This window comes from Manacus vitellinus, unplaced genomic scaffold (genome assembly GCF_001715985.3).
Source record: "Manacus vitellinus isolate BGI_N305 unplaced genomic scaffold, ASM171598v3 scaffold_0_pilon, whole genome shotgun sequence".
NCBI classification, from domain to species: domain Eukaryota; kingdom Metazoa; phylum Chordata; class Aves; order Passeriformes; family Pipridae; genus Manacus; species Manacus vitellinus.
The window spans coordinates 59436339-59508427 of NW_021938789.1; positions in this window are offsets into that span (position 1 = coordinate 59436339).

Genomic DNA, 72089 nt, shown 5'->3' on the forward strand with positions numbered 1-72089 from the left:
AAGAAAAGACAACAAACATTTTGGAAGCTCTTGCCTTTTTGATCCTTGCAGCATACCTGTTAAAAGCAATTATTAATTATTTAGACATTGGGTCTTCTCACTCTGCTGAAGACTACCTGACATCTACAGAATTTTTCCATCCTTTAATTTCATATCTTTGTTCTGAGTGATAATAGCTTGGAAAAAAAATTCATTATCTCTTTCTTGGTTTATAGGTAATTTCTTTTATGTGGCCTTTGTGTGGTCTTCATTCCCTCTTAATGATTTAAGTACAATGCTATCCATCTCATTGCAAACACAGAAAATAAAGAAAAAATCCCACACTGCGTAAATTAAACAGGAGAATAGGGGAATTCTGAGGAAACAGAGGCCAGTCCCTGAAGTTTCCTCTCCATCTTTATAAAAACAGTATTAGTTTGAAACCTACTTCATAAGTGCCAAAGAAATATCAATGACGATAGACGTGTCCAAGGCCAGGCTGGATGGGGCTCTGAGAAACCTGCTCTAGTGAAAGGTGTCTCTGCCCAGGAGGCTTGGGGGGAACAAGATGATCTTTAAGGTCCCTTCCAATCCAAACCATTCTATGATTCTATGATATCTATCTATCTATCTATGTATTAATTTTATCCAAGTCCTTTTTTGCTTTTGAGTATTTATGGGTGTCCTAGTTAGAACAGCTGGGCCGAGTTCATCACTGGATGGGTGTAACCCAAAACTGTGTATTCTATAACCTTCCATGCCATTTCCCAGAAACTGTTGTCAATAGACTATTCGCACCCTCTGCCCAGAGCAGCCTGACTCCTCAGGCTACAAACTAGGTGCTAAGAGGCCTGCGAGATAGAAGGGTGTTTTTGTCCTCACGCCCATTGAGGAACCCCCCCACCCTGAGGGAGGTACAGAGCATTCCTGCCTGAACTGGAGGATATATAATCTTGGAGTCTTGGGACTTTTTTAACCACTTGTGGGATCCAGAGGAAGACTGCAGCTCATCGCTCTCAACCAGACTGCAACCACCACTCTCGACTGGACTGCAACCACCACTCTTGACCAGACTGCAACAACACTCTCACCAACAGGTTTTTCCCTTCTCCCTTTACTTTGGACTCAGGGGGCCAAAGAACACCACTCTGTTCATGTCCCAGGGTGCTGGGTTATACATTTGGGTTTTGTGGATTAAAACCAATTGTTTGTCTGTATAATCGTACTTATTGTATTATTTTATTAAATTGTTATTCTGATTTATAATCTCTCTTTTGGGTTGAGTTCATTTTCCCCTACTGGTTTACCTTTAAACCAGCACAATGTGGCATTTTTACTTGTTCTCCATACAGTTCCTCTGATTTCATATACAGTGGCCTATTCCCTGTTTCTTCAATATACAGCGTGAGCCTGATAACAGATGATTGATGCTCAGATTTTCTTCTTAGAGTGGGTTCAGCATTGAGCAATGTAATACATATTCCTGTAATATTACAGCTGTATATACTGTATTGCACTCAGTACCCACAATTCTCAAGGAGCAGGGCAAGCCTATTTAAAAAAATCTTGATATTTAAATTTACACATAATCCTACAGTGATCTCTAGAAACTGTCAAACAATAATTGCTTTATATAGCTGAATACAATTATGCATCATTTTTGCCATAACCTACAGAATAAACTCAATTGTACATAAATGTAAACCAAAATAACCTGTTAAAATTATAAACAATATTAAATGTTTTCAAGCCATTCTTATGTATAATCCATATGAGCTCTCGGTATTCTCCTCATACTCAAGTAGAACCAGAAAAGCCTCAACAGACATTTCCCAGAAATATCTAAATTTACCTTTTATTGGGATTGATTATGGCTTATGTACAGAAATTCATACACAGCACTGTAGGGAGGGGGGTTGAAGCACATGTGTACACACATCATACATCTATACATATTCAATCTGTGCCATATACACATGCACCTACAAACCCAGCCTCTGTGTGCAGGGTTCAGCACAGTTGTTATCCTAAGCGACCTCAGGGTGGCTTTCCAATCTCTGGAATTTAAATGCCTCGCTCTGTGGAGACTCAGAACAAGATGAGAACTCTAACTGAAGATTAAAGTGGAGCACAAGCCTTGCACACAGAAACATCACTTATTCATGAGCACTTACATATGTGATGCTGGAAGTCGGCAGAGCAAGTACATTTTACCACAGCAGCCCTAAATAAGTAGAGCTTCATTTCTCTTATTTCGTAAGGGTCAGACACCGAATCCCACTTTTTAAAGATGTGATTTGCATATAGTCTAATTGCCCTCTTTAAGTAGCAAAGCCTTTTTTCATGATAATGTTGCCCGTTTAAACAGACTGTTTTTTCAATGTGGAGGCAGGGTTTTACACAAAGAGCAGTCACTGGCTATTATTTAACACAAGAGCATATTAAGGGAAAAGGAACAGGAAATAGAACGTAAAGTTTCCACTTGGAGGTGCAGCAAAGCTGACAGTCTAGTACAAAAGACTAATCAGTACATAAGAGATTCAAGGTTGCCAGCAATTAAATCTAGCGGCAAACTGAGTACATTAAGGGGTCTCGGTCAAATCCTAAGAGTCCTACAAAAATTTAACTTAATCTTTGTCTTCCACTGAGAGCTTGTCAGGGTCTAGACCATCCTCCTATAGGGAGAGTATAAAATCCCCTTGCACTATTTTCTATAACTTATGAAGCATATGTTAGACATCTATGAAAAAAAAAAAGAGAAAAAAAAAAAGAAAAAACCCACTCAGGGCATTTTGTTTCTTCATGGCAGGAGCATGTATTCTTCTTGTCACCCCATGTCTTTCAGCTGGTTTAGCTCCCCCTTTTATTCGTCATTCTCTCAGGTAACTTGGCAATTTCAGCACGTCAAACATCACTTGAATTTTGTCACGCTAGCACATTTGCAGCTATGTTCCTGCCACTTTTGAATTCTAGCTTTCAATCAGAAACACTTATGATTACTTCCCAGCAGCATAATTTTACAGGCTCAATAAAAAGCCTAATTCTACACCAAACTGATAATACACTGCGTTTCTCAGAGAATTATCATTTTCACCTGGCTTCAGCAGAAAATGTAGAGACTCCAATGTCTTGTGTTCAAGAGGATTACCTTATGAAAGCAAATTAATTCAAGTGATGGCTCACAATATTTCAGTTTTAACTTGTGAATAGAATTTGAGCAGCTCCCTCAGCCCCTTTCCTTTAGTACACTGAAATCAGAAGAGCTACAGAGACCCTTTTACTGGCCACAGGACAGCTAGAAGTGATTGCTGACCTTTATCATAGAATCATAAAATGGTTTGGGTTGGAAAGGACCTTAAAGATCAACTATCTCCAACCCTCCACCCTGCTATGGGCAGGGACACCCTTTCACTAGACCAGGTTGCTCAAAGCCCCATCCAAACTGGCCTTGAACACTGTCAGGTATGGGATATTCTTTAGCTTAATATGTTATAAAAATGTGTCCATCTCAATGTCTTTGGCTCAAAAGAATACAAAAATGTCTTCATCTTTAAAACTATGTGATCATCTGACAATGAAAGAGAGGAAAGCAACAATCTCCAATGTAACCAGACACATTGTTTCCCATTTGTTGCTCTTTTCCCTGCCAGTTCTCCAAATCCATCACTGGCTTCTTTCCTCAGAGGCTGGCTGTGGGGCTGTCTGCTCAGGAGTATTTATGGCCATCAAACACTGCTACTTGAATCATTTCACTTTCCTCTACCAGAACTTCACCCCTTGCTCGTCAAAACCCAAAGAGACCTTTAACACAACACAAATTATCTGGAAATGGGGAGGCACATTTGTCAAAGTTTGGTGGATTTAGGGAATCTACCAATGAGTACAAAAAAGCAGCAAACTGTTCTGTTATTGCACTTATATGTTAAATGTGCTTGTTTGGCTGGAGGTGTTTTTGTTGATTTTTTTGGTATTCTGGGGTTTTTCTTTTCATTAAATACCTTTCTGGATATGAAGAAGATGTGTTTTCTCCTATTGTCTTTCTGCATAAAGTGTCAAGTGACTGTAAATTTTGGTGTAGCTGTGCTGTTACAAGCAGTGAGAGAACATCTGAGACTGCCTTTTTTACTAGACCTGAGATCCTTGATTTATTAAATCTTACCTTCTAGACCCTTTCTTTTAGCCATTTCTTTGTCTTCAGCTCTTCTGTAGGCTCTGTTCAGTTATTTTGTGTTGTTCCAGTTCTCCAAAGGGGACCACAGTAAAATCACAGTCTGGAAGGATACATTTTTCAGTGGGAACTGAAAATTAAATAATCAACTTTCATTAGCATTGCTTACTGATAGTTTTCTCAAATACTGGACCAATATTTTCTTTCACTTTCTTCTAATAACAATATATGATGCTCGCTGTTAGTCCTGGTATCTTTTGGGAACTGGAATTCTTGTATGCCTTTGTTTTTCTTATTTAAACTGACACTGCAAATTTTATATTTTCTCTGTGTCCATTCACATAAATGTAAACTAAAAACTGAAATGCATTTATTTTTATATATATATTCTATATTTTCCAGATCTGCAGTTATCTGCAGAACTGTGGATGAAGCAATTTATCAAGTAAGCATACAGAGAAAAATCTAAGAGGAATACTTGATATATATAAAAAAATAAAAATCAGTTTGTTCTTTCTTGCTCTTGCTCTGAGTGCAAAATGGAATACACATTAATGTGTTAAAATCTAATTTATTTTCTTTTTAAATTATAATCAGGTTCCGGGGTTAGTTTTTCCTAGTATATATTTGAAATAGAAAATAATTCACAGCTCCAATTTCACTTTATCTGGTTATATTGATAGTGGAGAGATGGGGCTGCTGAAGCATTACAAAGTCATTTCATGTTATTTTGCTGAGGTTATTGTTGTTTTATTATTAAATGATTTCTTCTTCTAGGTTTTCTTAAACATGATGATTCATATCCTTAATACATTAAAAGATAGCTTTATAGAAATATCTGACCAGAGCCATAAGGCTGAATTATGTGCAAATAGATGAAGACACAGCTTAAGTACATAGAAGAGATTTAATCCACAGCATAACAAAAATTAGAAACAAATAGTCATAGGGACATTAGAGATCTCAGGTCTTATTCTCCTAAGCTATAGTTATATTAGATCAAACTAAAATTGCAAAATAATAGTAATAAAAAAAAAAACCTTGCTATACTTAGATAGAAACAGCAATATTTTAGAAATATTTAAACCTACTGTCTTTCAGTTCCAACCCATCCCTCCTTGTCCCATCACTACATAGGGTCCTCCGTTCTCACCTTTTTAAAGATGGGTGCAATGTTTCCCCTTTTCCAGTCACCTGGGCCATCACCTGAGAGCCATGACTTTTCCATTATCATGGGGAGTGGCTTGGCAACCACATTTGCCAATTCCCTCAGGACTCTGGGATGCGTCTCATCAGGTCCCATAGATTTATGTTCTTCTTCCCTTTCAAAGTATTGAACACACAAATCAAGAGTGTGGAAGAAAAAACTGATGAACACCAGTGTTCTGTGCAAAGATTTTTTTAAAGTTTATGTGGATATCCTGGGTTCTTTACCAAAATATTCCAATACTAAGTAGGAAATTATTTATTTGAGGGTAAATCATTATTGTCTTAACAGAATTATTTTTAAGTTAATATTTTTCAGCATTTATGCATGCAAGTTTGTATATAGCAAGTTTTAAACTGCATAGTGGTTGGTAAGACAAGAGATATTTCAGTTCCTTTAAGACAATTCTGTTTCTTAAGGGCCCTCTCGCTGTATGTAAGTTTGTGCAATTGCAACAAAAAGGATCTACAAAATATAAAGAGCTAGCATTTTATGTTGAACTGGTATTTCAGCAGAGGACTTGTGCTTCATTGTTTCTGAAAACCTGGAGTTGATAATAAGCCAATTTTGTGTCTGAAATGAAAAGGGTAAATAAATGATGTGCACAGGAAACCATGTGAACAAATCTGATACTGCAAATGTCTAATCACATGGTTTCAGCAGGAGGTTAGGAATGTAAATAGAAGTTAAGAACCCCTGCTGAACCTGGAGCACAGTTAACTTTATATACTTGAGTAATATTTAAATCTATGGGAATTCGATATAACATTAAGGAATCTCATGTTTAAAGGAATAAAGCTGAGATTATTCTTCTCGATTATGTGCAGTTACTTACATATAATTTGAGGTCCTTTTATTTTCATATCACTTAAATTCACAGTTCAGTTTCCCTTCTGGTTTGCTGAACTGCATAAATGCTTGGTTTATTGATATTTTGTGAATAATGAGGTCCACTAGTACATTCTCATAACTCATAAAATAGCAGCAAAGCTCCACATTTATCCAGCACATCTTTTTAATTGAGTTGCTAAATCAAAGAAATTTTATCTTCCTGATATTTGTAAACAATGAGATCACACAGTAGTGTCACTCAATTGTAATAAGTATTTCATTCGACACATCACACTATTATTTTTATAGTAGTATAAATACATCTTTGTCAATTCACTTAAAATGGTATATTCACAATATATATAAATAATTCCTATATCAAAATATATATTTTGATTAAAATATTTTATCACATTTTTTTACTAAATAGAAAATTATTAATGTGTTTGAGAATTTTATAAGTATTGTCACACATACTAACTACAGTCATATATAAACAGATACAGATACACTCCATCCTGTCATAAGAAGGGAGAAAAAGCCTCACTCTGTTTCATCCTAGTCAGACTTAATAAAGATGTTCAGGGTTCTGGATCTTGAATAGAAAATCAAGGCTTCAGGTAAATTCAGGTTTCAAAACCTGAAGTCATCTACCTCTAAACCGGTATAATCTCTGGGTGATATTTTTGGTAAGTAATCTCTGGTAACTAAGAAGTATCCCAAGTATGTTATGTATATAAAAAGCAAAAACATCATCACAGCTACTTTAATTTGGATAGAAATAAACTTCTCCCAGCTTTAAGGCTGATGCAGACATCTAGTTTGAAAAGTCCTACAGACAGAATCACTGATATCAAGAAAAAGCCTCTTCAAATCATCATTGAAATTAAAAAAAAAACAAACTGATTTGTTTGTCATTAGTAAGTGATTTTTTTTGTGTGTGTATGTATATGTGTTTACCCCCAATTTTGCTTTCTTATTTTCTGTACAAAACTTTGATACAAGACAAGCCAGGCTGTTTCACAAACACTGCATCTGTGGACAAATGAAACAATAAAGATAATTAGATGGCAGAGTTGTAGCATGACATATTAAATTCTCTTTTCACTTACAGCTTTCAATTTTACACTTGAAAAAAAATGCAAATGTATATTCTCATATCGAAAGATGCAATGGGTAGGCTGATTATGACTACCAATTATATTTCAGATGTGAGGTTTCTTGCAGCAGCAAATGTTTAATAGTCTATAAAACTTTTACAAGATTTAGTTTGGGCAAACTTACAGTTGTCTAAAGTTATCCTTTTCTTTGCCAAAATCATCCTTTTTAGGCAGACAAAATAACAGTCATTTTGGAACGTTCAAAATTTTACACTGAAATTTGTGGTACAGAAGCCTATCAGGGAATAATACTGAAGGCAACACACTGTTTTTTTTCTTCCAGGGAAGAAAATACACATTTATAATTGAAGGTTTAGGCTACATTTACCTTTATAATGTCATCGATAAATGAGAAATGACATTTTAGTCTATTCCAAAGCATTCATGGTTTAACGCACCAGAAGGCTACTACTGATGTTTGAGGTTGTCAAACCTACAGATCGTTTGAGTGGACAATCTATAACAGTTATGGCATTGTAATAGTAAATACATCTGCATTTGCACTTAAACCTAAAGCACGGAATAACTTCTCTAACAGTTAATTAAGATGGTATCATCATGACCTACTAATCTTTCCTGTATCTAACAGTGTAAAGTTAGAAGAATGTTATCAAGTCTCAAATTATCAAGGCTGCATCAGAAACTTCTTTTTATATTCTTTAGGTAGAAAACAATAGTTTCATATGTTTTCATTATTAATTTTAAACCCTGCATTGAATCAGTCAAGGAGATGCTACTCATAGGAGATCTGCAGTGTCAGAATGGTTGAAGCAATGATCTGGTTTTTGTTTAGTGCAATAGTAGTGATTCTTTATGTCTTAAGCTGTGTCACCAGTCACAGAACATCTTTACTTCTAATCTGACAGTTTTAGTCTTTCACCCAAAAAGTTCAGAAAAGTGCTAGAAACCTCTGTACTTATATCTGATATCAGCATTGCATCATCTATGTGTGACTTCAGATGTCATGACCATCTTAAGGGTCAAAAAGATATTGTCATACACATTGATTTTATTTTGATCTCTTGAAAGCAATTTGGGGCAGACTAAGGAAAAAAAGCTATTTATTCTTATCCACAAGTATTCTCAGGTATTAACAAAACTACCTAACTGTATTAAGGAGGCTTGAATATATTAAAAAAGTTGTTAGCCATAGAACTAAATAAGTAATTGATGGGAAAGGACTGATTTAACAGAAGTCAGCCCAGAAGCCCATCACAAATTCCTGACTTCAAAGTTGTCTGTAGACATTAAACCCAGCAAATGCCACTGTACAAACAGTAACAGAGAAGGTAAGCAAGAAGAATATCAAAAGTCACATAATAGGAATATTTTTTCAAAACTGTTTGCTAGTTTAGTTTTCAATATTACCACTTTCAATAGTAAGTCATAAAATCAAATGCAGTGAAAAGCATATATGACAGAAAAATTATTATCATGTCAGACCAATCTAATACACTGACTTAATTATCCAATAAAATAACAAACTACAAATAACATTTCTCAAAATCATTGAATTTCATAACTTTGAGTCAGATTACCAGAGTGCTGTTTTTCACCTGATCTCATTTTTCTCTTAGAATTATTGTTAATCTTGGAGAGGTGGTTTTTTCATTTTTTGGTTCAGGATATTGTATTTTTGAAGCAAGGAAGAGTTACATGATATGGAATCTTGCCAGCTTCCGATTAACAATAAAAATGTTAAGAGTATTGGACTGTAATATAATGATAAGATTAAACTGTGAAACAGGTTTGATTTTAAAAGACCTGATGTGAAAAAAAAGTAATCCTCATATAAAATGTTATATATTATGGCTGAGGAGAAATAATAAACCAACTTATGCATATACTAAAAGTTAAAATATTCAATTATATTTTAGAAGTCATTCTTATCAGTGAAACACAGTTGTACTACCAAAATAAAAGTTGCATAATTGGAAATAAGAAAGTTTTAGCTGTGTCCTTCAACTTTTTCCAAGGTGCCTGTTGATTTTTTTCTAGAAGAACACTTATTATCTCATTTCACGGGGAGGAAAAAGAAAACAACTTCCACTTCATGCAATATTTTCCTCCTAACTGAGCTACACCATTCCTCTAAACTTCTCTGGGCAGATCATATTTTAGGATAAGTATTCAAACTAGTAAGCCATGGACCTACATGAATATTTGCCTATTCATTTTGCATATGGAAAAAATGCAACACACAGCTTTTCTATATGCATGTTCATACACCACTTTTTGGCTTGGTTAGTCAGCCCATTTTGAGGATTTATGCTTTTGGTAAAAAGTGCTTCCAGGTATCATGGTTGGTTTATTCAGGCTTTTATAGAGACATTGCTACCTCCTAATTCAGTTTCCAATACAAACACAACATATTAGCTTCTGCAGAATGATCAAATACAGTGGTTGTTTGAATTAGATAAAATCAAAACATTAAATTTGCTGAACGTCACAAATATTTGACTGACAATTCGTTTGCTCATCTCTGATTCAGAAGAGGTTTTGTAAAACCCTTCTCAAATCTAGAACAAACTCTAGGACTTAATCCCACTAATCCTCCAAAGCTGAAAAATGAAAAAAAAAAAAATCAAATTAGTTTTGCATCATGTCCTGTTGGTCATGCAGGTCAGCAGATTCAGGTTGCAGAAAACAAAGTGGTAGGTTAACAGGTCAAGCTGAAAGCTAAAATGCATTTTTTGGGGTCCCAGGATACAACCAGGTAATTCTTCTTCAAGGAATTTAAAACAGCCAAGGATCCCTGAGGCTCAGACTCACTGGTGAGTGCATTGATAATCCCCATGCTGACACCCCCCTCCCTCATGTGGCTCTTTGTTTGCCTGGTATCGTATTAACAAATCTTTCCCATCAGTACTTTTTAATTCTGTTACATTAAGAATGTCTCCTAGTTTTCTTCTCATGACAGAAGTTCTTACTCTTTATGCACCTAAGAACATTTCTGAGGACACAGTTTTAATTCACCATCACCAGGTTTTCTTATCTAGTTGAAAATGCACAGACCTGTGCAAAAAATGTTCACTGAAGGGTTTGTGAAATGATGAGCCAAAAGCTCAGTGCAAAGCAGTGGGAGAGGGGGAATAGAAAGCATAGAAATAAAGCAAGATTAAATTAGCCATAACTAGTCAAAGAATGATCTGAGCAAGGTAGCAATTTATGCTAATTATGCTATGCAGCACTTATTTTGTTGTCTTTCCCCATTAAAAAACTGAGTGACAGACGCAGTCCTGCTCTTCTTTGGAGCAAGCAAACATGCCACTTGTTGCAGTGAACTTTCAGACATTACTTCCATTAAAAGTAAGAAGATTACACCCTATCAGATGAATGGTGGGAGATACTGTTATAAAAACCACAAGGTTAATGGAAATATCTAATTTTATGGTCTGCTACCATCATAATTTCCAGGATGTCAGAAAAATATCTTTGTTTCTACTCTAATTCTATTTAAGATATTGTATTGGAGGTTTTCATTTAGATAATGTGCATACCCTCATATTTGAAATTAAAGTACTCATAGATTTTGTAGATCACCAAGGAAAATGATTATGTTGCATGCTGGTGTGTTGATCCTTTGTAGATTTTTAGGCAGCACTCAGCATTTATTTTCCATTTTGTTTTCTGCATCTAATGAGGAATTCCTTAGTGGATTTCCTTGTGAAGTGCAGTTCAGAATATTTTTCTTGTTGTTTCAAGTTATCTCTTCTAGACATGCTATTTCACGTGAAATAACCTAGATATTACTGCAGCTGTCTTTCTCCATGGACAATTTGCACTGTTGTAATTCAACAGCCATCAGTTTCTATGCAATACTATATTGGTACTGTTACTTTTAAGTTAGCAGAAGTAAAATAAGCTTTAAGTTATTTTGAGGTGGCAGAACAGGATGTTTATGACACTATTTATGTATGCTGATTGGCCTTGATCATACTGTCTCCTGCAATGTCATCCATTTTGCCCACCTGGATAAAGGAACACAGCTACTATTTATCTTAAAAAAAAACAAAACAAAACAAAACAAAAAAACCACTGAAGGTTCAGCAGACTTTGGTTTTGGAAGAAAGCTCTTCGTAAACACTTTTGTGCATAACTTCATGGTTAACTGAAAATATGCTAGTACAGCATCTTTACAGGTTATTGTTACACGGCTTGCAAAAGTCTAAAGCTATTCCAAATGTCAACATAAATGCTAAGCATACCTTCAGGCTAGGAAAAAGCCCACAGAGCCTGGGCTCATTTCATTACATTTCATTTCATTTCATCAGACTTCATTTAAAGCAACTAAAAATATAAATTTACCTTTCACATGTTCAAAAAATATAAATCTTTGTTTTATCAACTCCCAGCTGAATAGTACTTTTCCTTACTTGCCAATCCATGCAACGGTACAGGCTTGGGGAAAAAGCAGCTGGAAAGAGGCCGGGTGGAAAAGGACCTGGAGTGTTGGTTGCCAGCTGGCTGAACATGAGCCAGCAGTGTGCCCAGGTGGCCAAGCAGGCCAATGGCATCCTGGCTTGTGTTAGGAATAGCGAGGCCAGAAGGACCAGGGAAGTGATTGTCCCTCTATACTTGGTACTGGTGAGGTCACACAGTTTTGGGCCCCCCACTGCAAGAAGGACATTGAGGGGTTGGAACACGTCCAGAGAAGGGCGAAGGAGCTGGGAAAGGGTCTGCAGCACAAATCCTATGAGGAGAGGCTGAGGGAGTTGGGAGTGTTTAGCCTGGAGAAAAGGAGGCTCAGGGGAGACCTGAATGCTCTCTACATTTTCCTGAAAGGAGGTTGTAACCAGGTGGGAGTAGGTCTCTTCTCCCAGGTAACAAGTGATAGGATGAAAGGAAATTATCTCAAGTTGCACCAGGGGAAGTTTAGATTAGATGTTATAAAAGATTTCTTCACCAAAAGGGTTGTCAGGCACTAGAAAAGGCTGTCCTGGGAAGTGGTTGAATCACCATCCCTGGAGGTATTTAAAATACGTGTAGATGGCATTCAGGGGCATGGTTTAGTGATGACTCAGCAGTGTTGGGTTAATGGTTGGACTTGATGATCTTAGAAGTCTTATCTCACCTAAACAATTCTATGATAGTAAGTTCCTTCCTTTTAAAAAAATTATTTGCAATAGGGTTATTGCATTTTAGCAAAACTAGTCAAATATACACCATCTTTCCAGACAAAATATTATGATGTGCATTCGCTGTACCATAATTAAATATCTCTTTTCCTCCTTATTGAACCTCAATACTTTCACTGCACCCATTTTGGAATTGTGTTGATGTGCTTATTAAAAGCATCTCATGGTAACAGTTCTGCTCCAGATCCTTGAAGGAGAGCCTTGTAAAACATGAAAGTTTTGATGCATATGAATGCTAATAGAGTTATTTCCACCATGTGTACAGGCTGGAAATCAGACTCAATCATCTGGCCAGTGAATTTTATATTTGGCAATCTTTCCACTCAATTGAGATCAGCAGATTGTTGAACATTCATGGGTCAAGTCTTTTTATTAGAAGACCCTGGTCTTATGTTCCCACTTAAAACAATTCATCATTGCCCTTTCCATCTGAAAAACTTTTATGTTTTGAAAATTAATTTATGTATAAAGTTTGATTTGATAGGCTGTGAACCTTGTGTTCACAAGTTAGTTAACATTTCATTTTTCCGACTATTGCTTTTAAAGTTTCAAAATCGTGGTTGATTTCCCTGTGATGAATAATTAATAGAGTAAACTGTTGTGCTGGATGAATTAGGAAGGAAACAGAATAGCAAAATAGCTTTTTTCCTTCATAGTTGGGATAGAAAAGTCTTATTGCTAAAGAAGAGTATGAATACATTCATAAATGTTCAACTCTCTCACAGATGAGCAGTGGCTATCTGGAGACATCCAGCAAAATTTAGCTGCAGGGCAGTCTCACATTTCATTCTAAACCATACAAATCCTATATGTTGGAACCAGGGTAATATACTTTATCATGGTCATGTTATTATATATAAACAAACAAAATGCCCAGGTTTTGTTACAGATAAATGTTCAAAAACTGAATGACAAGGGTTTACCTGAGGAAATCCACAAACCAAAAACCTGACCTGCTGAAATGCATTATTCCTTCATTAACTTTTTAAAATCTTTCTTAGGTCTTTTGAGTTCTCATTGACTTGTTATACTAAGTGATCACCAGAACAATTAGAAAGCAAAGCAATGAATAAGAGCTAAAAGAGAACATTTGTCCTGCATCCGAGGAGCTTCTATATGGAATTATTTTACAGCAGCTGCTGACAACAGAAAATATTGCAGCTATGCTTCAGCACGTTCCACAGCAGATCTATTGAAATCCCTTCTTTCTCTCAAAATCCCTGTCTTCTGTTTCTATATCCCAGAAGAAAAACATGTTTTCATATTCAAAGTTGGTATACAAACTTTCCTTTGGTATACAAAGATCTCTGTTGAATTACAAAATAAGTAACAACAGCAAATTTTACATCAGAACATGAAAGATGTATGTCTCCTGATAATTGGAATCACCTTCACTTCCAGAATGCAAAGGATTCTTTAAAAAGCAAATATCCAAACACACCACGTTTCTCAAATTTAGTGAATTCCATCTTTCTCTTCCAAATTCCCAAAGAAACTTCTTTACCCTTTCCTCTGGACTAAGAATCAGGATTTCTCAGGGGAGTAAGAAAATGCACGTCTCTTCATTCTAAGCTAATAAGAGCTCCTGAATGAGTCTCTACCATAATTTAAGAAGCCTAAGGGTGCAATTACACAAATGAATTATTGAGAGGTAATTTTACTTTATTTTGGCCATTCTGTTAAAAGCCTACATATTTATGCTCATTCTCTGAGTTTTGGAAAATGTAAATGTAAAATATTATGCAATAAAGGATGATGTCCTACTTACGAGATTATTAATGTTTTCTTATATTAATAAGAAAAAGAGTGCATTTCAAAATCGGGAGGAAAAACTTCTCATTAAGAAAATCCAACCTCTTTTAAAAGCCTAGTATTCACTAACATCACACTAACAAAAATTAGAATCTAATATTTTAAAGTTTCTTTTTATTATTTGCCTCTGAGTCCTAAGCCTTGCAGGGTTTTTCATGATCACCTTTCATAATCAAGAAAGACAAGAGATTTTCACTATATGAATTCTGAAACAAGCATGTGCTCATATAGCTCCAGTTTAATTACAACTGTAGTGATATTTCTGATTAAAAGTTAAAAGTACTGCCAGACCAGGTAGGAGAAAAACTGCAAATGTTTCAGTGCAAGGAACATCCTCAAGAAGAAATCTCAGTGACTTGAGAGTACCTTTTTCACTGAATATGATCCTATTAGTTCAGTGTTTCTTCAGATTTTTCCAGAGTAGGAAATATCTAACATCTTTCTTTTTTTATTATTGCAAAGGCATATTTGCTGTGATAGATAGCAACAGAAAAGTGTATTTGGAAAAATCAATAGTAAGAGCAAAGGTGTGAAGAAGCTTGTTCTTTGTCACTGCAGTTTGGTTACTGAGATGAACAAAAAACTGATAGAATAATGATATACCAAAAGATGATCAGAAAATGAAAGGCAAGCCACTTCAAGAAATATCTTCTTTACAAAGTTAACAGTTTTCTGGGGAATAAACAAAAAAACAAGAACAATTCCCTTTGAGTTTTGAATAAAAAACCAAAATGTTATGGTCAATAGAGTGCTACATCATGTAAGCTGCAATTATAATTCTCAGCAATACCACCCCATTCTACATGCCAAAGTTCATGTTTAGATTATATATGTTTTTCTCATGGCTTCCCTTTGAAGATTATCAGCTTCATGATGATGATGCACAAGGGGAGTTCAAGCCTCAAGAAGGAACCTCATGGTGTAAATGAGAATATTCTTAGCTAATTATTTTGCTTACTTCAACCTGAATGTTCATCTGTTCTCATGTTCACTTCTGAAATATTTCTGAATTTGTCATCAATAAAACCCCTCTTATTCTCCGAAATATGAGGTGAGTTTAGCTCTGTATTGTCAACAGACAGTGATATATGGACAGTACTTTTAGTCCACTTTTACATGTGATAAAATTTAAAAAGTGATACTGCTCTCCCCAGTTTCAGGTCACCTGTAATGCAACTTTGTATCAAAATAACTAAAAAAAGTTCCAATATCAGTAGTAGAAAATGTAAGCATTCACTATTTTCAGTTCACAGCTATCTACTCAATTCAGTCTTCAAAAACAAACTGGAAAGTAAAATGTGACTTGTTTTGCTGAGCTTTCAGCAACACATATCTAGTGTCTTTTGTACTTAAAATTATTCCTTAAAAAAATCTGTGGCATTCTCCAGTCTCGTGGCCTCTCCTTGCTCCCAGCGAAGATGGCTGAATTGACTTCTGCCCCTAAAGGCTTCTAAATCCCCAAATCATCATGAATCAGAGCTCTTAGACACAGTAGTTCATAGATCAATATATTAATACAGACTAAAATCAATGGTGATTTGCATTAATACGCTAAATTTTGAATTGCAGCACTTTAGAACCAGACCCACTGCTCTTCAGCCAGTTTTGGGACTTGCAAGTGCCATTCAATGGATGTGATGGACAGATGGAGGTGATCACCTCTTAAATTGTCCTAGCTTGGATCAGTAAACCTTGTCAAAGAGAAATCATTAAAAGGAAATACCTAGACCTTCCCTACTTCCTAGACTTCTACACTTTTGTTCCTAGAAAAGAGTAACTTTTATTCATACTTGGTGTCTGCAAACTCTTCCTTCCCATCATTTCCGTTTCCTCCATATTTTTCTCAGTTAAACTGCAAATAAAGAGGTAATACTTTTTCCTTGTCCATTGTTCAAGCCCTGTCATTCTGTTTAGCTGATTACCTTACCAGTACCTCTTGCCTTCTGTATTAAATTATCTCCTCTTGACTTTACATAATCTGAAAAACATAAAATATACAGTGGAAAACCTAGACATTTTCTGCTCAGTAACTTTTAATACAGGGAAGTTATAATAGTATCATGGATAATGACAATGCTTAGAGATCGTTTCTGATTCAGAGGCATATTCTGTAGCTTGGAAAAGGAGACATGAGTTGATAAAAAAGAGAAAAGAGGTAAAATATTTTGCATGAGTGCTGCAAAATAATATTAATTATATACATAGAATATATGTTAATACAAAGCAACAGGACACATAAAGAGCTAACTTTTCTGTCATAGTTCACCAGGTTGGGGCTACAAAAGACTTTTCTCCCAATTGAGAGGCAGGAATTTAAAAATATTTTTGCTTTCTCTCATAGATTGAAGGGTTAGTTGCTCTAAGTTCACAGGTTCTCTTGATAGTTTTGCCTAACATATTCCCCCTTGCTGCTCCATCAGCCTTGCTGCATCAGTGATGCCTTTATCTGTTTCATTGCCACTCCATAGATTTGGGTAGGTTTTTTTGCACTAAAGTTTGCTACAGAGTTTCTGTGCCTGTACTGCAGCAGGAGGACACTGGGAAGTAGCAGACCTCCAGCTCCGGGAGGCTTCAACTTAAAATACGTGGGAGACAAGTATGGACAGAAACAATCTTCCCCTCCAGAATGGCCTTTGGTTTCTGATCTGTACAAAGAGTTCCCAAGAGCAAAAAATGCATAAGCTGCCTGTTCAGGTACTTCAGGTTGTCATAGGTCATGCCATTTTCCAAATAATATTTTGTCCAAGACTGTGCTGTGTAAGTCATAGAATCATAGAATGGTTTGGTTTGGAAGGGATCCTAAACATCATCTCATTCCAAACCCCTACCATAGACAGGGACACCTTCCACCAGAACAGCTTGCTCAAAGCTCCATCCAACAAATCATCGAAGACAATCTACACATACAATTAATTCTGGAGAAAATCAGTTGCATAAATGTAAAAATGTTGCGTGAACATATTTTTAGTGTGGTTAGTGGGAAGAAATCCAGATGTTTTACTCCTCTTTTACCTATAAATCATTTTCCACTTGAGAAAATGAAACTGCAGCTGTGTTCTTGTGCTTACATTTCCATGCTGAAATGCTTTGGTGGTCCTTCTGACAATTTTTATAGCTTCTCATCTTGTTTCAGTAAGTCACTCCCATATTCTCTACTGCCCAGATACTGCTGGGCATTATCCCTTGGTTGCATGTCTGGTCTGCTTTTCACTTCAATGATCTATAACACTTGGTAGTACCTTGAATGTCTTACCTGAAGAGAAAAGGAAACCTCCTTCCTGTCTGCCTGTTGCATTGCTTCCAAAACACAGACACAGCTCAGATATGCTTAGTCCGGGGGGAAAAGAGAAAAGTTTACAAAATTTGTAAGATAAGGCACAAAAAAGAACATAGTGACTATGGCACTGCCTGAGCTGGGCCAAAATGCGAGTGCTGTAGAGCTGCAGTTGGGATAAAGGAATTAGAAGCAGGAGTGTAAGGAGGAGTACCATACTTTTAAGGCAGAAAATACATGTCTAACCAGATTCCAGCACCCAAACCACAAAGAGCTGGACAGGATGGCAGAATACAACTTCATTTCATACCAACATGGGCAACAGTGATAAAAATAACAATACTGGGACTAATGATTCTTTTTGAAGAGCAGACCTGGCATCGGGAATTCTTCATTTGCTGGAAATCTGTCAAGGCAGTACATAAATCATTCAGACTCCTTTAACCCTCTTCCATCTCCACCGACTACTAGAAAGCGGGAAGTTTCCCAGCTTCACAAGGGCAGAGAATGCTAAATAATTGCTACCTTGCTCTCATGCTGCAAGTCCAGCCATACATGTGCAGCTCTGCCTGTTTTCATAAGGGGTGGGTTTGACCTAGACTCTTTTCTGAGTCCAATTTCCACAAGCTGCTTGTTAGTCTCTTACCAGTTGCTCAAAATTGCAACCAGTGCTTTGAATAAAGACGCCTTCTTTATTCTACCATTTGCCAGGTTAAAATGAAGCCCCCTGCATGCCCCCCACCTCTGTCACCATCACTGCATACACACATTTTTCCTAAGCAATGTAGGAATCTGTGACTGTTCACAGAGGAAAGTCAGGTCACTTTTGCTACCCTGAATGTTGCCTTCATTATCTGCCTTGCCACATCCTTTACTCCTTACAAACAGCATGCACATGCACACAAAAAGAGATAGAGAACATTATACAGGTTGTGGGTTTTGAGCACTTGGTGATAGGATTAAAAAAAAAAAAAGACAAATAAAATGAGGATAAGGTAGAGAATTAGAAAAAAACAAAACAGGAAACATTTATGGTGTGTACAATGGTATTATTAAAATGCCTTCAATTTTGTAAAAGTAAAAATCTGTGGAATTCTTTTGTAAAACAAATCTTGGAAAATTTTTTTGTTCGAGTTTTTTATTTGTTTATGACCAATAAATATATTTTAAAAGCTTTTTTTAACATAAGCATAACTTTTAAAGGTGGGGGGGGTTGTTTTTTTTTTTTCCAGTAAAGATTTTATCAACATCATTTCTCATTTATACAGTAGTAATTTCCAAAGCATAAACAGGCAGCCAGCCACAAATGCAAATTACCGGAAACCATTACCCTTTTTACCTTAAAAGCCTGAAATGAACAACATAATATGACAACACAACATGACACAACGCTGTCTGAACACATTGGTGGCCAAATGTGCTAGAATTTTAGAGAAAGAAAGTGTGCTAGCCATAATACCACATGAGAAAACCAACATTTTGTTGTTAGTTTAGTAGGCGGGTGTCCTCTTCTAGACAAGTATGGAAAGAAACAATATTATTTTAGTGCACACCATGAATGTGTACCCTTACAAGACTCTACTTGCCTTTCTCCTAGAGGTATATGGGATTTGCTCCCATGGATTAGGGCAAGACTACCTGAAGAACATTAAATATAATGACCAAAGTGACCTCATCAGAAACTGTATTCCCTTTCTCCCTCAACTTATGCCCTTCTAATATCATTAATTAGATACCTGGCCTCATGCAGCCTTCTTAATGATAAAAGTAATGCAGTGCAGCAGCATAACAGCATAAAGACCACATCGATCAGCTCTGTGGGCAAACAGAATAAAAATGAAAAAAAAAAAGGATTCACTGGCTTCAGGAAAGTCATTCTTAAAACAGCCATACAAAACCTCTGTCATGGAAATAAACAAAAAAGCACTCAAATCCCACCCCAACAAAATGCCTTCATGTCCCCACACACACACCAAAAAAAAAGAAGGGAAAACCCCCTGTTATTTACTACCACTGACACTAAACAACACAACAGGACTACAGCAGGTGGGGTTTTTTAAACACCCTTCCCAGAATACGAATTCTCTCCAGTGAATGGAGGTCAGAATGGAAAGAGACAAGGAATCCTACACTGTGACAACTTGCAGACTTTACTTAGACTATGCCAGAGATGCTGCTTGCTTTATACATCCAGTTAGCAGCTCTTTAGGGTCTATCCCTGTGCTGGGGTACACTTAAAGCCCATACCAGGGGGCAGCAGGCAGTGAGCCTTTCTAGACACTGAAATATCCTTTTCTCTTCAGGTAATTCCTCAATCCCAAATGTCAGCACGAACATGGTGATGCTGTTACCTAGGCAGACCCACTAAGAGAAGCTGTCCCATTGAATGTCCCCATGACTCCTTTTCATCTTTATTCTTGTATCTCATCGAGTTTATTTCATTTCATTTTTGATGGTTTGTTTTTGGTTTTTTTTATGGTGTTTTTTATTTCCATTTTTACTTTTCCCACTGATTCTACTTCATAAAAACAAAGTCCTAACAGCTCCTAGGGAACACTGTACTTTCAAGCCAGCCATATAGATCAATGTAATAAACATGGAGCCTCAGATTTCATTATTCAGACATGAAAGTAAATTTGGTCTCAAGCACAGGATGCCAATGAATTAATTCCAATGTAATAAAAGCTAAATGTACACACACTGAAAGATGTGTGCACAAACAAAAAACAGACATGAGCAGAGGTGGCTCAAGGTCAGTTTGTCTTCCTACAACTTCAAATGTTTTCATGGGACAGCAGTTTGACTTTAAAATATTTGAGGATAAACAAGATTACCTTTAAAAATGTCTGACTCTCTTGTCAGCAGAGGTACACTGTGCTCTATTCCATATAAATTTGAATCTGTTTTAAAACATCTGCAATATAAATAACATTTCTGTGGCCAGAAGATACTGGGTTTTTTTTAATTCATTCAGTACTGCGGTTCAGTCAATTTTCCACGTCTAAAGATATTTCTGTTAAGAAAAATTACATCATTCACATGTTGAACAGATATATAACTCTTCAAAGTTTTATCACACGTACATAATTTTAATTTCTCTCCTTACACCTACTGATTTCAACAGGAATGTACCTAACACATTGCCCTAAACATGGGAGGTCGTTGTAGCACAAGGCCCCTGAATAATAGTTTACCTTAGCAATGCTGTACATTGCAATAATCAAATTTTCAAATGTAAATGCACCACAGAAAAAGCAATATTGTCTCCATTAAGTCACAGCATACAAAGTAAGTTTAACTAATTTCAGCCCTATTTTTAAAGCACTCTTTTAAGTATCTCCCTCAGGCAACAAAAGAATTTGCAAAGAGTTTTGGTGAAACATTAAAAAGATCTCACTTTTAATGTTTTTAACTCTTGCTCATTTTTGTTTATTTTCCAACTTCACAGCGTTTGTAACACACAGAAGGGAGGAGATAAAATTTAAATACTTGCTGTTTTCTCCCTACCCTGATATATTCTAAATATAATAAACGGGATAGGACATGATAATGGCTTCAAGTAAAGAACAGGAGCATAGTGCCAGTTGTGGGCAGCTGCCTCAGAACATTGTGTGAACTAAAGAATGACATTTGGTACTATTTTACCATAAATGTTATATTTGCAATTCAGTACTCCAATGACACGAGGAACTGCATGGTTTTAAATTTCTAACATGAAATTATAACTTTTCAAGGTAATTGTAGTGCGGTCATATTTCTCTTAGGTTCACAGATAAGGTATTTATGTATATAAAAAGAGTTACTTCACCTATTATGACAAACTAATGAATGAAATTATCACGCTAATTTCAACATCAGAGAAGTTTAAATAAAGATTATTAATTCTTTACATCAAATCTGATTCATCTATAAATGCCTAGTCATATTTTAAAGTTACATATTTTATAGGTGGAGACAAGATTTTTTTATCTTATTTTGGAACTTAGGAACATGATTATACTGAGCCTTGGATTAATCTTAGTTTCCTGCTCATGAACCTCTGTAAAACTGAAATAAGATTTTAAGGACTGACAAATAATAACAGGGAGACTGTAGCATTTAATTTTCTTCCTTTTGAGTAATTTAAACAGGAAAAGCAAATGTTGAAAATATTTTCATGTAAGGTGAATGGGTCATTTTTTCACAATGCCCACTAAAAATTCAAGAAATAGTGTCATTCTTGTGAAAAGTATAAATGCATAACAATAAATCCTATTGGAATGTTTTTGTAAGAGTCAGAAAAAAAATAGGTTAACAAAAATTTAGGCACTCTGTAAGAAGGCTGTCATAGAGGTAGCTATGGAATTGCAAGGGCTTCAAAGTCGTTTCAATATATTTAAAGTTGACAGATGTGTTGGTCGTTCACATGAAGACTAATTTTTTTCTATCCTGTTGATTTTTATTAATGTAAATACAAATATTATTCATACAGGAATAATGAACTTATTTTTGCTTTTGGAGCCCTAATTGTTGCTAAAGTGTCTCTAATCCTTTTACAAAATCCAAATATAAATTAGTTTTAACTCGCACATCAGATTTTTTTTCAGAAGCTAAAGACAATATTTATATTAAAATAAATTAAAATGATGCAGAAATTCTGATGCCAAAAAAGTATTTCTGTAGGCAATTCAAGGTAGTCAGAACTTGATTATAAGTAATGGCAATGTGAAAACAAAGAAAATGCTACATACATTTTTGAATGTTTAGAGACATGTTATTAGTATATGAAAGAAATTTATAGGCCCATTGAGTCACATAAAAGACATAAATTCTAAGCTTCCTTATTCTTAAATATAATTTTCTCAACAGAGGAATGAAATATTGCCAATTATATAAAGGAAATTATCTGGAGTGTCCTATCTTTTGTGTGAGATATACTAGCTCTTACAAAAGGTCTTTTTTGCTTGTTTGTTTGTTGTTTTCTGTTAGAAAGAGATGGAAGAAATCCGACAAATACAATGGTACAGAAACCCCAGAATAGCTTCAGCTATTGAGCGAGAAGCTTTATTTGATCATGAAAACTGTTCTTTTGGTTTTACCTCATTTTTTCCGATGCGTATCCATCCGGCTTTTATTCTTTTATTCTTTTATCCTTATTCTTATCTGTCCTTGCTTTTATTCTTTTGAAAAGCATCATGCATTTGCAGTGATTAAAATTTTCCATCCAAGCTAGGACATATGTGTGCTTTTTCTCCTCTCTTTTTCCTGCTTAGAATGTGGACAACCCAAAGCAGTTGAGCTAAGACAAATCTTTTCTTTAATCGAAAACTCACAGCCTCTGGTATTCTTTCATTATTGGGATTCATCAGCTCTAATCATCTTTAGTTCTCAGACCCAGAGGCTACAGGATAACAAGAGTTAAGGGAGTTGCTTAAGGAAAAATCCTTCTAGGAGTAAGTCTTGTTGTCAATATTGAAAAGATAATCTAATAACCTATGATCCCACAGAGGTTCATATTTTCATTTAACTTGGCTAATGAGACCTACAACTCTAAGGATCTGCAAATACCCTTTAATGCTATTGATGGTAGAAATCTGACTGAAAGTAAAGCTGTGACATTAGTTTGTTGGAGATTTAGATCATCTCTTTTTCTTCTAAATACTTAAAGTCAAAAAGCAAGTCCTTTGAGGAAGCAACTTCTAGCCCTCGCAAAATAAGGTCAAAATGAGTCTTTCTTTAAGTCCCTTAGAAAAGGTTTTAATAAAGCTGTAAAGGTAAATCTTAATTTAAAAATTTATTTAAAGATCAAGAAGCTGACAAAAGAAATCTATCAATAGAATATTAAAAAGAATTAAAAATTGGTAGTACCTTGACAGTGGCCTTTAAAGTTCATCTTAAATATACATTCTGAGCAAAGAGGAATACAGTTTCTATTCACCAGATTTTCATAAGAACAGTTTTGTACTTACATAGCCATCTTTCCTTCAAACCTAACAAATAAATAAATAACTTATTATATTAATTTGTCTCACTTCAACTTCAGAATAAGGTAGAGTAGAGTTGAACAGAATAGAATATTTCAGTTGGAAGGGACCTACAAGGAGAATCCTTTCCAACTGTCTGATCAATTCAGGGCTAACCAAAAGTTAAAGCATGTTAAGGACATTGTCCAAATGCCTCTTAAACACTGACAGACTTGGGGCTCCCTAAGGAGCCTGTTCCAGTGTTTGACCACCCTCTCTGTAAAGAAATGCTTCCAAATGTGAAGTGTAAACTTCCCCTGGCACAGCTTTGAACTGTTCCCATGTGTCTTATCACTGGATACCAGGGAGAAGAATGGGGTAAGCCTCCTTTTCTCCAAACTACACAACCCCAAAATCCTCAATGGTTCCTCACTGGATATTCCTTCCAGCCCTTGAGGATCCTTTGCTACTGACTGTTGGCCCCACAAGGTCTGTCAAGACATCAGTTGGGAGTTCTGCTCCTTCCTCCTTGGTTTCCCTCACTTGCAGCCACCAGACACTCACTACAATTGCCACTAAACTGAATGTCTGACTGTAAAGTTTTACCCACATTTACTCCCCTGGATGCAGACTTGCCAAAAGCTAACCTGGTGAATCAAAGAGACAGTTTCAGAATAACTGCCTGCTCCCTCAAGTTGCTTGAAATATTAATAACCAAGACCACTTGTCAGAGCGGATCCATACAGAGTTAAGTGTGGGGTTTGCAGTATGTGTGGGCAGTAGTTAAAGCAAAAGGGAAATGAAAAAAAATTCACAACTGACCTTTTGCTAGTGTTTATTTTTTTTCTCCAGAAGCAACAGAAAACAATCTTTATTAACAGCAGAGAGGATTATGCCGTGTGAATACTACAGCTACTCAGCAGTAGATGAAACAGAGATGTCAATTCTGTTTTCAAGTCAGAATCTCATGCTATGCTTGAAAAACAAGTAATGATCAATATTTCCCATAAAACGTAATTGCAACAATATTTGTTATGTAAAAACAAACTTTAGGAAAGCACATATATCCACATATACTAGCTTAGCACTAAATGACGGCTTTTGGTAAATACAAAACATACTGAAATTTCATTCTTTCAGTAACCAGCATCACTAAGAGCAAATAGTATTCCCAGGATACATACTGAACTTGAACAGTGAACTCATCAGGTGCATCTTCTATTCAATGCCAATGAACGCTAGTTCACTTTGGCCCTGTGTACAGAAATGTTATCTATGTCCCAAGTTAGGAAACTTAGGCATGAAATCCAGAAATTTTAAATGTTTTCTCTCTACATTTGCTCAGTGAATGCCCAGAGACCAGAAATCTGATCATTCCCTCATCTTGCACAGCTCCTGTATGTATTATCCAATTCTGAAATCATTTAAAAACATACTAAAGAAAGACTCCCAGGGCCACAATATCTCTTTAGGTTATATGGAAATTTTTTTAAAGTCTCAACACTAACCTATGCTTAGGCAGCCATTTCAGTAGCTGAACATTACACAGTTAAAAGTCAAAGAAATGCTTACATGCTATGATAAACTAGTGTGTTCAGAACATTTGGTGCAAAATCAATAAAAATGATTCGTCAGATTAGTTGACAGATGAGATAGTTCATGGAAATAATGAGTAGAATGTTCACTGCAGGTTGCAAGAAAGGCCTGGTATTATCATATTGACTAGACTGACTATAAATAAACGTAACTTTCTTATTTGAGGCCACCTGTATTATCCTCAGCTGTTTGCTGACAATCATCTTTAGGCAGGCAGCAGTGCTAAGGAAAGTTAAGATTAAATACAGGAGGTACCTGTACAAGCAAGGCAGGCTGTAATCCAAAAAAGGCTGGTCCTGCACCATGGTGACAACCAGCCTTGGGCTGAAAGTCCAGTTCAATATCTGTGCATTTTATAACTATGGACACAATTCTGTATTCTTAACACTACACTCATTTCAGGCACAAGCTGACTCGAACAGACCTCGTCTGAATGCAATTCTGAGAGTGTCATTCTCATTTTGAAACTTTGTAAAGTCTGCAGGTTGGAAGGTATCAAATATATTTTTCAGATTCAGCAAGAGAAAACAAGAGTGAATAATGGTAAAAAATAATGTATGAGTGTGATAAGTATGAAGAAATGATCTCAAACCATATTAATATGCTGCCTGGAAACTGTAAGTGAATGAATTATCTAATGCCTAGTGACTGAAGCAGAAACATACTGGTCTAGAAGTAATGCAAAGATTTTAGGTGTAATGAAAATGTGGAAAAAGGCCTTAGTTTTCAATTAAGAAGTCTCTTAATTATAAGTCACTATGACTGCATTTCAGGTCTTTTTGATTGCTTTTGAACTCCCAATTTTACTAGTTTTCCCTTTAACATCAAGTTACTCTAAAAGTCTATTTTCTCTCTTTATTTCTCAGAGTAAGTGTGAGTGACTGCACTTTGACTTGCGTGCATAACTTATTTATTATAGCCCTGATTAAATATTTAATGCTACGGACAGGTTATGGAAATTGTTATGAATTGCTGACAGCGGTGGGTGTTAACAGTCACTTGTCATTTAGGACAGATGTAAAGAACCATTAAAGCCTTTTTATGCAATTAGGTAGCTGAAGCAACAACTGAAGCTGGACGACTCTGACACAAGATACCGTCCTTACCATCCTCTTACACCATAATTTTGGGAGCTAGCCAGGCCTAAGGACGTGGATGGTTCAACTACTGTTTGAGGAGGATTATTAAATTGTTTTAGAGGATCAAGCAGAAATATGCAACATAGTTAACAAGCACAAAACTGTCTCAGCAGGTGTAACAGCATGTCTCCAAAAAAGCATTAAAGCATTAAAGGTAAGTTCTGACTTCTTGGCTGAGTGATGGTCACACAGGCTATAAACAAGGAATGTTCTCTTTTCTGAATATTCTCTAAGTCAGGAATATTGGATCTGGAAAGTTTTTTGCACATAAACTATAAGAATACTTTCAGTGATACCTGATTCTAATATTTTTCCAGTTAACACAAATACACAAAGACCAACCTCTGAAAAACAGTTCAATAACTGAGTTACAGTATTCCTCTAATTGTCCTCTTTGAGGGAGAGTCACCCTATTTTCCGCTGACAAAACTGTTGAACAATTGATTCTTTAAAATGCTACATATAGGTAAACAATTAGGCATGGTGTTGATATTATCATGTGTCTGAAAGGAATAATGTCTCACAGACAGGGAGTGAACCAGATGGAATGACAAAGGAAATTGAGTCATTAAATTGCAGAGAGGGAAAAAGACACTGTGGAAGAAAACTACAGAGCTAAAAGTCACATATGCCACAGAGAGCAAAAAACCCATGGAAAATACTTTTGCATCTGCCTGTGAACTATTAAAGGTATAAAGAGTAAAAAACGTTTTGAGATTTCTTTTTTATTTTGTTGGGGGGATTATTTTTTTGCTTTGTTTTCTCAAAGATAGTTTTGCTCAAAAGTTTATGATAGTCAGTACCAGTTCAGATAAAAGTGTCTTAAAAATTCTTCCTGTGAGCCATTTTCTTGTTTCATTATTTTATTCTCACAGAAAGTGTTGCCTATTTTCTGCTTTGAAGAGAAAAAAGACTATCAACTACCACATTTAAAAAAAATGGAAGTCTTTGAACTAAAATTAGCTATGGTATTTCAGGCTATTATTATTAAGTTGCAATCTTCTGTATCATGAAAGGAATTAGTCAGTATAAACCCAGTATCACTTATTAGTTCTTAAGATCAGCTGTAAGTGTAAAGCTGGCATAAATCAGTATAAGTTACCCACTGTTGTAAAGTGTTGTGTTAATTTGTTGCTTGTCCTGCTCTCACCATCAGTTGGTGCTGGGGTGTTTAGCCTGGAGAAAAGAGGGCTCAGGGAGGACCTTATTGCTCTCAACAACTGCCTGAAAGGAGGTTGTAGGCAGGTGGGGGTTGGCCTCTTCTTCCAAGTAACAAGTGATAGGACAAAAAGAAATTACTGCAAGTTATCCCAGGGGAGTTTTAGATTGGATATTAGAAGAAATATCTTCAATGAAAGGGTTATCAAGCATTGCAACAGGCTACCCAGGGGAATGGTTGAGTCAGATTTAATAAGCCACATGGATAAAGCTAGGACAGCAGTGTTGAATGAATACCCAGAAATGCTGAGCAATGAATTCGAGGTTGGAATGTATTATCTGGTAAGAGGGATCTGCAATTTGCATGTGTTCACCCACAACTCTAAAACTACTGAGAAAAGTTTGTCTTGGGCACTGGAGGTCATATTTTCATTGTTAATTTTACCACATCCTGACAAAGCCCAAGACCTACTGCCAAACCTGCTGTCCATCCATGCCATAAAGCTCTGCCTTCCAAACATAATTCCCAACCTCAGGTACATGCAGAAACTGCAAATTCACTTTGATAATGTGTCCAGAAAGACTGACAGGAACAAAGCTGCAGCTTCATGAGCCTTTGTGTTACCCTATGTGCTCTGCAAATAGGGGCCCAATCCCTGGTTATCCTGTATGTGCTTATCTTCAAGTTGTCTGGTTAAATGCCTGACACAAGCACATGGAATTGGGAAATTAGCCTGAACAGAACAATCACCAAATTGATCCAGCATCCTTCAAGAGCCTCCGAAAGCCCATATGGTGTGGATAAATCTTGACTGAACTAATTCTTTAAACACTGATCAAACACATTGCAAACTGCAGCTTCTTTTACTTTGTGTGTTGCCTCTTCCAGCTCAGCAATGAATTTGTTCCCAGATCAGTTTTTAAAAGCTTTCAAGCATTTCAGGTTCTGATTACATCTCAGGGAAACTTTTTTACATAGTTATTTACATAGTTATTTACATCCTCAGGGCAATCTCTAGAGTCCTGTACAACAACTGTGAAAAGATTGCATGATCATGATTCTACACAAGAAAAGTCTTCATAGATATGAAATTATAATCTGATGTTCAGAAGATTCACACTGGAAGTGTTTGCATATGTCATCTTCAACACAAACTCTTCTCATATTTTATCTTATCCAGTAATTCACACAGTCTGAAAAGTATCAAACAGTGGAAGAAAAATTCTTGAGACAAACTCATACAAGTTAAAACAACATTTAGATAAAAAGAAACATCAAATAATAATAATTTAGTGGGAAATTACAGTCTGATTTATAAGAAGAGAAACCAGCTAAATACACTGAATAAATCGTTCTGTGAAAATTATTCACTCAAGTGTAGCACAAATAGTAAATTTTACAAGTCCACAAAACTTGTAAATTTTACAAGTCCACAAAACATCCAAAAAGATGTCTTATGCTTCTTTCACAGTGACTCTTTGCATGTGTAAAGCTTACTTATCTGTCAAATTCTTTCTGCAAAAACAACAGTCTAAAGGGCTTGTCATGTACAATATCTGCTTTCAGATAATGCTCTTTACACCATTGTAATCTTCTTTCCAAGTGATTTAAATCAGGGAGGCACCAAGCCCATAGCATCACTGTGCTTACAACAGTGCTTTGCTATGTTAGAAAGTATTAAGTGTCTGCAGGTAAACTCTTTAATTATGAAGAGATGTACCATAAATAAAGTCACTCCAATTGGTATTAGCTAACACAGAGAGTTGCAAATTATTCTAATAGTTAGGCTGTGTTATAGTAGCAAGTGCTCATGCATCATCCAGAAGTTTGGGTTGCTGTTATCAGTCAAAAATCATTATTTGGGTAAAACCAAGTAAGTAATTATGTGTAACCAGAGTGAGTAAGGAGAACTAGAGCGCAGAAACCACTGATGCATTTTCTTCTAATATTTTTACAAAGAGCCATATTCAATCAAATGGAACACATTCAGATTATCTCAGAAAAGCAGACAATAACTTTCCTTAGATTGCTTGCTTCTGACTAGAAGCGGTGTGAAAGTTATAAAAGTAATTTGTATCAACTCATTACTATGTCACCTCATTTCAAGCACACGTTAGGTAAGTAGCAATAAACTCTGGGTTAGAGGATTTCACATTATAACCATTAGCATGAACTCTAACAGCACCGAGCTGTCGAAGATTACCCTAGACAGTTATTGAGATTTAGGAGGAGCAGCTTTCGACTGAGTAAGGACAGATTCTGTAGACAATTCTATCATTTATTCTAGAACTGAGGTAAAAAGCTAATTTCACGAAGAGCACTCGTGAGTTATTTCCTTCCTATAGGAACCATAATGCTCCCAGTAGAATGCTCTTCTTGCTCTTTAATTCAAGATAATGATGTTGCCGCATCTTCTGTTGGCACTTAAGACGCAGTTTAATGCCACATCATCAGTCAAAACTTCTGTGTTATTTCCAAAGGCATTAAATGATCTGAAAAACTGAACTGAGAAATTAACAGTTTTGATGTATTAGAACTTTTTTCTGGGCTTTTTAAAGGAATTTCATCCCCCTGCGCAGGATTGTGGAACAAAGACGACCTTCTTATCATGTCAGAAAATCCGTTTCCATGAATTTCTGCTCTGAATTTCATAGGAGGCATGTGTATGAATCCATTTTATTGTACTCCTTTATAGTGATTTACATGGAATAATTTTTACAGGTGTCCCTGACATCAACTCTTCATTTATTTTAAATCAGTGATTCTGACAAAATGGTGCATTTATTGACTGACTTACACCCCTCAGCAATAAATTATATGGTATACACAACCTAATCTAGTGAATATTCAATATTGGGGCTTTTTCCCTGTAGATCAAATCTGAAAGACATAAATAAGCTTTTTACCTTTTTTCTTACAAAGAATGGGGATTGGTATTTCTTGAATGTGAACGGACAGATAAAACTGAATAATTACTCACTCTCATTTCATCTCAGCCTACATTAAAATATTGATTAAAGCACCTGTAGCATACTTTTGTTCAGAGCTTTTTATAAGCATTAAAAAATAACTAGATTTTTATCAAACACTTCGTTTTCATATTTAGTCACATATGTAGTAGGGAAAAAAAATGTGCTAAGAGGGTTTTTTTCTTCCTTAAATTGAAGACATTATGTAATATAAGTAAATTGCTATATTTTCTAATGCAAGGAGAAAATTACTTGAAATTTTCTAATATTTCCACAATTTCAACAGCAATCTTATTTATTTTATAGAGTACACATTTTAGCCCACTCTTGATGGTATATGTTTTTCTTATACTTTATTACACAAAGCTCTAACAACAACATCAAACATAAATACGTGCTTTAAGCAGGTAATAAAGTGATAGAATAGGTACTAATTGTCATGGGTTTATGTTTATGCCACTAATAAAAATGTAATTTATAGCAAAATTTACAACATTCTTGATGCTGAATGTAAGATTTAAACTCAAAGTGAGAGCAATACAGAATTACAGTGCCTGAGTAGAAACACTGGGAAGTCTCATGAGACAATATGTCTGCTCTGGGGAGAAGGCAGAGTCACTTGTGATATTCATTAAAAACTTCCCAGGTCAGCAGGCTGAGTGTATAAAGGATGAAAAGGAATTGTAGGTTTCATTATCCTTTCCTGGTGAGCACATGCTGTTCTTCTCTTCATCGTGTTTAGGTGTGTCAATAGGAGCAGACAACTCCACAGTAGTAGACCAGAGTAATAATAATAGTAAAAAAATCTCATTTTTATACTAATCTTGGTGTTTGTACAAATATTAAATAATCTTTAGACCATCCCTAAACATCAAAATTTATCAGTTTTTACTTACTTCTTACTTCTCAGCAGAAAGCTCAAGGGCTTATTGTCTCACATTTTTCAAAGTATTAGATCCTATTGTAGGAAGTTTTTGGGTGAGGGAGGGGAGGTGGTGAGGAGAGTTGCATAAATCAGTTTTCTTTGATAATTTGTTTATTTGCTCATCACATTATTATCAGAATATTTGCTCATCACATTATTAGAATTTGCTGTGTTTATCAGGAACACACAGCCCAGTCAAATGAATTTTCATTTTGAAGAATACTGGTGTGCAAATTTTGAGGAACAAGACACTTACCAAAGCTGCTGTTTTGTTCAAGGAGAATATTAACAATGATGGTTCAGAGTTTACTGATAAACTCTCTCAACACACAAATTTACAGGACAACATTGTGCACTTACAGAACAGCAGATATTAGGAAAAGAATATTTATGTACTCTGTAAGAGTAGCTCAGTCTTAAAACATTAACAAAAATGTGACAAAGGCAGGTCATTTCCAAATTCTGTTACTTAATCTTAAAACTTAATTTAAAAAGCATTTAAACAATACAAATACACAGTGTCCCTACAAGAACAGAAGTCTGGAGGAGAGCACAGCCCAACCATAGCATTTTTTTGGTTGTGATTGTGTTCCAGGAACAGGAACACCTACATGTTCCTGAAGAGGGGCTACCTAAGGATTACCCTGTTTTCTGCTCCATTCAGATGTCTGCTCAACTAAGGTTATGGTGACAAGAGTAGGTGACAAGTCCTTTTCCACCATAAAATAAACCTGACTAACTGAAGGCATAAATAAAGAAATGACAGATAAATTTACTGTAATTTTTTATTCTTTTGTGGTTTCCATTTCTCTTGTTTTCTTTCTTCAAAAGTGATTATTCTTGGAATGTTCATATTCATGTGAAAATATCTTTTAACATCTTTGACACATTCTAAATCACTTGCAATCAAGGAGCTCATCAGAACAGTCAGATAGGGGCTACTCAGCTTTAGTAACTGAGAATTGAATTTGTTCCTATGAATAACCCTTTCTTCATTCACAAAGTGCAGCATTTCTCTTAGCAGTTTTAATTAAAGTGTAAGTTTTACAAAATAAAAAGAAAGTAATAATTGTACCTGAGAAGAAGTTCCACAAGGCAGGAAATTAAGGGCTTATTTAAATACATATACATATATACATACATAAAGCTACAATCCTAAAAAAATGAATGAAAGCTGACAGAATTACAACACCAAGATAAGAGAGAACTGTATCTTGTTTTCATGCTTCCCCCAAAACACATGCTTATTACTGTGGGATTTACAGAGGCTTTTCTATTCAGATTCTCCTCCAGGCAAAGAAATAGTGGCTGAGGAGTGGATGGAGACACATTCCTGCTCTCCTCCTACTTCGTTGCATCAGCCAGCATAACTGGTTACGTAGTGGTGAAGGGATACTGAGGAAACCCTGAGCCATGTACCTGCAGGAGCTTCAATAGGGAAGGAGAAATCAACCCCATGAAGTCAACAGATACCAGAAAAGTGCTCTTGCCCATCACTTCCCTGTAGTCACATATGTGTCCTTTATAACCCTAAAAGAGTAAATCCTTATCCAAACCTCACTTCAGCTCCTGCTTCAGTAGTAGAGAAGGTATAATATCGTAATGCCAACTGTTTTAAGAACAAATTAAAAATGTGTGACTTCTGTCAAAAATTTTAGGAGAAAAAAGGAGTTATTTTATAATAACTCCATGAGGCACAGCTCACTGGGTCCTCAAAAGATTAAACGCAAAATAATGAAATAAAAAGTAAAACACATACATTGAATATATATATACACACATATATATTCCTCTTAGGTCTATAGATCTATCAAGTATTTTGTAGGTTTCTACAGTGTAAAAATATCTGACAGACAATCAATGGCAAAAGAGGACACCACACCCACTAGTAATAGGAGATGAAGAGACAGCTTCCATCTCCTGCCAAGCAAGAAGACTAATCTCCTTGATTAATTATTTGAATTCATTCTACCAGAAAACCTGGGTAACAAAATCCACTAAAAGCAAGACTGCACTTCCAATACCATGAGTTGTTGCACTGAAAGGGTTAGGAAGCTGATGGCAATTAACATCATTGTATTTAATTTTCCTGTTTCATTTTCCTGCTGAAAACTGTCTTTTGCTGAACAAGTTTTAAATGAGTGAATAAAATGATTGCTCATTTCTGTGTAAATCACATTTACAACTTTCTAGACATGACCCTTAGTAGCATAACAAAAAACATATTTGTAAGCAATTCATACATCTTAAGAGTAAATACCTCAAATTTTGCCTCATCAGCAGTCTCTGTGTTCACAATGTCTTAAGCTAAAAACATTAGGCAAAGGTAATAGTTGATATAGATTTTAGAGTGCACCACTAAAGGCTTCAATATTTTGATTTAGAAAGATTAGCCCATATAAATAATGCATCAAGAATAGTTTAAGTATTTTGCACAAAGGACACTATTCCCATCATTTATTGTTCTTTGAGAAGCAGAGTAGAAGTGCTATGCTTGAGGACAGCAGTGCAAAGAAAGTTCCTATCAATACATTTATATAGCTCAGAATAATTCAAAGGGAAAGCAGCCTTCCACTCAAACACTCTGGCAAGGCATAGATTGGTCTTAACAGCAAATGAACCTTGCAAAGAACCTCAATTATTTATTTATAGACTTGCCAACATATGTCAATCAAAGTAAAGGACAAATGAAGAATACTAGCTCCAGGAGTTTTGGCAGGCAGCATCTCTAACTCTATAACCTTTTGATATGAAGAAATGCAATGTAACTACAAAATCCTACTTCCTGCCTATTAACATTTGCTACCAAATGTGCTTCTTATCGAAGTGACATTTTCACCTAATGAAAAGGATGTTCAAGTTCTAATTCAGACACTCGGTTCAAAGAAACATGTCTGAGCAAGATCTAAGTATTGAACAAGAACTTATTTTGTCATGCAAGATTCAAAAATTCATAGTTCAGTAGGGGAAGTTGAGAAAATATGGCAAAAATGATCTGTATTTCTCCCTGTGGATTTAATCTTCCCAGTTTTTGAGTAAGTTTTAAGCACCTCTGGACATCTCCAGCAGTCAGTCACTTCTTTGACTCCTGAGACTACAGTATAATGGAATACTTAAGGCAGAAGGCAGTAATCCTTAGGAAAAAAAAAATCAAAGTCAGAGAAAGTTAAAATGAAATAGAAAAAGAAAAAATCAGTAAAATCAGTCATCTGCCAAAATTGGGTAAGCAATGGTCAATGAAACTATTTCAGATCTGTTTTCCAGTTAGCTGATTCCCCATCCTGAAAGCAGCATTGCTCATACCAATCAGCAGAAAAGAGTTCTCAGTCGTGTACCTCTTCTGAAATCATATTATGGACAATTGTACTGGAACGACAGAACAAAGTGCGTGTGCTAAGTCTGGTATCAGGGATCACAGTGTTCTCTGTTTTAATTACCTATACATTATATATTCCTTTGCTCTACATATTCTATGTCAGACAGCAATGATAGAATAATATATTTATATTCAGAAACATGATATAAAATATTTTATATTAAAAAAAAGCAACAGAATACTCAAGAAGTACTTTGAGAAAGATTAGAAACTGAGAACCATCAGTATTCATATGAGGTATTTACCAGGAAATTGCCAAATAGTTTCATGTATTTTCTTAGCCATTATTCATACTCGATGTTCAGAATCACCATTTATCTCTACTTTTTGAGAGAGGCTTTCAAAGTATAATGGTAAAAAATATTTATTTGCATTTCATGAGGTGCAAACAATAAACCAAGGTTAGAACAAAGGTCCATGTAATCTTGTGTCCTACCTCTGACTGGCTAGAGTTGATGTCTAAAGAAGGTGCAAAAACAGAAAGAAAAACATTATGTTTCCTTTTTTTTTGTGTGTGTGTGATATATGGTGATAAGGCTTTCTTTTGTGAAATTTTCAGGGTTTTTTTGAACCTATGTAAAGTTTTGGCATTCAAAACATATTGTGTAATTTAATGCTACTCTGGTGTGAAGAAATACTTCACTTGTTTTAAACTAATTGATTGTTTTATAAGCAGGTTTTTTGCTTTAAATCTGCTTGGTGTGCTTTGTACTTGGATTGTGAGCACCTTATTGTCACTCATTTTTTAACACTCATGTTTTAGAAACATATAGCTTTCCCTACCATGACTGATTTTCTTTTTTCCAGGATGAAGGGTCTTTTAAATAAGGTCTCCCTGTGGGAATGCAACTTCACACTTTGATAAAATTTACAATTCTTTCTGTAGACTTTTAACTTCCACTTTTCAAAATATAGGCTCCATAGAGATGCCCAATATTCAAGTAGTGTTATCTCATGGGCATATATGGGGGAACTCTTGGTTTCTGTTTCACTAGCTCTTCCTCAGATAAGGTTCTTAAAATAGTGTTTGCTTCTGAGCTGATGGTTTCACAGAGCTGTCAAACATACTGCCACTTCATCTTCAATAGGAATTGATAATTTAGAGCTCACCACTGTTTATAAACTTAAAACCACTTTTCCACTAGAATATTGCTTTGCATTTATCAATTTTGATTTTCATTTGCCATTTTATTGCCCTATCACTCACTAATGGGACTCCTCACAATAAAAGAACATCTTGTGCTTAAAATCTAAAGTACATTCTGCAGGGCCTCATCTGTATCTCTGTGGTAACTCCCTCTCCACACACATTGTACCTCTTAGCTCTCAGACCATATTGTTGAGTGTCTACAGCAATAACTCCTCTCTGTCTTGATAACTCATCATTTTCTACCAACTTTTTTTCTTATAACACTCAGCTGCGTGCAACCACAGTCATAGAATGGTTTGGATTGGAAGGGACCTTAAAGATAATTTAATTCCCTTTATGTGAACAGGGACACCTTCCACTAGACCAGATTGCTCAAAGCCCCATCCAGCTTGGCCTTGAACACTTCCAGGGATAGGGCATCCTCATCTTCTCTGGGCAACCTGTTCCAGTGCCTCACCACCCTCACAGTTAAGAATTTCTTCCTAAAGTCTGATCTGAAACTGCCCTCTTTCATTTTAAAGCCCTTCCCCCTTGTCTCATCAGTATATGCCCTTGTAAAGGTCACCAACTTTCAAAGAAACCCTCTTTATCCTTAGTTCTCTGAAAATTTATGGGATTTGTTTTTAAAGACCTCTTGAGGATGAACATTGCCAAGGAGTTTTTGAAAGTAGAAATAGATTGTATTTCTATTCACAACAAAATGTGCTTACCTGTCCATGTGATGTTCCATCACACCCTTCTCACAGGTTTCTAGGAACTTGTAGAACCCTACGTAGCCATAATATATGACTAAACATAACCATTCTTGTAAGTTTGGAATTAATCTGAAATGAAACACAATCCAAATTTTCATTGTATAGACCCTATTGTAGGAAAGGTAATGTATCAAGAAACAGTTTCTCATGATCACAATTAAATAAAAAGTTTATCCTTCTACTTGCTCTAACATGTTCCTCTAACTTAATATGAAATCTATATTATAAAATACATTACTTGGATAAGTAGAACTAAATTTTTAGGTGAATGCAATTTAACAGTCGCAAATGAAGATGAGAATTGGAAGCAGTATCAAATCAATTTGCAGGGAACAACATCCAGAGGCTGGACACAAGTTTAGATCATCTTCTCAACAATATCCTTTTTTTTCCCCCATTAATATCAGACTGTGTAAGACTTTCCATAATATCGGTGAATTATCAAGCACGAAATTTGTTTCCGGTGGGAAACTCTGAACTAAACAAAACATTACTTCACTCTGAAGTTTTTTGTAGTACTAAAGCACTATGTAGGAATGCAATGTCATTATAACAGGGTTGTTATGGATAGGTATGACAGTGCCTCAAAAAGACAACATGTTTTATTAGACAAGCTCATATTGCCAGTCTTTCAGCAATATACATTCTCCTCCCCGGCTGAAAAGAAAAAAGATCAATTTTCAAAGGTAATGCAAGAAAAAAACATTAGGTCTGAGGTAAAATAGGCACATTAATTTGAAACAGCTAAGAGAAAAGGGGGTTAGAAGTATTGGAACAGAGGAAATATAATGAGAAAAGGTGATAAGATAGCTTTCTCTTACAGTAAAGGATGAGAGATTTATTGCTGGCAGTACATGACACGATAGTTTGAGACGGAGAGGGGAAATGATCACATGTCATAAAAAGGATATCTCTATCGGGTTCATGGTTTTTACTATCCAGTAAAGATATATTGTGAACCTTTATAGCAAATCCAGACCCATCTGTAAATTTTGTTTGACTGATTTATTATTTTTCTCTTTAAAGAATACAGTATCAAGGATTTTCACAGCTTAGCACAAAGAAAACAGAGAAAAAACCAATGTTTTCCAGCTCAGCATTTTATTTTAAAATAGTTCAAAAAGAAAGTCTCAGTAAATGTTAAAATTTTATACTTGCTGGATCTGAAAGCAAGCCTACCATTTAAAACCACTAGATTTCCCACGGTTGTAGTTAAATTCCTGTGTAATAAATTTTTTAAAAAATGAAAGACTAACATTTTCTGAACAATACATAAGAATAATATGTACTTAGTAAAAGTTGTGGGTTGTGGGGTTTTTTTAACCTTAAAAAATATTTCTCGAACTTATTTCCAGAACAGCGGTGCAATAACAAGCTAACCAGATAAGTATTACTTTCACTACTGACAGACATCATCAGAGAGACAAGATAAACTACAATGAAAAAGACTTAAAAATTTTTTCAACATTTTTAAAATTGTTGTTTAATATCAGAACAACAACCAAAAAATGAAACTAAAGTATATGTCCATGATAACCTGAATAATAAGTTCCAAAGACATTGCTAGAAGCTATAACTCTTCTATGAAAAACACAGCCCTGCATATGTGATTTCTTATTGTGTGTATAGTTGACAGTGACAAAGTTTTTGATTATGGTTAGTGACACAGTGTATTAAGAAAATGTAAAAAAATATATAATGTATTATGTCTTATTATTCATTGACTGATCTATATATTGACTACATTGCAAAAGGTACATTTAAAACACTTTTCTAGATATCATGTTAATATTATTTACAGTACCTCAACAAGTGTTCCATCACAGGAAACTTTCTGTCTGCTATCATGTAAGAAAATTGATTCACTTCTAAGTGAAGAATAAACTTGTTTGAGGTGTCTGCCCAGTGATACAGATTTAATTAATAAGAACCCATTCTAGATGGAATAGAATTTCTGCTTTCAGTATAAATTAATATGTTTCTAACAAACACTGTGAAATAAAGCTTAATTGTTTTTCTTCTACACCGTGATAAATGTACATTACAGAAAAGAAGTGGAGAGTTAAAAAAATCACTTAAATATAATGTATAATAGATTTTGTGCTGTAAGTTTAAAGAGTTTCCATCCTCTACTCAGTGATTTACAGCTCTACGCACTTGCTTTATCAGTCAGTCAAGGTTTTCTGCTTGTTTTGTTTCTGCTCTGCTTTGTTTAATTCATAAAACCAGAGTGGAATGGAAATCTGAAATCATGTCCTGAGGCACAGTATTCAATACAAACAAAACCATCAGAAAAAACAATCTTCCTTCCTTTCATATCAAGATACTTAAAATTTATATTATGCGTATCACTTGCATTCATTTTGTCCAGGCAAAACACAGAAGAGTTGGTAAGTGTTTTATTTTGTGACGTGGATGCAGTACCTCCATTCTGCACCTGTAGAACAGCAGCACATATCAGTGTTACTGATGAAGATGGCATCATCTTTCCACTCCTCATAGTCAGTGAAAAAAAACAGAGCCTTTTCCTAACACTGATTTCGAATGCTTGAAGTTAAGTACAGATTTGAATGGTTGTGGTGTCCTGTCCGTTATCCTGCAGTTATAAAAATATAAAAATAAATATAAATTATAAATATATATATATATAAATAAAATAACATATATAACGTATAAAATATATAAAAATATCCCAGGATGATCAGGCTACTGTAACTAAAGTTAGGCCTTAATCACTCAAAGTACCACTAAATGCAAATCTTCTGCAGGGAGCTCAGCCCTTGTACGTGTAAACATGTACATAGTGATCCCCATGAAAAGGCAACCTAATAGAAATAGAAATCTCTCACTGTAATATTTTCTGTATGTTTATACCGCATGTAAAGCCACAGGCTTCATCTTCATGGAGATACTTTCAATCTAAACCCCAGCAATGAAGGCCGAGGCCATTGGCTCCTAGAGGGCAGGAGAGGAAGGGGGCAGACTGCCTAAGCTACAGGTTGAGACATTCCTCTGTTTGTTTAACCCCCAAATTATTTAGTGCAAAAAAATGGAAACAAGAAAAGACTAACAGTTGTGCTCTCTTTTGGGGATCCCTGATTTACAAAGTACAGATGGAAAAAGAGTCAGACTCATGTCATTTCTTGGCATTTGTCAGTATAATTAAGCACATGCTATGGACTATGAGAGAACTAAGTTAGAAACCATTCTTCTATTTGTATTCCAACACAATAATAACTCTAATGCTAATGCGTAGCATCAGCTACCAGACACCTATGAATAACAAACTTCATATTATTTATCCTAAAACAATCCCTGATTTTAAAATTTATTGTTAGCTGTATAACACCAACCATTTTGTAATCCCTACTTGGTGCATTTGGATTCTCAATAAATAATCATGGCCACAGCATTATAAATCATTTACAGTATAGAGTGTCACTTGAAGACCCTCCAAAACAAATACTCACTGTCTGCAAGAACTGTAAATCATCATTTCAGAGGAAGAGCACATGTGGCAGCCAGGCCAAAGTCAGTCAGCCCCATTAATTATGAAATTATTTATTTATTTGTTAGCATGTGTTCTTGAGAATTTAGTCAGCTCATATAGATTGTCTCCAGGGAAACAGCTACCAAATAAATTCAGGACCAGCTTCATCCCTTGTAGAACTACATTAAAATATCTGGGGTATTTTACTTTGTCCTAATCAGGAGCACATGCCTAACCATGAAATATGCAATTTGCCCTTTGCCTCTGCCTACCTCCACATTTGAAAATAGCATTTAAAACAGCATTAGGTAGCTGCCAACAATGACACAGTATGTCTTATGGTCATAGAATAATCATTTACTGGCTATCAAAACATAATCTCCCAAATGACAAAAGGGAAAGAGGTGTATGGCTATAAAACAAGTCAGCATAGGGTAAATCATCTACATTGTCTACACAATGCTTAAGTTCCACACAGACACTGTTTTGCTAATAAAGCAGAGGAAAGAAACAGATGAAGCTTTGTCTGGACACCCATCTAACTCTAAACTGTGTTTCTTGCAGCAACAACTGAACAATGTAGGACAAAGGCATGGATCGAGAATGTAGATGTTTGGTCTGATTTCCATTTTTAAAATAAAAATGGAATAAAAATAAAAATTTATTACCAGTGTATATACACAATAACAGAGTAATTTTTATAGTATAAAAATTACTCTGTTATTGTGTATATACACTGGTAATAAATGCACATACCTGCACTAAACTCAAACATTCAACCCTCTGATTGGAAAAAAGTGGCTTCCTGTAGAATGCTATAAAATACTCATTCCCACAGCTACCCAGCCTGATGGACTTTGGACACAAACCTCCCAGCAACTGTCACTTTGGGTACCCAGTAAATCAAAATGTCTGTGGCAATATGCCAACCTCAAAACTGAATGCCTTCCATCAGAAAATCTGTTTCCTCTCTAAGCAGAGTGGTAACTACAAAATCGATTTCATCAGATGTAACACCCCACCCCCAGAAAGCATAAACACACACACACACACACACACACACACACACACACACACACAGAGATATTTGCCTTTCTGGGAACAAACACTGTACATTTTCGTCAACTGATTCTTATGTTAAAACTACAGCCTTTAAATGACTTCCATCACCACTGGTAAGAACAATCTCCACACTTTAAAACATTTGATCTTATTAGCCAACGAGTCTACCCCACATGCTACAAAGTTTGGGTCAATATTTAATTCCAGACACTGTGAGAAAGTCTCAACTTTATTTACAGGCTGAATTCATCCAAACTGAAACTTGTAGTATCCAGCCTCTAGAACTAAAACATCTTTCTCTTATATGTGTCTTTAGCTAAATTCCTTGTCCAACACAGGCTTTAAAATTTCAATTATACATGTTTCATGTTAGTCTTTGTTTGTTAGATGTTTTTATTTCAACTTTTTCTATTTTATTTATTTTGAAAATACTAAGAGACAGAAAAATCATTAACATCTTCTGCATCTGCTGAGAAAATCAGCCTTACAGTTACAAAAGGTAAATCTACATAAGTGTCACTCAAAAAAGGGTGTTCCTCCAGAATTACAGATGTAGAACATGAATCTACATCATTAAATCTGTTTGCTTAAGAACCAGCAGACCATGTCCAAACACTGATTTAATGCTGTGATCCCTGAACTGGTTTCAGAGTGGAGTAGAAGGCCATTACCACACAATGATTGAGTCACATATTGAGTCTCACAGATTTCACCCATAATTCTTTAAGTCATGGATAGTCCACAGAGCTGGGAATGTAGAACACTGTGCAAAAGACGTCCAGTAAGGAGTGTGAAAAAAAAATAAAAAATTACAAGGTCTGGCCACAAATTTTCACAGCAGAAATCTGCCAAGGAAGCAGCTGCCCCCGGCGCCAGCTGTCCTGGGCGCAAATAAATGCACTTGACCTCAACCTTCTCACAAACTACTTTGCGAGGTTGACATTTGTGCCTCCTGGGAATCGACACACACCGCTGAACTGAGGCTGGATACTCATTCAGCTGTGTCAGTCCTGACTGCACAGACGTACCTACAACACTCTCAGAGTGAACAGCTTAGAAAACCTTATCAGTTGCCTTGTGACTTTTTTGAAGAAAGAAATCCCTGTTCTTTTTGGCCTTAATGTCCTGGTGACACCAGACACCAGAATACTTTCAGAGCTCTGTTAAGAAATCAAACACACCTTACTTCACATAGTCTTTTTTTTTTCTGATTTAAGCTTACAAATTGTTAATTTTCTGGTTCTTGAAAAGTCATTCTGGGGTGTACATTTATTAAGATGCTATTAAAATGTACTGAAACACACTAACACAGCATGAAGAAATTCTCAGAGCTCTGTGGGAGTGTAGATAAGACTGCACTGAAATAAAATTATACCATGTCCCACTTTAGTGAGATTAAAAAAATAGGGGTTTGAGACATGTTATCTTTGAATAGGGAATAACTGTTGGCCAGCTAAAGCATGGCAGTATCAAGCACTAAGAATCAGCACTCCATGTTAGTGTAGATGATTTAACTCAGGGTCTGCCATGTTCAACCAAAGTTTCAAAATAAGGGTGGTTCCCACTAGATTTTCATACATACTTCCGGATATTCAGGCAATAATAACCTTACAGCAGATTCAGACAAGTGCCTTTTCCCTATAAGCCTCTAGATTAACTCTAAACATATATTAAGTTCAGCCTTCCTTTCCTTCTGGAAACAATGACAGCAGTGATTCGAAAAGAAATAGCTTTCTTGAAAGTGAGTATCAGTATCAAAAGAAAAGCAGTTTAAAATACTAACCCAAAAACCAGCATGCAAATTTATATATATGCTTTTCCTGTAGCTTTTCTTGAAACTTTGTTTCCTTTTACGTTTGGAAAGTCCCAAAACCTTACAGAGACTGCCAACTCTCCTCCCCATGAGTTCTTTAATAATTGACCTTTCTTCTTTCAAGAGTATGTAAATATATATACATGTATGTATGTATATATTAGTTGGTACCAACTGTCCTCAGCAGTGAGTTCATCAAGGGTAGTAAGACTGACCCCAGAAACAGATAAAACTACTGAGCTCTTTACTGCTTGATGCATGTACTGTGAAGTGTAGTTGTTGTGACAGCACCACAAGTATGTCCCAAACTGACAATTTCCAATCATTTCTATTTTCCCACTTCCAACATAACATGCTTGAATGCACAGACCTAAAAGGCTGACTTTCCTTCCTCTTTCTCATGTCTGCCAGCCTTTCCAAAGATCCTCCTTAATGGAGAATCAGCCTGAAAACCCGAAACAATTCTAAACAATTGCTGCCTAATGAATACTGTTCTACAAGTGCCAGCATTTAAGCTACACATGTAGTAAATCTTGCTTATGCACAGTCAGCCTTCCTGTTGGCCTATTAATTAAACTAGTAGGAAAGATACAATACTGAGTCTAACCCCAAATATTAAAGCTCACTCTCAGCCTTTGTAAATACTAAGGCAAAAGCACACCCCGAATATCATAGAGCTGACAAAACCCCCAGGTTCAGTCCTGGGTTTATATTGCAAGTATGCCTGTCTTTGATTAATAAGTATTTTCCAGTTTGATGAAAACAGAGTACAAAAACAGGCAGGAGCTTGCAGATGATACTGACCTGCAGCAGCAACAAGCTAAAGAACTTGCTGCCCATGAAGTACAACTCTACAAAGCATTTTATCCAGATGAATTTAAGTGAATCAAAATCAGAAGAAAAAAAAAAAAAGGAAAATAGTAGAGGAGAGTGACTTGTGCTTTTGGCACCTGTTTGCTTCCTGTGGTTTCCAAATGGAACCCTGTACTCCTTTTGCTAATCCATCTCTGAGTTGACAGAGGTGCAAGTTGTAAGCCACAGTTTGCATGCTGTGCTAGAGAATGGTAGAGCTCAATAAAAACAATTATTGCAAGGCCTATATCTCATCTATTATTAAATCTGTGAAAAGAGTTTTAATTTCCTGTGTAATTATATGGTGCAATGTCATATTCCAAGGGGTGGTGGGGGAGGGAGGAGAGGGAGAAGAGGGTTTGCTTTTGATCAAAAACCTGGTTTTCATATTTTATGGTATGGATAGCTGTGTACCTTGGGACCTAATTTGAAGCTCACATACATCTCTTCAGTCAGAATTTGAGTTAGTCCACTTAACTATTTAATTATTCCAATTTTTCCTCATAAAGAAAGATAATCTATTAACGTCTTGCAGTTTGGAACTACACAAGAAAATGTTACCTTTTTATCCATGTGTGGACGTCTTGCTAATGTGCAGCAGCAAGGAATGATTAATGCATTTTTCAATGAATTCATACAATTACTTTGACTAATGTTTCTATGTCATGTGTGACACAAATCAGATTCTCTATTACTTTTATTTGTTTTCTACTTAGCAGTGATTATTAAACAATCCATAACAATGACCACTTTCCTTTAAAAATATAGTATCAATTTATATTACTGGGGATAAGCTCACAGTAAATGGATTTTTGGAACAGGAAAAACAAACCCAAAAGACTCTCTGTTTAAACAGTAGCAGGGCTTCTTTGCATGGTGACAGAAGCAGAAAGCCCCAGTGGGGCTGGAGACTCATCTGTGAGACTGTGAAAAAGAAGCAGCTTCTGACCTTTTGTAACCACTCTCAGCTATGTGTAGTATCATCATAGAATTAAAATTCTTTTATTCTGCTCTTCTCTTACAGAAAATATTTGGACTAAACATTTCAGAGAAAATTAGGTTTTTTACCATTTACACAGGGACTGCATCTTTATGTGCATCAGTGTTCAGTGCCCAAATGTACTGTCGCTTTGATTATGTTCAAGATAATGAAATATTGAATAAATATTCATAGGAATTCAGGAAGGGATTAGGATACAAGGAAATGAAACCACTAAGTACAATGCAAAGTAAGAAGTGCTTAGCTATCTCACATCAGGAAAGGTATAGTTGCAGGTCAAGTGTGGGAAGGAGAAGCTCACATGGTGGCTCAGTCAGGTAGAGGATGAATCACTGCAGCCCATTTATGAGGTCTTGAAAATAAATTAAACAGGTATAGTTTTAGAAAGGGCTTACTAGAAGTATATAAAAGAGTTCAAGGGCGGTTGTGCTATTTACAGACAGTTACATGCATAAATACATATGAATGTATAGACAGTATTTCCACAGAGAGCATCATTTCCATGTGGTCTGTTAACCATTCAGACAGGGAACAGAAAAGAACACCAAAAGAACAAAGAATAAAATGAATGAGTTCTTTTTTAAATAAACAGTTTGTCAAATACTTTGAAATACAATAAAGTAGAACTCGTCAATATTCATGGAAAAAGTTTTCCTGAGTTATCACACGTATGAGTAATCTAACGTATTATTCATCTCCTCTTACTTGAGGAAAAACAGATTAGATGGACAGATCGAACTCTTAGAAACACCTGTGCAATCTGTGCTGTCTTTGAAGTTCACCTACATTATACATCACCATCTTTGATAGTCTTTAGAGGTATAACTGCTATCAAAGTTTCTCCGTGAAGGTAGAATTTACTTAAAAATTCTGTCTCAAATTAGCTGGTACAGCTCTGTTGTTTTCTACTCCTGCTGGCAGTTAACTGTCCTGGCTTTTTTGTAAGTGCATGTTATATTGAAAGTTGCATAAAACTGTTCATCAGAACAAGCATGGGAGAAGGAATAGAACTTAGTCCAATTTTTTGCCAGGTCCTAGACTAGAAGAAAGAAAGGAAAAGGAACAAAATTGATTAAATCTATTGAGACAACATGATTCTCATTGACACATCTTATCAGGCAGAGCTCTGACAAGGTATAGAAGTCAGCACAATATTAGAGAACATTGTGCAAAAGTCAAAATGAATGAAGTAACAGAGAAAGAGAAAGAAAGGGTTTAAATCTTTTCCTTCAAATAATAGAAAAATGTTGCTTTTTGTGATGTAGTATTCTGCAAGTTTTTGTCACCATTCTGTGATTTACACTTCCACAATTCAGTTCTAAAAGGCTGTTTAGCATTATTCTTCATTAAACTAATATGACAGAGAGTAGTTAAATTTCTGCTATTTGATGCTTTGACCATAGTCTTTTTTACAGTACCCACAACAAATATGATGTTATTCAGTCATGAATTACTTTCTTGATTGAATTAAATATTACATTAATTTCATGTACAATACACATGGTTTATCTTTGATGTCATAAATTATTCCTTATTTTACTGAAAGGAGTTATTTAAAATTGGTAAGAACCTTACTTAATTGTAAGGTCCTTTCTGGAAAATCACTATTACAGGGTAGCTGCTAATACAGCTCACTCTCGATAAAACTAACCCTTAACAAATTGTTATAGTGAAGGCCTTAACTCATCAGAAATAAGAATATATTTTTATGCTTCCATGCAGTACTAATTGAGAACACATACAGTTGATAGTGCTAGACATGAAAGGTAACACAGTTTTTGCCTTTCTTACTCAGTCACCTGAAAGCTGGCTACAACGATGAATTATTAAAATGTTAGTGATATGATTCCTATAATGAAATATTGTCTTATTTGCACTCACATAATCTTCCATTCTGGTTTGTCATCCAGACCACTTCTTGCTTTGGCTACATTTGGAGGGCTAACTCACAGTTTAATAGGAGCAATATATATGAGAAAATGTTAAAGTAATTTCATATTCTTGCCTCTTTTTCCTGGTTGCTGGAGTAATCTAGGTTGCAAACCTTTAAGATTTCACAGTGAGTTGCTAGCAGACACGGCTGTCAGTAAAAAATACAATTTTTCCAGTCTTTTATAATAACAGTATTGTTTTCTGAAATGACTTAAGCTTTTAGGCCAGCATTGTAAAGGATTCTCAAGAGCCTAAATGTAGGAATGACATGAGGCATTTTAAGATGTTTAAAGAAATTTAAAAATCTGGCCCAAAGGAATTCAAATTTCATTTAAATTAAATTAAGCCAATCATTTTGATCCATTGCTTGAAGACAGATGCACAAACCACAAATAAAATCCAACTGAAACATCACAAGGACTGAAATTGAACTGACTTTTTATTGGAAATTATCTCCCTGATTGTCTACAAGTAAAAAAAAAAGGTTTAAAAATTTATTATAAACTTTATAGCTAATAAATCTAGCCTGATACTGAAGTTAATTAGAGAAATATTGGAGAAGTTTCCACTATACTGCTCCTGAAATGTTCACATCTGTTAACATTCAGAGAATATTTTCATAAATGCAGAAATCTTATGCCTCTCTCTCTGTATAAAACTCACTATATAAATATAAATTGCATTATTAAGACAGGGAAACAAATTTAGCTCAGCCTGCAATCTGAATGTGTTTTGAACCAGGACATGGATTTAACCCACTCCAGAAGATGATAAACCATCAGGTTCAGATAAAACTTCAGGTGCTATCATTTCTCAAACTTCAAAATATTCAGGGATTTTATATGATCCTTATGTAGTTATCACATATTGGTGAGTTTATTCAAATTCTACAAATAGGACTCAATGTTGACTGATGTTTCCTCTCCAATGTGTCAGGTCAGGTCTCTGTACATCACTGTTTCTTCAGATGCTGATACTGGCGTTGATTTATTTTGTAAAAGGGACAAAATTAATATATTTGGTCATTTGCCTTCACGACTGTGCTTCTTAACATAAACAGCAGAATGTCTGACTCCTGAATGTCAGTTTGAAAGACATGAAAAAAAAGCACTTGGTAGTTTTGCCTACTCAATGACTGAGGGTCAGTGCATGATGGTTGTTTTGTCTTGAGTTTGCTGGGCAGAAGGAAAGGCAGTCACCTTTACTATGAAAAAAATGCATGGAAATGAGAAAATTACTCACAAGTCCTTAATCACTGCTGAGATTTCAAGACTTAGAGTATTTAATTGCTCCTTTCTGGCAATCAAAACTTGTAATATAAATTAGTTACTAAGTGATCTTCCCTGCAGGCCAAGGAGCTTGCAAAATAGAAAGAATGGAAAATATTTGCATTGTGTGGGGCAACAGCAAACATCCTGAAAAACAAAAAGCTGTTAACGAAAAAAGAGATACCAGCAGATAACTGGCAACTAACAGCCACTAATAGATAACAAATTTGTTCTGCTTTTGGAGAAAGAAATGAGTTTTAGGCAATGATAAAGTACTTTTCATTCCACAGAATGGATTAGTTAAACAGTTAAGCCATTTTTAAGTCAGTAAGTCTAGAAAATTTACATCAAGTGGTTGAACCACTTTCAACCACTAATGTTCTTTTCCATTAAGTCTTGTAACGCTGAGGAAGAACTAGGCAACTGATAGAAAACCATTGGGTTGAAAATGTGCATGTGAAAAGATAAACAGGATGAGGTATGTAATTACAGGCTTACGAGTCTCAAAAAAACCCCCCAAAAACCCAAAAAACCCACCAAACAATAAAAAGGATGCTACCAAACTCTAATAATAAAGAATCAAAGAATTCAAAGTAGTGATAGAATAAATTCCTTCTTAAGTGAGCAGATTTAAATAAATGTTACAAAGTCAATGTATTTTTGACATAGGAAAGGGAGAAATGTAATGAAGGAGGTCACACTTCTGTGTCTGACAATATGTGTACACAAAGTTTTGAGGAAGTTTCTGGGAAAACACAATAATATTTGCATTACAAACTGACTGCCTGGAGCTCCAAATGATTTTTTAGATGACTTGTTGGTAAGTAGCAGTGCTTTTAGTGGTCCACACGAAGGGATTCCTGCTCCCTCTCAGAATTTTAGCACCAAAGTAGAAGAATCCACAAAAATCACATCTAAGAAATTATATGTGAAGGGAATAATAAAGACTGATGACTGGTAAAAGAATATAATAGGTTGGTAAAGCAGATACAAGTAAACTATATTTACCAAATGAATGGCCCGATGGAAGTGAAGAAGCCAGTAAAAATCCACAAGCAAAACCAAAAGTTCACTCTCTCTCCCTTAAGAATTGGTAAGGCATAAAACTTTCAGCAGAACGCTGAAATCCAAAGCCAATGGTTCTTTTGGATATACAAGTGGAAGAGACTGAGGCTGGAGGAAAATAATGTGAGTCTCTCCAAGAGTGTTAAAGCCCTCCCAGAAATCAGTGTCCAGCTCTAACAGCTGATTCAGGAAGATGCTGTTGCTCAGAGCTGGTTCAGAAGAAAGCCACAGACTAATACATTTCCAGGGCTGAAAAACACTCTTAATACAGGAGGCAGATGCGGATCAATGCTATCAGGTAATCCAATGGGAGTATCTTGGCTGCATCTAGAAGTGTCTTTGTGGGAATATCATGCAAAATAAATTCTGCAGGAAAAATAGGGTAAAGTTACACCACACAATAAGAGTAAAAATTTCTGAATTCAGGAAAAAGGCTATAAAATCAGTGGAAGGCCCTACACGTTGAAGGCATACATATATTTTTGTAACATAAAATTATACTTAAACATTCCTTTAAGTTAAACGCAGACATTTGAACTTTTTTTTTAATAAATATACTAAACTATTACTAACAGGTTGAAAAAATACTCTTAATTTCTATTAGAGCAACTATAATGTAAATGAAATGCAACTTAATTTTCTTCTAAAATTTTGTTTGTTGGAAACCCTGAAGGCTCTCTTTTAGTTACCACTATTTGCTGTACTGACCATCAAGACTGAATATTTTAAGGACAAGCCCAATAAGCAGGAACTGTTTTTCTTTATATGTATTTTCTTCTGATTTGTTGAAACTGGATGACAAATTACCCTTATTTAAAAAAAAAAAGCAGCAGAATTTTTAACATATAAGAAAGAAAACAAACTGTAATGGCTTTGAAAAGTTTACTTGTGTAAGTACAGCTACATTTTATTTCGGTGTAAATAGACGTAGAGTTAAAGTTAAAGGTCAGTACAGTTTCTGGTACTTTGACAAAGCTGAGTACCAAAAACTGTATCAAGAAATCTAAATTTAGACTTATTTGTTTTAAGAAACTGAGACATGGAGATATCTCAATTTGTTTTATAGATGTTTGATATCCACTATTTCAATGATAAATGTAACAGCAACTACATACAGTGGATCCGGCAAATTTGTTCTGTATTTTGAGAAAGAGATGGATTTAGCTTCTCCATTATTTTGATAAAAAAGGGAGATCTTTGCCAAGTCTTGTCCAGCATTTCCTTTCAATCATTTGTACAGCTCCTCAAGCACATTGACAAAACAATTGATTTAAAATGGTTCCAACTTTACAGCTACTCCCTGTAATTACCCGACTTTCTCAGTTAACTCTAAAGCTACTCATACTTATCCAGGTGATATTTGTTCACTTTCAGTAAGGTTTATCTAAGCCTTCATGTCAGCCTAAGCTGTTGAAAACTCTGTTTCTCAGGCCCACTATTTTATGAGGAAGGGCAGTTTTCTCCCTTTTGTTTACCTAAAACTAGAAGGATATCTCTCTAGCATCCACCCTCAGAGCCTGAGATGAGTTTGATGTCAATTTATTAATACACATGGGGATTTAGGGTGGCATTTGTTCAGTCCACACTAGGAATCAACTAACTACATAAGAGTCAGAACTCGCCATACTGACATCTCAGAGATCTAAATGGCTAGAGTCAGGTTAATATACATTAAGTATTATTGGAATAAAATGGCTTAACAAGTATTTTGATGGGCACGATTATAAGTATCTCAATAAATGTATTTTTTTCTAACTTGACTTTTAAATAAAACTGTTAAACACTGTTTTCTAATCAGATAAATCTGAAAATGCACATTGGCAGTAAGGAACTGATTGACAGGAAAATATATTTTAAATTATTTTTCCTAATTAATATTGTCATTCTGAATTTACCATTACAGTATGTGCCATTCTAAGTTTGCAGTCTCCTAGACTGAATTTCTATATTGGTGCTCCTACTGCCTTTTAATAAGAAGACCAGTAGCAGCAGCTGGTTCAATATTATCAATTTTAATTAATATTTTCATTTTATGATACGTCACAGAGTTTTTTTATGGAGAAAGGAAAAAACAGGCATGAAAAAATTACTTCTTATATCACATTGTGTAAATATCTATGCTATTAACTGGTTTGCTCTGCAGATGTCATTCTGTTCAGATGTCAGCTGACAGAATCTAGTTGATTTTTTTTTTTTCAGTTTTTACAGTTCACTATATCTGGCTGCCACAAGATGTACAAGAGCAATAAAAATTAAAGGAGGAAACTTTGTTTTAGTGTTACAAATAACTGGTTTCTCTCACCTCTTATATATGCATGTGGATTCCATATGAATTAAATCAATACCCAGGGCACATAAACCTTGTGCCACTCAACAGGCCCTGCTGTCAGCTTTGCACATTACAATACCCCTCAATATGCCTCCTCTGAATATCATCTTGGGGGCTGAGTAGGTGACTCAATAGGTCTTTGATAAACCAGCAATAAGGTATTAACTGTTCTATAATCTGACTAATGGCTGTATCTATATTTGTGGATTATAAACTGCCCCGAATCATCACCAAGAAATAATCTGATCCCCAAAATCCACAGGTCCTTGAGAAGCTGGTGTCCTGTAGTATCTTTCAGAGAATCTGCCTGGACACCAACATTTAGGTTGTAACTGGAAGGACAGGGAATCATAGGTTGGAAAAGACCTCTAAGATCACTGAGTTTGACCATTAACTCGACACTGCCATGTTCACCACTAAACCATGTTCCCAAGTGTCACAAAAGATGATGATTCCACCACTTCCCTGGGCAGCCTGTTCCAATGTTTGACAACCCTGCCTGTGACAAAAGTTTTCCTAATATCCAGTCTAAACCTCCTCTGGTGTAACTTGAGGCAGTTTTGTCTTGTCCTGTCACTTGTTGCCTAGGAGAAGAGACCAACACCCACCTGGCTGCAACCTCCTCTCAGGTAGTTCTAGGGTAGTTCAGGCTAAACACCCGCAGCTCCATCATCCACTCCACATGAGACTTGTGTTCCAGACCCTTCACCAGCTTCACTGCCCTTCTCTGGACTCACTTCAGCAGTTCCAACACATATATACCCACACCAGACTGGTCCGGTTTCAGTGTTTCCTGTGAGTGATTTGTGCCTCCATGCAGGTAGCTCTTGTTTCTGCTCATCCTCCTCCTGTTTTCCTTCCTAACACTTCTAACTAAGCCCCTTTAGCAGATTTGTAGGTCTGCTGCTTCCCTACCCCACATGAAATGAGTGACTTTCCCACTGCATTTGGCTGCTACTATCTGAGCAGCACAAGATGACTTTTGAGGAAGTTTTCTCGACAGCTACTTCATTTTACTGTTAGTTGCTTGGGGTTGAGGTGAATAATTTCTACATAAGATGTCAACAGTACATTACATGAACCTCCTTACCCTTGCTGCCTGACCTGCATGGATTGGTGCACCTCTCATAAGTACAAGCACTCCTAATCATGATGGGGTGAAGGCAAGAGAAGGGGAATATTGGGGTTTTCTTTTTTTTTTTTCTGGCTATCAGCTTAAATGAGCAAATTCACTTCATAGAGGACAATTAATCATCTTATGTTATCCCAATTTTAAATCATATACCACTGAGAGCTATTCCAAAGGTACATCATTTCATTTAGAAGTGTATTTGTGCAGACTGACAGGAAATGTTGGATTTTTCATGTCTTGTTTTTATACTCCTATTTTAACCATATTTGTGCATGTATACACACTTCACATTGATACGGTTAAACATTCCCCGATTCAATTTTTCAGGTTTCTTAAAATACTACTTTCATGCAAACCATACACATATGAGAATATATTTGAAAGACATCTCTGATCTCTGTAATAAAATTGTCTATGCAAATATAGGAGCAAAAAACCATTTCATTCTGTGTAAAACAAGAAGCCATACCAGATATATAATTTCAGCCTATACATATTTGAATTTCTACTCAATACTTCAACTTAGACATTTGTATATAAGGAAAAGGTAAATGTACTTTTGAAAGAAAGATGAAGGCTTCTAAAACAGGAGGTCTGAATTGTTTACCCAATGGAAAAAAACCACTAAATTCTTATTAAATGTGAAATCAGTGCAGATGGTTGTTTTTGTCCAACTCACTGCCTTTCACAGTCTTTGAAGCTAAATTGCAATTCCAAAAATCGTCCAGATACACTTACTTTTTCAGAGACTAAAAATTGAGTAGATTTGAAATACCTGCTCAGGCAGTTGTACATCGGAAAAAAAATTACAACATTGCAGTAAAACTAAAATATCCAAGTGAAGTTTAGCAGAGACAATCACAAGAAAAATCAGCCAGCAAAATGAGGGTTCATTTCAGACAACAAAGTTGAGAAGAAAGAAAAAAATAGGCTTGAAATATATGGCAATATATCACAAACTTAGATCTGTTACCCTGGATCTTTCAGCTGCTGAAGTCAGGGCATGAACAAGGGGTTATCAACAAAATTCTGAAAACTCTTGTAAGTCATGAAATCTCATTCTGCATCCAATCTAGCTCACTGCAAAATCCTTTAGTTGAACCAAGTCAGGCTGTAAGGAGACACTCCATCTGCACAGTCACAGAATTGTTAGGGTTGGAAGGGATCTCTGTAAATAACCCTATCCAACCCCATTGCCAAGGCAGGATCACCTAAAGCAGTTGACACGGGAATCCCTCCGGGTGGGTGTGGAACGTCCCCAGAGAGGGAAACTCCATGACCAACCTGGGCAGCCTTATTCCAGTGCTCTGCCATCCTCACTGGAAAGAAATTCTTCCTCATTTTGAGGTGGAACTTGTGTTTTGATTTATGGCCATTGCTCTTTGTGTTTTTTGCTGGGCACCACTGAAAGCTTCTGGCACTATCCTCTTGACACCCACCTTTGAAATATTTGTATGTGTTGATGAGGTCCCTTCTCAGTCTTCTTTTCTCTGTACTAAACAGGCCCAGCCCTCGCAGTTTCCCCTCATAAGGGAGATATTTCAGACCCCTCATCATCTTTGTGACCTCCACAGTAGCTCCTTGTCTTTCTTGAACTGTGAAGACCAGAACTGAACACAACAGTCCAGGTGTGGCCTCACTAGGGCTGAGTACAGGGGAGGATCGCCTCCCTTGATCTGCTGGTCACTCTTCCCAATGCACCCCAGGAGAACATTGGCCCTCCTGGACACAAGGACACACTGCTGGTCAACTTGTCACCCTCCAAGACTTTCCAGTTATAGTTTAACCCTGCTGTTCTGGAGTATTGTAAGATCATCAGGGTATGGTTTCTTTCACTAATTTCACATACCTTGCCTAAATCTTTCTCACCATTTAAAAAAAGATAAAATAAAACCAACCAAACCAAAAATCCAACAGATTTGTTTGAAACCCAATTCTCATGGATCCAGAGAATGGTGCTAATAATGCTGAGGTTGCAAGTTTGATCCCTGTACAGGCCATTCACTTAAGAGTTGGACTTGATGGTCATTGTGTGTTCCTTCCAACTTTTGTACCTCCTGTAACTATTTGAAACATAAAGATTATGTGTTAGTCATTAGAGTGAAGATATCAAACTAAGGGTAGAATTCACATTGCAGTGATTTGCTACTCAGAGTGTAAGTATTTTAGTCTCTTATGTGGTTGTTTATTTTCACATAACTTTAGAGTTACAATGTGCCATGAATCAGCATTTGCTCTGACTAATCTGCATTAAATTACACACTGGGTTAAAAATTCAACAGGGAACTGAACTGGTGTTGAAAGTGCATGTGTACTCACCACCTGCCCTTTTTGTCTCTCACACACAGAGGGAATCCTCTGTTACTACATTTAATACACACAGAAGCACAGAGCCTTGAGAGGTGGTGATGGAGAATACAGAAGTGTTGGGACAGTTAAAAAAAAAGAAATATAAAGACGCTAAATAGAAAGGCAGGATCAGAAGCAGGGAAAAAAAAGCAGTTAGCAGGGAGAGTTGAAGTAGAGAAATGTGAGCAACAAGGGTGTGTCTCACAGAAAAAAAGAAAATAAAATGTTTCAGAAATATTTGAATAAGCGTAAGAAAAGGCAAGACCAGACACCATTGACAACAATTATTCTTTAAAGTTAGGTCAAAATCTTAAGAAAGTGGATAATGATAGTTTTGTCATGATCATGGAACATAATATATTTTATTATGTCCTTCCTATAGGTTGAGAAGAGGTGAAGGGGAGAGGGTGTTTTAAAAAACCTGACTCATTGAAGATATATGTAGGTGAAGAAGAAAAATATCCCCAACATAATCTTTTAAGACTACTCCACTTTTAAATGTTAGTGTTGCTAATCTTATTTGAAGTAGACACAAATTTAGTGTCAACTCTTCTTCTCTTGAGAATGCTACCACAGCATGATTTATAGTAAAGATTACTACTGTTGCTAAGTTTGGGTACAAAGCTCAGAAAAATTAGAACAAAAAGTTATTGTTTTATTTATAAAATATTAGTAACCAAAGGGAATTCCATCTGGTTAGATATTCAAGAATCCTTAAAAGATGCTCTTTCCTAGGATTTCGAGTTTGATTTACTCATCAGTCTTGCTTACCTGATTAACAGGTTCATGAAATAAAGGAGCAGATGACATTAAAAAAAATAAAAATAAATATAGGATTTACTAGAGAATTACTTAAACTTGAAGTAGATCTAGGGAGTCAAGGTTACTTTGCAAATTTTCAAAACTATTAAACATATTTCTTATTTTGGTATCACTTTCTGTATAACAATATTTTCCTAGGTAAACATGCCTTTCCTTCTGGGTTTTCCTATTATATCATTCTTGTCCATTTCTGTTTCTCCCTACTCAAGTTTTCAAAGTGTTTTTGGTAGTTTTCAATTATATCATCTTGGCAGATCATTTTTCCATAAGGGCTCAGCACTACTGGCTGGGCACAGAGTGGCTGGAGAGGAGCCAGGCAGAAAGGGACCTGGAAGTTTGGATTGACAGGAAGCTGAACATGAGTCAGCAGTGTGCCCAGGTGGCCAAGAGGGCCAATGACATCCTGGCCTGGATCAGGAACAGTGTGGCCAGCAGGTGCAGGGAGGGGATTCTTCCCCTGTACTCTGCATTGGTGAGGCCACACCTTGAGTACTGTGTCCAGTTCTGGGCCCCTCAGTTCAGGAAGGATGTGGAGGTGCTGGAGCACGTCCAGAGAAGAGCAACGAGGCTGGGGAAGGGACTGGAGCACAAGTGCTATGAGGAGATGCTGAGGGAGCTGGGGTTGTTCAGCCTGGAGAAGAGGAGGCTCAGGGGAGACCTCATCACTCTCTAGAACTCCCTGACAGGAAGTCGTAGCCAGGTGGGGGTTGGTCTCTTCTCCCAGGCAGCTCTCAGTAAGACAAGAGGGCATGGTCTTAAGCTGTGCCAGGGGAGGTTTAGGTTGGATATTAGGAAGAAATTCTTTCCAGAGAGGGTAATGAGGCATTGGAATGGGCTGCCCAGGGAAGTGGTGGATTCTCTGTCCCTGGAGGTTTTTCAGATGATACTGGATGTGGCACTCAGTGACATGGTCTAGTAACCACGGCGGTGTTGGATCAAGGGTTGGACTTTGTAGGGAGCATGTTTAAGGTACAGGGGATGTACCAGGGCAAGAGTGCCCGAGGGAGCATGCGCCGACATAGACAACCTTATTGGTCAAAGAAGTCACATGGGTTTAAGGGATAAAACCAGCGCCAAATTTGAAATAAATTCTCTTTGTTCACCACCTCACAAGGAGCGTGCTTCCTTCTTTACCATGTGAAGTACCCGTCACGCTACAGGACTTGATGATCTTGGAGGTCCCTTCCAACCCAGCTGATTCTATGATTCTATGATTCTATGAAATCAATACTTCCCGATATTTGCTTTTCCGTTTCTTCAAGAAACTGTCATCTTGCAGTGCTGCACAAAACTTTCAGTTCTTAATTATGTCATGTATCTATTATTAATCAAGACAGATAGTCAGACATGAATGTACGTATGTGTGGAACTGGAAGAGCTTCTCGGCTGGAAAAGCTTGTTAAAAAAGACAGTATCTATCAATACCTGCCCTCTTGGACTAATCAATAAGCTGTCAGAAATATGATAGATATGTCATTTTTACATAAAATACACCAAATACATTTGACCTATTAGGAAAAGTGACAACAAAAATATTCATGAGCACTAAATTTTGTAATTCTTTCTTCATTGAGAAAGCAGTGAGCTATTTTTGTCATTTTGTAAATGACACTGAAATGGGAAGCCTGTTATTTTGCTACTAGATTTTTCTGCTTTGATTAGAAAACGGCAGCTCATTAGCTCCTCTTCCTGTATATGTCCCCATCATCACTCTGAAGAATGGCAGCACTCGAAATAGGACATTTTTATTTTTTTTCCCTTAACTGAAGTGCATTTTGCCTTTGGACTTTACACAAAATTAATTATAATTTTCCCTTCTAATCTCTACTACATCATTAGGAGTCTGAGACTGGGAATCTGTTTTCTCTAACAAATGGCTAAATGCCAAACACCAGTGGCATTTTAAAATGGAACCGAGTAAATGCAGCAAAACACATTCTCCTTCTCTGGCATTTACCTTCTGGTTTTTTTCCTTGTGTTTCTGAGAATGTCCTCTAGAATGACTTTACATGCATTAACTTTTTCTCTGATTAAGAAAGAAGGAAGTATTTTAATAAAAGCAGAGCTTTTATGAGGGGGCATATGGAAAAACCCAACAAGAGTATACACAGATATGGAGACACTCATCCAAGTGTTTTGGTTAGCCACTGATCACTTAGGATTTCCATCCCCAGTCTACCTTAACTGACACATCTGTTTTTTCACCTTTCACAACTAATCCAACAGAAATGAGCTCTAGAATGCCCCCTCAGGGTAGCTCAGTATTACAGAAGGTATCAGAAAAGTAGGACAAAGTTGAGGGCTCTTTACAGGGCTCTGCCTCTAGATACTTCTTTCATGAAGGGAGCCACCACCTCAACACTTCTGCTCTGTGAAAAGCTGCTGCACTACAGCACAAAGCTGTGATCCCTCAATTAGTCCTTAAATCTTTTTACTCTCTCCTTTTTGGTACTGGGGACTGAAGCAGGGAGGAAAACAGGGGTTGTATAGAGAGGCATTTAGCTCATGGGCCACACCCTTGTTTGGCTTTACAACTAAGAACCTCTGCACGCTGAAGGAGAGTGACATGATGGAAGGCTCCAGAACACTGCACCATTTTTTCTTATACTGTGGAACATATTGATACTCCTTTTGCAGTTGCATCAAATTAAAATGAATGTAGCAGCTCCACAGCATTCAGAAAAGTCTTCCTCAAATGGTAAAATAGTAGCACATCTTAGCCAAGAATAGGGACCTAACAGCTGACACAGCTAGTAGATTTGGATGAACATCTAATACCTATTGATTAGACAAACAGATAAGTGTGGATTGTGCATGACACTCAAAAAGCAATCGGGTTTAGAAGGGCCAAAGGAGTCTTTTAAGCAAATAATTACTTATAAAAGGAATAAGCTTTTTTTCATCACCATATTCCTCCTGAAAGAACACCTAATCTGGCCAGATATTGATTTCTTACCAATGCCAAGGGATAAAGTCTTTAACACTTTTATGGAATTTCTGTGCAGCATCTGTTGACCTTCTCTGTTCTTTACTCTGGTTAATAGAATTAAACCACCATGTATTTCAGATAAACTGCAGGAATAAGGAAAGGTTAAAGGGGGGTTGCTAGTAAGTTGTAAGGTTTTTTATGTTTGGGTTTTTTTTTAGTACTTTTAGTAACTGTGAGTTTAGTTATTTTATCCAAGAAATCAAAACTGTTGTACGAACTGTATCTGGTGTGTTGAATACAGGAAAGAAAGAAAGGATGAAGAACAAGTAAACAAGGTCTGAGGTAGTCACATAAATAGCAACTTGTCAATGACAATTAAAACCTAATTATTCCTGATAGCAGTATTGCTCTTTCTCAAGGGTATAAAGAGAACTTAGTTTGCATTCTGAACATGAGTTCAAATATAACTTCATATATTCTGTAGGAATTAAGAAGGTATAGATTGTTCAGAGCAGTGATGAAAAATGTGAACAGAGGATAAAAATAATAAAAAGAAGACAAAAAGTGTGAATTAAACAAACAGTAGCCCAAGCACCACCTTAAATTACACGCTGTGAAACTCTCTTCAAATTAGCAGGAGTATAAACCAAGGGAAAATATATTGCCATACTTACATACACGCATGCTTCATTCTAATTTTGAAAAGTGAAGACATTCAAAGTGTGCAAAAATACTCGATACACCAAATATACAGGTTTCCATTCAGAAATTTCCACTCAGGTAGGAAGAAAAAGAGTTTATCAAAGTTATTGTAGTAAACTAGAAAGCAGTTCTGAACAAAACCTTCTCCTCTTAGATCACATTGATAAATGCTCTCATTAACCTTAATCTCAACAAGGTTAATTTAAATGATACCCAACAGCACTAAGATCTGCCTTATTAAAAGGACAGTGATAAACTGAAAGGTTGCTGTATTCATTAGAAAACAAAGCTTGTTTTGTTTGGTTTCAACTGGGAAAAACTGATTTGTATTATTATTGTTTTAGTGCCTAGGCAGTTGTATTAAATTAAATTAAAACTCCTAGGTACTATTTGCCTTTCATTGTCACCTTTTTCCTTTATTGTCTCCAACATACTGAAATTCCTTGTTGCTCTGTTGCTCCTGACCATTGTCAGACATATAACATACACCTTAATTTACATTTGTAAACAGTGTGTTTGAAATAAAATATCTAAAAGATGTGAAGAGCAGAATGAAAAGAAAAATGCAATATTTAATTGTTAGTTACTGTACACTATGACCTCATCAAATTCCATTCCAGGTTATAGGACTACACAAAATACATGTCAGTGTTTCTATTGTCCATGTGCCTTTTAAGAAACACCTGTGTTTTATTCTTTAATTATTACAACACATTATATTCAGATCACTGATACAGAGGAGATTCACTTAATGTTTCAACAAACTGATAGGATCCATATCCACGGGTCATGAAGGCCCATGTGTTTCAGAAACGAAAGATGAAGCTCTTAAAATTGTTATTGATCAAAAAATTTAGATTAAAAGCTAAATCACAGTCCTTAAACCTCTCCACAGCTTTTACGAGCAAACTGTCAAGGCTCCTACAAACTGCATCTTGACACACTCACAGGAATTCCATTTTCAGGCACTTATCTTGCAAACCAAGCTCCCCCCAAGGAAGCACAGAGGGGCTGCTCTCCCACATGTGATTCTTCAGATGCATAAGCCAAACAGGAATTTTCAGCAAACAACATCTGCTCTGTTTTCAAAGAAGAAGGGTGCTCCTCCACCTAGCAAAAAACCCCAATCTTTACCTCTCAAAAATTATTTCAAAAGATATCTTGTTCTGTGATTATGATTTTCATTTTTTAACCTATGTTTTTTTGCTGGTTTTGGGTGGGGTAGTTCATTTTCTTCACAGGGGCTGGTATGGGACTGTGCTTGTGTTGATAGCATGAGGATGTTTTCATCCCTGCCGAGCAGGGCTTCCACAGAGCCAAGGCCTTTTCTGCTCCTCACACCATCCTGACAGCAGGTGGGCTGGGTCGTGCACAAGAAGTTGGGAGGGGACACAACCAGGACAGCTGATCCCAGCTGGGAGCCCTGCTTTCCTGGCAACTGCTGAACATCTGCCTGTCCACGGGAAGTGTTGGATGAAAACCTTGTTTTGCTGTGCCTGCATGAATGTCTTTTGCTTTGCCTGTTAAACCGTCTTTATATCAATCCATGAGTTTTCTTATTTTTACCCTTCTGATCCCCCAGTCCCACCAAGATGGAGCAAGCGAGCGTCTGTGTGGGGCTGAGTTGCTGACTGGGGTTAAACTACAGCAGTTGCCACTCTTCTTGATGATTTTCTGATCCCCTTGTAGGTCCTAATGCTTCCTGGCCTGAAATATATTCAGCTGTAGGCACTGGCTATTAGTAGAGGAGTGTGTTATGCATTTCTCTCAGTATTCTAGGAAGTATGCTGCCCTACAGTTTTCCTAAGTATCTGAAAAGATACCAGACAGATTCCAAGTCTTTCAGTTAAAGAATTAGACCACTGCAAGTAAAACGGAGTGCTTGTGTAACTGTCATATGCTACAATTCACAGTCATGATAAATCACAATCATAATAAATGCATCAGTCCTAACGAAATGGTGATTGCTTGTAGTGAGCGTTCTAGAGTCAGTTTTTCCTGTCATTACTTTATGTGGCAAAAATTTCCAATTATCTATTCACTCTCTTAATTTATAATTTGTTTTGGTTGAAGAACCAGATCTATGACTTATTCAGATTATATATGTTTTCCTGACAAGCAAAAGTCTTTGGCAGCAGAATGGAACTGACTGAGAGGTATTCATTGATAATTTTCCTTATATTCTCACTCACATTCAAGACAACCTTTATTAGGCTTCAAATACCAATACTATTTTAGAAATGGAACTTACTGATTTAGGAGGCCAGAGTTTAAGCCCTATTGAGTCAGACAATACCAGATCACAGCGTCAGATAGGGATTTTGAAGCTATTCTCAAGTGCAATTTTACAGACAGCTAAAGGTTCACAAACCATCAGGAAATACCCTTCAGATCTCTCAAAATGCAGTATGGTAGTAACTGGGCTTGGGTCAACAGGTTGAGGATGCTGTTTAATCCTGTCAATTATGGTCTCTTTTGAAAGTGGACACTCGTGACAGTGAAAGTTTTGATCGTCTCTGAATTCTCCTTTACATGAAAGAACAGAAGAGACTGTTCTTTCCAACTCAGACCCATTTTTGTCTTTAGCTGGGCAACAACCATTTGCTTGAAAGCAAATTTGGATCAAAATCGGATGTGAGACTAAGGAAAAAGACAAAATGAGCAAAAAGCATGTACGTTCTCAGACATGGCAATATGGTATTTCCCTTTCCCTTTAAGATTCCAGTTGTTTAAATGCCTGGAAAAAATGTTCCTTACTCCAGCCTACTGCACATACCAAGTGTTAAGCATTTTGCTGCTTTGTTATATACAGGCACAGCAGCCTTCTCCATTGCTAAGTTAAACTCTTTTTTCCTTAAAAAAGCAATCCTAAATCCCAGACTTCCTTGCATTGCCTGCTCCAGACAATCCAGCAGCTTTCCAGTTGGAAAGTCTCAAGATTACATAAAAATCAACATTTCACTGCATAAGATCTATTCTGTCCTTCACGAGCCAGTGCTGGCAGCCTGGATAGAAAGGAACCTCATCTTATAGTCTCATCTGTTTTGGTGGGGTTTTTTTGTTGTGGTTTTTCTTTGTTTGTTTTTCTGATTTTCTCCAAATTAGAGGAATTCCATTATGATAAAACGTAGCATCTTAGATCCTTATGCAGAGTTCTGTAGTATTCTGTGTAGAACTACAGGAAAGGACACAGGATTTTCAAGCAGAAAAAGGCAAAGGTGAACAGAGGAGTAATGTAATCATTAGTATAATAATAGAAGGGCTAATATAATCATCAGCAAAGTAAGAGATTCCTTTAAATTTTTCATTTTATGAAATTATTCTCTCTGTTTTTTTTTAAATAAATGGGAAATATATTTTCCATTCGCCATTGACAAAGAGATCAAATTGGCTTGCTTTCTACATTAATGACTTAATGCTGGCATTACTGTCTAGGTAATTATTAAAGTCTGTACTTTGATAGAAGCTAGTTTCCTATTTTGTTATGTATTCTATCAATATAATGTACACAAACATCTCATCTAGCAAGCACATGACTAATTAGGCAGAAATACATGCATTCAATATATTATGTAATTAGCTGTGTAAGTCTCTAGTTATGATCAATAAGCAATTTGAGTAATCATTCATCTGTGCATTGAAATACAGTAAGTACAGAGATGACTTCAAACCCCTCTTCTATGTATATACTACTGGGAGAAGTGGGAAAGGTCCTTCTTCTCAGTAATGTCTTCAGTCTTCCACTACTTAATATGCTTATTAAAAAACACAATGATTGACAATATAATGATGACTAGAAAGAAGCCAAGGTCAAAAATCTATAGACCTTCCTGCCCCATTCCCCTCTTCTTTCCTTCCTGTTGTGTAATGAGCTACTATTTATTTTCACTCCTGAAATACAGAAGTAAAAGCGTCCACAAAACACAAGTCTGTATTCCTTTTGTATAGGAAGCTTTGTCTCAGGAAAGAGAAAGAAAATGAAAAGTTGGTACAAGTTCAATTGTTACTGATTCTAAAAACAGGTTCATAAAAAGAAAGAAAAAGCTTTTAAAAATTCAAACTAAAATAGTTTTTTGCTCCAGACAGCAAAAATCAAAACTAGGAGAACATGAGAGTTCCTTAGAAGGCTTTTGTCTTTAAGATTATGAAGTTGGCATAATCATATTCAGTGAAAACAACATTATTTAGACTAGATTTTGAGCCCCAAAGGAAATATATAATCAATGATGTACTAAAAACATCCGAAACAAGATAAGCACATGACTATCTGATCACCAATGTCAACATCATTCAGGTAAATTCAAATTATATGCAGTAAATGATCTAGATGAGTCCATTCCTCAGATAATATCTTTGAAAAAAATCAAGTTGACAAAGTCCTGGATGGTCTTAAAGTCAACAAACAAAGCATCCCTTTCACGATGATATATTCTGAGACTTATTGATTAACTCTCTTACTGGAAACACTTGTGGCTCATTTTTTGACATGGATAAATAAATTATGCATGTAGATCACTGAGTAAGTGCTACACACACTAAGAAGTGCTTCGGCTGTCAAGAAGAAAAAGTATCTGTGCATTTTACATTTTATAGCCATATTACAGAAGAGGTTTATTAAGAGTAACAAATTAATGGCCTGACAGTGTAGAATTGTTCCCTTCAGTATTGTATGTTTTGGAACATGTTACACAACCCAGTTACAAAAGTGTTAAGTCACAGGAGCATCATCCTTTTCCCTTGGGAGATTATTCCTCATACTTATTTGACAGGAATTGCTTTTGTCCCTCACATTAAATCTATTTTTCCTCCTCTTGTTAAGTACACTCAGCTTTTAATATTTGAGTCTTGAAAAGAACATCCATCTGTGATTTTACATTCTTTCAAGAGTTGCAAGCTCTTTCTGTATGTCTCCTTTATTGCTCTTTGGTCCTGTTGTACAAATTTAATCTCAGACATCTTTGTGACTGTCAAGTCAGTTGCTTCATTCTTGGTGGGATATTGTGATCTGGATGATCCACATACCAAAAGCTGTTTTACCTCTGTATTCTTTCAGAGCTTGGGGGGGGGAATTTTTAAAAAACCTACCTTTGGTTATTAGTAGTTCTTCACTGCTTTTTTATTGTTGTTGTTGCTCTTTCTCTGACAGAATGAGGAAGGATGTTTGTTTTCAATTGAGTAAATAAATCAAGTGCTTTTCTGTAATGTTTTCATCATCTATAATTACTTCCCTAACTCTGCAACAAAACGAAAAGGCTTCTTGCTTTGAATATACTTGTCAATGTTCTTCTTAATATTAGCTAATTGCTCCTCAAGTTTTCACTTATTTTCCAGTTTCCTTTTTTCATTTGAACTTGTACTGTTTATATGCTTTTCTACTGCACTGCTCACTAGAGCTTTTGAGACACTTTGCTCTGTATTTCTCTATATATTGTCACTTAACTATAGGGATTTTTGCCTTTCTTGCACCTGCCTCGTCCATGTAGGGATGCTGTAGATGATAGAAAAACCCATTCGAAATAAAACAACCCAAACCAACCAAACTCTACTTTGTGCAGGAAAATTTAACGTTCAGTAAATTGGATTTGAATTTATAGTGCATTACTTCTCACTGATACTTGGTTCCCTAAAACAGAACAGAGCAGGACACAACACAGAAGTTGTTATAGACCTTTTAGAGTAAATTTGTTCTGTAATTTAGGACCACCCAGGCTTAGCAGCAGTGTGTTCATGAATTATATAAATTTTCTTACAATATTACAAATATTAGTTCATGTCTAGTACTGTGAATCCAGACAGAGGTCATGTTGTTGTATTAAACTGCATTTGTCAGTGGGGATGGGTTAACAGGTCTTCACAAGGAAACCTACAGCTGTGTGGCCTTGTACAATAATTTTAACTGACCAGTAAAGTAATTTTACCCCATTCTGTGTCACATACTAACTTCCTGGAGCAGACAATCCTTACCAGCTTACAATGTGAAAAACTGATTTATAGCCACCACAGGAACCAAAGCCTCTGTGTAATAATATATGCGTAGGGGAATATAACCTCTGCTTGTGTGCAGCAAGCAGTAATTCAAAGTACCAACACACTGCCTGTCTAAATATGTGCTGACGTGAAAGAAGGAATTTGATGGATACAGTCTGCTTGCAACCATACATTGCCTTCCTCTTCCCCCCTAGGAACCAGTGGCACTGAAACTCCCCTGGCTCCCATGGCCAGATAGATAATCAGCCCCCCTCTGTGAAAAATGCAGGGCACGGATTTCCATCTGTTTTAAAGGCAAAAGCAGAGAGCTACAAACCCAAGGGACACTATTGCTTTTTTAGGCATTTCAGGGCACTTGTTATCTCTGGCTTAGGTTTGAATGAGGTTACACTTCTAAACTTAGCAGCAGGCAGGGTGATTATTTTTCTTGCCACTTAATTGTCCTACAGCAAGGTTGATAGATACAGACTCCTTAAACAGACAGGAGTACAGACTACTCTGAATAAGACACCTTATTCTATTGAGTCCTGCTGTACTATTATTGTTCTTGGCTGCACTAATGAAAACTGGACAATTCCTTCCCACTTCCATTAACTCACATTCCACAGTGTTCGGGTTCAGTGTTGTCCAGCTATTCTGGTCCCTCAGTACAGAAGACTTTGACTTTCAGACTCTTTGAAGTCTTCTCACTACAGGAGACAGTAAGAAAAAAATTCAAGTAGCCAAACAGTTTCCAGTAACTTTAAAGAAAAAAACTTAGGTAAAGTTCTAACTAAAATCTTACTAAAAAAGTATTTCTAATAAACTTTAACTTTTTATATCTAGTAACTTTATCTTAACTGTCTGACATAGCACCCAGACATCCTAATGATGGACACATTTTCTATCACTGACAAAACTTCCTTTGACTCCACTTCCTCTTTCACCTGATGATCTTTACAGTATCAGTCTGAATCTCTTCCTAACACACACACACAAAAAAAATCCCAAGCCAACATTAATATATGTGGAAATTTACAATTCTCATTTTTAAGCAGCAGAATAAAGCTGTTTGCAGGACACGTTAACATACTAAACATGAGAAGAGTACTAACGCCACTGCTAAGGATACTATTACTAAAATAGTGTCCCACATTTGGATCTGCTTTGTAGAAAGAACATTAACAAGTTGTTGTATGCTTTTCAAAGACTTGCAAGAACAATTGGTAGTACTGAAAACAGTACCAAAATGTTGATGAAATTAAATACTTATAGAAATTTGATTTTTCACTGCTTGAAGCACCAAAAAAAAAAAAAAAGCTTGTTTTAGTTTTTAATATTTTTCTCTAATCAGTCAGAATATGAATATTATGGAAATGAGTATTTTATGGTAAATATCAGAACATCAGTCCCTTCTGTTCTTAAAAAAAATACAAATTTAAACAGAAAGACCATAGTATACTTACATCATGTGCTTACATCATGAAGGACTTAACATATAGTGTACATTTTCCCTCTTTGAGATGCAATGCTTATAATAGGCCTCTTGCTACACAGATTTTCTTGCTACAGAAGGAGCTGGGGGAAGTGCCCCTTAACAAATCAAATATTTATTCTTAACATAAGTCATAGATTCACAGAACAGCTGAGTTTGGAAGGGACCACTGGAGGGCATCTTGTCCAACCCCTCTGCTCAAACAGGATCACCTGGAGCTGGTTTCCCAGGACTGTGTCCACGTGGCTTCTGAGTATCTCCAGGAAAGGAGACTCAACAGACTTTCTGGGCAACCTATACCAGGGCTTTGTCACCCTCACAGTGAAAAAGTCTTGCTCTCACAGTGGTTGCAAACCATACTTTTTATAAAACTTCAGTTTAGCGATGCCCTTAGAAGACCTTAGATTTGCAGTCTACACAGGCTTCACATTAATCTGGAGTTCCTTTGAGTAAGCCCAAAAAAAAAATAGGTCAAAAAGCTATATCTTTGAGTGGTTAAGAAGAAATTAGTATTTTATCTTAAGAGGTTTCAGTTTTATTTCAAACTGCTAATATCAGTTACGAATTACTATTTTAAACAGGTCCAAACTTAAACCTTTCAGAAATTTTTGTGAAAGGCCTTCACTACTCACTACAACAAAAAAGCAAGGTTGTAAAAAGATATGAACTGTACAACACCAAGGATTTCAAGCTACCCAGACATTATCAGCTATTCATTGTTTCCTTTAAAATGACAGGTAATTGTTAGTTAACTAGTTTTTTCTAAGTAGCGTAAATCAGAACAAGTTCTATCAGTTTTGAACTGGAAGAGCTCACTTTCCTTATAAATTTGAAACAATTACTGCATTTATTCCATGTTTCCAGTCATAGTCAAACATTAATACAGAGATTTGCACTTTTGTCATCAATAACTAAAAAATTAGTACAAGCACAACAGCACACGAAACCTGATCTGTTCTTACTGACAGGTTTGAAAACTATTCTGTATGTTAAGTCTGATCCAAACTTTTGAATTTCAATCAATTAGCACGTAAGATGTCACTCCTATTATCATTAGTAAAGTTTGGGTTTTTTTAAGAAATGCTTAACAGAATGTAATATGTATGATCCCAGAGCTTTTCCTTAAAATAAATGAATAGATAAATGTGTAAAAGGCAGAGTGCAAATATCTCCCATCAAAATTGATATGATGGTGGGATTTATCATCATCCCATGGCAAGAAAGCAGGAACTGTAAATGTTTATAAGCCTACGCTCGCTGGAATTTCTCCACCAAGAGTGGGTGTCAGCTGTGTGCAAAGAGACAAATGGGGAAAGTTCCGTTCTGCCCTTGATGTGTGCACAGACTTTAACTTCAATTAGTGTCATTAATCAAGAGGAGAATCAGCTCCCAGGCCTACTGTAATTTGATGCTGGTGTCTCATCAGGTACCCCATGCACTGAGAAAAGACACACCCTGTTGCTGACAGTGACGTATGGCCGGGCTGTTGGCTCAGTCAGATGCCATATGCTTAAACTGAGAGATAGCTGACAACCACGACAGGACATCAATTATTGTCATCCAGCCACGCACCAGAACACGCACAGCCTCATCCCAGCTTCCCGTCATAGCACTACAAGAACTCATTAAGTGTTCTGTATTTAAAGCCCTTGCTTTTCTCCAGAGACCACAATTAATCTAATTGTGGTTGACACAAAGGGTCGGGTCAGGCAAGGATGGAGCCTGCAAGGGCTCCTACTGCTAAGGCTGACACCACCCCAACCAGCACTCTGGGAGCCAGGCCTCAGAAAGCTGCTTCTACAGCCTGCCCTGTTTGAATTTCAATGGAGTTTTAAAGACATACCTTGACTTTCTAACTCCACCTATAAGTAAATGAGAGAAGAAGATATCTGAAAATTGTTTTACTGTCTTGCATGAGGGTGAGTTTTAAATCTATGTGAAAACTTCAGTTGTGGCTGGTCAGAAATTCGGAACCCAGCTCATGCAGAACACCAACCACATCCCACACTCACTGAGGCAGCAACATGGTAAACAGGACCCAAAGCTCCATTTTTGCCCCTCTGACTGGCAGTGACTGGTTAAAAATATGCAAACTCCACTCCCAAAGTCTGTTTCTCATACGAGAAGATGGTTGTTTTAAGATTTTTAACCTGAGTACTTGATTACTACTTGCCTTTCTGGAATATATTTTTACCATCATAAAAGGGTCTGAACTAGAAAGACAATTACACCACATGTCTATTCCTTTTGCTCACTGATGTAATTTCTCAGACATTAAATCAGAGCAAGCATGGAAACTGGAAGTGGCATAGATGCAAAAACCACCAACACAGAATCCATTAAAAAATATAATTAAACATTTTCTTAACTGAAATAGCTGTCATACATTGTAAAAATGAACCTGAGAAAATCACACAACAGAAAATATTTATACATTTTCTGTATTGGAACAGGAAAGTCTACTTCAATTTTTTTTGGTTTTCCCAATATTTTTGATGATTCCTGAGTTTCACATTTCATTATTAACATTATTTCCACAATAAAACATATATATTGTAGCATTAATCATGGACTCAATCATCTCAAAACTTCAATGCTCCTGTAGCTAAAAAACTGTTGAAAACATGATTTTTTGTAAATCATAATGGAGAATAGTTGGGTTTTTTTCCTGGTGTACTCTAAACTTTCTTTCCCTAACTTATAAAATGGGACCAATTTTTATTAAATTAAATTTAATAGGTTTTGGGGAATTTTTTGAGTTTGTACATTTGCACTTCAAAACTTTTGTTTTGACTGTTTTTAGTACTCTAGATTTAAGCAACCTATGTTCAACAGTATGAAAATGAATCTTCCACATTAGATAAAAATGCAACTTTGCATAGTATTTATATTCTTATATAAGGATTTCTTCCTTTTCCAACATACTGAGTAAAATACTTGATTTAAAAGGAAACATTAATGAATTTATGCAATAAATAAACATAATTTTAAATCCTGCTTTCAAAAAGCATTTAAAGATACTTATGTATTTGATACTAGAAGGAGTATGCCCGGCTTTAAAAAGTTCTATCTGGTACTTATTTGCACTTTTGGAATGGAAATTATTTAGAATTACAAACAAGACATGCAGAGAAATTACTGGATACCAGTGGCATTGGCAATTGCTCCCTCCATGGTGTGTGAAGTCATCTTGGCGTTCTAATTGTGGGTCAAATTATCTTCCAAGGCTGTGCATTTGCTGTGGACTAAATCACAGTTATTGCAAAGTGAAGGCAATTCCTGCAAATAGCAGCTGAGGCTTGGGAAAATACAGCCCTCAAGCAACTTCTCTGTGTATGTTAGCCCTCAGTGATATTGAAAATCCATGTGATTAAGGCTTCTTAAGGGTTTTGAAACTAGGCTTAAGTTGCCTAGTACAAAGTAAGTGCTTTCAAAATGTGTAACTTTCAGTAATATTGTGGAAGCATAATTTAAAAAATGTTCTCTGCCATCTCCATAGAACTTTTGTGGTTTAATCTTATGTGGTTTAGTTATGGTGGGTTTTTTTTGTTAAATACTTGATTAAAATTATATAAAACCAACATTAAACTTTGATCATGATTTGAGAATTGAGGGTGACTAGCAATCTAGTCAGCATGCAAAGAATTAAAAAAAACAAACCCACAACTATATGCTTTTGTTTGATACCTGTGAAGGATTATTTCTTCTGTCAGCCTTGAAAACTAAAGCATGAGATCTGTACGTCAGAATGGATTCTTTGTTTTTCACACCCCATCAGTCCTGGTATTAAAAGACAACTTGGATTTCACTTTTATGTACTTGGTGGTAGGTTCACTCTTTTTCTTTTTTTTTTTTTTTTGTGTGTGTGTATGTGTGATTTTGTTGTTAATTTTTACATTCATAAGGAAGCCTGAAGTAAACTAGAGTAAGTTTGATAAGATGTTTTTACAGAGGAGTTTTAACAGGTCATTTACTTTTTATTTCACTGCACACATTGAAATAGGGTAAGATTGAAACAAAGAGGAAACATCTACAACTGTCCTTCTTCTGTGTGGAAATTCATTCTCCCATTTCAGCCTCTCCCATTTCAGTCACTCTCTCTCTTGAGCACGTCTTCATCCTTTTGACATAAAGTTCTAGGATACCTGAAACATATAACTTTGGATTAGTTTCTATCTCACAAATATTTGTAGATAACTGAAATTGCCACCTGAGAAAGCCACGCTGAAATGGCACTTACAGCTCTGATTTTGTAAGGTCTTTGTGTCTTAGTGAAGGGCATTATTAGGGAATGAAGATAAGAAAGTCATGCAAAATTCATGATCTAACACAGCACAGGGATTCTTAAAAGACTGAAATCTTAGAAAAGACAGAATGAAAACCTATGCATCAAATAGTTGCATATGAAATTCAAGAGGTATTCCTCCAAAGTGTCTATGATGTGCTATGTTACCATCACTTCTGACCACAGACTCTGCCTGCTCTCCTTTCAGATCTCCCACATGGTTCCTCTGAGAATCCTAACTGGCTTTCACCAACTCCTATCAGGGGAAAATTATGTTTGCTTGCTTTATCTCACCAAACAGAGGTGAGGTGCTGAGCTCAGTAAAGCAAAGAACCACTTGAATTCAGTTATAAAAGGTCAACAATGATTTTGAAAGGCAAACGTGGAGGAACAAACAGCTGATTACTTTCTGACTGGTATTTTAAAGTGTCAGGCAGACACTGCATACAGCACAAAAGGTAGATCTAAAACAAGCTTATCCTATTTACATGAAAAAATAAAAGCACTCAATAATTTGAATAAAGCAAATAATGTCAGAAAAGATCCTGATGGATGGCTCCTGGTGGGGAAGGGGAGATGACCATCTTGCAGAGTGTTAGTGCCATGCTGCCTACATGCAGTAATTACAGATTAATTCCCACTAGCTTCCATATGTACTACTTGGAAACACTGTGAAATACAGTGTAAACGTGTAAACACATATAAAACCTGATCAGGATATGTGTATTTGGCAAGACCACTGACTCATCCTACTTTCAGGTAACTTTTTGCTAATTTTGTGTCAAAGTTTTCATATCACCAGCTGCTTCATTCCGCTTCATGTATGTGAGTGGTAAGCAAGTGTATTTGCTGACCCATGCACATCCATAGGCACGTGTCAGCCTGAGTTGATGTGTTAACAGCTGGCAAATAGCAGCCTACAGGCTGCACAGCTTACACACGTAGTTTGTTGATGTATTTCTGTGCTTTAAAATCTATACTTTCAGCTGGCTACTGAAAAAAAAGAAAAGCTGGATT